This window comes from Nomascus leucogenys, chromosome 13 (genome assembly GCF_006542625.1).
Source record: "Nomascus leucogenys isolate Asia chromosome 13, Asia_NLE_v1, whole genome shotgun sequence".
NCBI classification, from domain to species: domain Eukaryota; kingdom Metazoa; phylum Chordata; class Mammalia; order Primates; family Hylobatidae; genus Nomascus; species Nomascus leucogenys.
In genome coordinates, this window is record NC_044393.1 from 33,627,456 (window position 1) to 33,698,799 (window position 71,344).

The 71,344-nt window shown below is 49.3% G+C and overlaps 1 protein-coding gene across 2 annotated transcripts; it reads right to left on the reverse strand.

Moving 5' to 3' along the window:
* Positions 1-7,289: 7,289 nt before the first annotated feature.
* RSPO4 (R-spondin 4) lies at positions 7,290-48,995 on the reverse strand. 2 transcript variants are annotated; one of them, XM_030826299.1, is made up of 5 exons: positions 48,831-48,909; positions 14,867-15,055; positions 14,093-14,233; positions 11,005-11,190; positions 7,393-7,502 (listed from the first exon to the last, which is right to left on the reverse strand). In XM_030826299.1, exons 1-5 carry the CDS (start codon positions 48,907-48,909, stop codon positions 7,393-7,395), a joined length of 705 nt encoding a protein of 234 aa, XP_030682159.1. The 2 variants fall into 2 exon arrangements, with proteins under 2 accessions (XP_030682160.1, XP_030682159.1); XM_030826300.1 differs by lacking the exon at positions 11,005-11,190 and having other exon boundaries at positions 7,290-7,502; positions 48,831-48,995.
* Positions 48,996-71,344: the final 22,349 nt, after the last annotated feature.

The window sequence follows — 71,344 nt, forward strand, 5'->3', positions numbered from 1 at the left end:
TATTTCATTTTTGTTTTTCTCAACTTGGTAATATACTCCCATGGCTAAAAATTCAAAAGGAACCAAAGAGAAAGGTAAGCCTCCTCTCTTTCCACCCACTCTAACCTCTCCCCACCCCAAAGCCATCACTGTTACTGGTTTCTAGAGTGTTTTGTCACCTGTAGGTTTTGTGCATTCATGAATCGTACACCCATGTGTATTTTCGCTCCTTCCCGTCCCCCCACGTGGGGGCTTACTATGCACGCTGTTCTGCAACTTGCTTTTTTCACTTGGGAATTCATCTCAGGGACTGCCCCGTCATTGTGTCAAATCCTTCCTCATGGTGCTTCTCGGCCATGCGGTGTTGCATTGAGTGCTGTGAGATTGTATCGCAATGCCTGTCCTCTAGATATTTAGGATGTTTCCAGCGTTTTGTGATCATACACAGGACTGCAGGGAACAGCTGTGTACGCAGGTACACTTGTTCTGCGGCATGTGGGCCAAGCTAATTGTTATTTATTTATTTATTTATTTTTTTGAGACAGAGTCTCGCTCTTTCGCCTAGGCGGGAGTGCAGTGGCGCTGTCTCGGCTCACTGCAAGCTCCGCCTCCCGGGTTCAGGCCATTCTCCTGCCTCAGCCTCCTGAGTAGCTGGGACTACAGGCGCCCACCACCGCGCCCAGCTAATTTTTTTGTATTTTTTAATAGAGACGGGGTTTCACCGTGTTAGCCAGGATGGTCTCGATTTCCTGACCTCGTGATCCGCCTGCCTCGGCCTCCCAAAGTGCTGGGATTACAGGCGTGAGCCACCGCGCCTGGCCCTGGGTCAGGCTAATTGGAGGATAAATCCCTAGAAGTGGATTGCTGGGTCGGGGGACATGTGCACTGTGATTTGAGTAGATGTCAACTCACCTTCTGTAGAGGCTGGGTCAAGTCACTCTCTCCTGAGGAAGGTAAGGGAGGGTGGCCGCTTATCCCCACCCAGCTCAGGCCCTGTGGTTTCCTTTTCTTTTTTTTTCCTTTTTTTTTTGGCTCTTAGCCAATCAGATAGATGGAAAATGGTAGCTCTGTGTGGCTTTATTGTCATCTAATTTGAGTAAGGGTGACTGTTTGGAGTTCCTTTTCTGGATGAAGCATTTTTGCCACATGGGGACAGTGCTGAGCCAATGACACAGCAGTGCCACTCTGGACACGCTGATTCTCCCTGATGCTCATCTTCTCAGGCTGAGTGGGACTGTGCCTGTGGATGCCCGCTCATGGAGTGGTCGCCGGGTGGAGGGCAAGGCTTTTGAGTTCCCATTCCACTACTTACTTTCTGAGCCTCAGATTCCCCCTCCGTAAAAAGTGGAAAGAATAATAGAACCCACTTCAGATGGCTCTGAGGAGGATGAATTTAAGTTTTTAATGTGAAATGCCTGGCACAGTTCCTGGCTCGGAGTTAGTGCTTAGGAAATGTTTGTTGAATGAAGAAATGAAAGAGATATAATCATCTTAAAAATTTTATTGAGTACTTATTATGAAGCCTTTCTCATGTATTCACGTATTTTAACCTCACAGTGACACCACGAGGGGTACTTTTATTATCCTCCTTTAAAGACGAGAAAACTGGGCCGGGCGCAGTGGCTCATGCCTGTAATCCCAGCACTTTGGGAGGCCGAGGCGGGCAATCATGAAGTCAGATTGAGACCAGTCTGGCTAACACGGTGAAACCCCGCCTCTACTAAAAAATAGAAAAAATTGGCCGGGCGTGGTGGCGGGCACCTGTAGTCCCAGCTACTTGGAAGGCTGAGGCAGGAGAATGGCGTGAACCCAGTAGGCAGAGCTTGCAGTGAGCCGAGATCACGCCACTGTACTCCAGCCTGGGCTACAGAGCGAGACTCTGTCTCAAAAAAAAAAAAAAAAAAAAAAGAAGATGAGAAAACTGAGGCACAGGGAGAGATACAGGATCTTGCCTAAAGGCTCATAGCTGGTCACTGGCGGTGACGGGATTCGTGATCTTCTGTCTGCTCTTACCCACCTCACTTCCCTGCCTCCCACTCTAGGAGAGAGGTGCCACCATAAACCCCATTCCAGCTGTCCATTGCATGAAACAACCTCCTCAACCTCAGAGGCATAAACAAACAACCATTTTATCATGTTCCTGGGTTCTGAGGATCAGGAGTTCAGGCAGGATAAGGTGGGCAGCTTATCTCTGCTGGGCCTTCGATGGGAGGACTCTATGGCTGGGAGGATTCTGCAGTGGGGGGTAAGGGGGGGCAGAGGGTAAAACAGCAAGGACTAGAAGACCCACTTGCGAGAAGGCTTCTTCAGCTACAAGTCTGGCTGGAGGATCCATTCCACTTGTGGATGGTAGGTTGGCTATGGCTATGGGTGAGGGTGGGAGTCATGGGGGGCTGAGTGGGAGCCATCAGACCCCAGGGCTGAGTCCACATGTTCCAGGATCTGACATCTTAGGAGGCTTAGCAATTCCAGGGCTGGCGCCCCAGTGAGTAGCTTCTCCAGGATTTTGCAAGTGCTGTTTTCTCCCCCTCCCCACCCGTCTCATTAACACCTCACACTCTTTAGTTCTCGGCTTGGCTACCTGGTCCTGGAGGAGGAGCTCCCTAACCCCTGTACGCCTTAGATGGGATATGCCAGATCCTGTCATCATGGAAGGTCTTATCACATTGTTGGAATTGACTGTCTGCAGACTGAACGCTTGGAGGAAAAGGCAGGGTCTTTATCACCAGCACCCAGGACAGTACCAGGCACACAGTAGGCACTTTATGCATATTCACTGAATGAATGAATGGGTGAGACTGATGGATTTTGAATGACTTGAACTTGAGCCTCAGTTTTTCCTCCTAGAAGTTAGCTGGCAACGTAGCTGTGAAGGTGGCAGGAGATAGGTGGGAAATGCGAGGTTAGTAAGAGGAATTGGTAGAAAAATGGTAGTCATGATTTATGCCGAGGAGAGAAAAGCAAAGGAAATTAGATATTGCACCTGAACTGCTTAGCAATGTTCGGCGCATAATAGGTGCTCCATAAATATAAGATGATGTCATCATCCTCATCCTCATCATTACTATTATTTGTATTATAAGAATGCACATTTCCTGAGTTAGAAGGTCCACATACGATGGCTTGAAATTTTCCTCTGGGCTCGGTGCGGTGGCTCACACCTCTCATCCCAGTACTTTGGGAGACTGAGGCAGGAGGATGGCTTGAGCCCAGGAGTTCAAGACCAGTCTGGGCAACATAGCAAGACTCTTTCTCTACAAATAATTTTAAACATAGCTGGGTATTGTGGTGTGCATCTGTAGTCCCAGTTACTTGGGAGGCTGAGGTGGGAGGATCAACTGATCCCTGCAGATCGAGGCTGCAGTGAGCCGGGATCATGTCACCGACCTCCAGTCTGGGCGATAGAGCTATTACCCATCTTAAAAAACAAACAAACAAAAAAAGACAGAAAAAAGAAATTTTCTTCCAAGTGAAAATGGAGAGGTGTAATCCCCACAGGTCACCTGGGCCAGATGTCTGGGCAGGAGGTCATGCTGTGGTGACTCACCCGGGGATGCTGGGCTTGAGTCCTCCTGAGTCAGGTTTCCCTTCTGTGCAAGGAAGGGCCTGGGACAGGGACCTCTGAGTCTGACACTCTCTGCACAGCTGAGAAGGCCATTCAGCCGAAGTCCCCATTGCAACTGTTGTCCTTCAGCCTGAGGCAGTTAGTCCTTTGGTCTGAGGCAGCCTGTCCCTTGCCCTCGGCTACCCTCCATCCTGCTCCAGTCCTGCTGGGAGAGAACCGCAACACGTCCCCGTTTCAGAAATGAACTCCTTTACGAGCCTGGCTGCGACCTGTTCCTGGTTGATTGGCGCCATCCAGTGGTAGGATGTGGGAATGACATGCAGGGCTGTGGCGAGGGGTCAGGCAAGGATGAGGATGGAGTGAGTGGGTGGGGGATCTGCAGAGAGGGCCCTAGTGTGGCCCAGTTGGAAGCGGTGACAGGAAGAACCCACCAGGGATTCCTCAGCTCTGGCCAAGGGGTTGTTCTCTCCCTCTGGCATAGCATCCAGAAGGCCAATAGCAGTGGAAACTCCCCCTGGGCTCTGCCCGACTGCCCCTCTTTGGCTGTGTGGCCTCACCCTGTTTCTGAGCTTCTCTGTGAACTTCTCCAAGCTTGGCTTGTAAGAAGGAAGTGGGCAATGCCCACCTGACAGCAGAGTCTCCTTCCCAGAGAGGCCCCTCCATCCTCCAGAGAATGTGGGAGAGGCTGGGATTTGAAAGGATTGGAGCTGGCGGGCAGGGAACGTCTGAGATGGGAAGGTTATAGGAGGGGCTTAGGCCCTGAAGAAATTTCATCCTGTAATTTGAAAATATTAAAAAACCGCCACAGCCCCAGCTGAGGACAGAGGACCAGGCCCCCCGAGGAGAAAGAACATGGCCAGGGAATTGCAGTACTGGAAACTTCCACTCTTATGTTGGTCTTTTAGAATTGTGAAAATTAGAACGTTCAGCATCCTGCAACTGGAATCTTAACAGAAAACACTATATATATAGTGTGTGTGTGTGTGTGTGTGTGTGTGTGTGTGTGTGTGTGTGTGTGTGTATGGGTACAGTGGCTCATGCCTGTAATCCCACCACTTTGGGAGGCTGAGGTGGGAGAATCATTTGAGGCCAGGAGTTCAAAACTAGCCTGGGCAACATATTGAGACCCCCATCTCTACAAAAAATAAAAAATTAGCTGGGTGTGGTGGTGTACGCCTGTAGTCCCAGCTACTTAGGAGGCTGAGGCAAGAGGATTGCTTGAGGCCAGGAGTTTGAGGCTGCAGTGAGTTGTGATCGTACCACTGCACTCCAACCTGGGTGACAGATCAAGACCCTGCCTCAAAAAAAAAAATTAAAAAATACACAGACATACACACACACATACAGACTAAACTCTATAATCAGATCGTTGAGCCTTGAGGTCAGAATCAGAATTGTAGCTGCAAATCTAGACTCAGCCCTCTGAGCTGGAAGTCATCTGAGAGCCACCTCTCCCCTTAGCTTGTCCTGGAATGAATGTTTGCTCTCACTGCCTGCTCCTAAACTTGTTCGCAATGAATAGATCTGGGGGGAGGGCCCTAAAATCTGAATTTCTAAAAGGCTCCCCAGGGGATTCTGTTGTTGGGTCTTCCAGATTTCGGCAGTAGATTTAATTTAGCCATGCTTCCTCTTCATCGCATGGGAAAACTGAGGCCCAGGAAGGGGAAGTGACTTGACCTAGACCCCGCCAGATAGCTGGTGACAGGCTGGAGCTCCCACCTGTGCCTCTCAATGCCAAGGCCACTCTCACCAGCAGCCCAGGGTGTTTAGATGGCCCCTTGGGACTGTCAACCTCCTAGGTGCCCCTGGTCCCTGAGACATGCGGTTCGTGAAACTGCGAGGTTCTGGGGCTCGAGGTGTTACCCTCTTCTGCCTCTGGCTGAGTCTGCTTCTTGAGAGTGGCCTGGAGGGGCTGAGGGCCCCTCCTCTTTTATCAGCTCCCCGCAAGCTGAAACCCCACCCCATCCCCAATACACTCTGACCCCTCTCAGCCCCAATCATTCCTGTGAAAACCACTCCACATGTGTTAAATTCCGCTACTCCAAACTCATCAGTACCATGGTTTTGCAACACCCTCTTGATGCTCAAGAAGCATTTGCAAGTTTCTTTTCCCTTTATTAAGAAAATTTTAAAAAAAGTTAGGGTCTTGAAACAATAATAACGGAGCATTTCAGAGGCACAAACGTTTACAGAAGAGAAGCTGGTGGCCTGGCCAGGCGAAGGAGCGGGCTCTAGCTGTTCTCAGGGAGGTGAGAGGAGGGAAGTCAGAGAGAGGGTGGGCCTGCGGGGGTCAGGCCAGGGGCTCCCCAGCTGCCAAGTGGAGGGCAGGTCTGAGGGTGGGTGCTCTCTTGGGATCGGGGATGTAATATTTCATCACCTAGAGCCTCTCCCCCAGCCTGCTGACCACCTTCCTTCCCCAGGCCCCCCCTGGGCCCCTTGGAGCTCCAACTCTTGCTTCTGCCCATTCCTGTCCCAGTCACGGAGCCCTATGTGTTCAGGCCAACCAGTCACGGCAAATACAAATCCCCTTTCTAAGGATTCCGGGGAGCAGAGCAGGAAGGGGGTGTTATGATGGCAGAAGGACAGGCAGTGAGGACAGACTTGCTTCCAAGCTGGGTCTGACCTGGAGACTCCTCCCAGCTTCATTCCTGCCTAGGGTGAGGGGTGTCACAGCAAAGCACAGATGCTCAAGTCACTGGTGGTGGGTGTGGGCGAGCGCGGTGGTGGGTGTGGGCGAGTGCACAGATCTTCCCTTGCTCCCCACCCACAATTCCCTACATTTCCCCCCTCAAGTGACCCCCAAATTCTCCTCTCAGCCGTGAATGTGCTGAGCAGAGCCGTCAGGTAGAAGCAGAGCCTGAAGGCTTCCTGTGTGACCCTGGGCAAGCCCCTTCCTTCTCAGGCCTGTTTCCCCACATGGGCAGGAGGCGCTGAGGTGGGGAACAGAGCTGCTGGATAATCTCAGCTTTCCTTTCCGTTTCAATGGCCTCTTCTGGGCTGGGCAGGTGGATCCCCCAGCAGTGACAGCTCATCTGATCCAGCTTGGAAAAAGGGGCATGGGACCCATGAGAGGGAGGCCTGTGGGGGAGTGCTGATGAGGGTGGCAGGCAGCTTGCAGAGGATGACCTGGCTGGCCCAGGGCTGGCTGCCCAGCCAGAGGCCAGGTCTTGGCCCTCCACGGCCAGCTGGGGGAGGTGTCCAGGCCAGGCCTCTGGAAGCCCTGGAGCCTTGTCCAGCCAGCTCCTCGGGGTGGCTGGTGGCTGAGGGCTGTGGAAATGGCCTCTGGGGACTGTCCAGAGAACCAGGTGCTCACAGCTCAGGGTCCTGGAGCCTCCCCCAGAGCAGAAGCAGGGCCTTCAGGACTCACCCGTGCTGTGCCCCAGCTTTGCCCTCTGGAAACCCTTTCTCTGCGAAGATGGGGTCAGGGAAAGGCCTGGGAAAAGATGTTTGCTTTCTTTAAGTTGTAGATAGAGAGAGCTGCAGGGAGGGCACAGGCTCATGGTCCCTCTTAAAGTGTGTGTGAGAGGGAGAGAAGAGGAGGGAGAGAGAGAAAAGGATGCGGTGAAGGACAGGAAGAAAGAAAAAGAAAGATAAAAGACAAGTGAGAAAGAAGAGGAAGGAAGGGAAGGAGGGAGGGAGAAAGTAGAGGAGAATGGAGGTGGAAGAAATGAAATAAAAAAGAAAAAGAAAGGGAAGGTAGACTGACGGAAAAATAATAGAAGGGTGGAAAGAAAGAGAGGACAAATGGAGAAGATGGAGGAGAAAGAGTAAGAGGAGAGGAGGAGAAGGAGCAGGAGGAGGTGTGCAGGAGCCGAGGACTAGGACCAGAGAGCCGGGAGAGCCGGCGGTCAGGGCTGTAGGCTGGGCTGGCGTGGCCTCACGTCCAGCCTGTGGTCCAGCTTCCTGTCCTTGCGTGGGCGCCGGTCCTTCCTGCCCTTCTTCTGGCCGGGGCTCCTCTCTGCAATGAGAGCACAGAGCCCGGTGACCAAGGCTGCAGGGCCAGTTAGGTCCTGGGAGCCTCCTCAGCCCTGAAAGACGAGGGTGCCCCACCCACTCCCCAACAACGGGGCTCAGAAGAACATTTGGGCACTGACCTTGCAGTCCCTCATGTTGAGAGTTTGGACCGTGGGCTAAGTTACTCCAAACTGAACCTTTCTCTCTAGTTCTTCAGGGAGTGGCGAGGGCCACTAACCCTTGCTCAGGGCCTTCTTGTGCTGGACATCTGGCTTGACCAGGCCTGCAGGTTCACCTGGGGCCCCCCAGTCAGCACGTAGGGTGGCCTCATGGGAGTCCCCGTAGCTTTCCCCGGCACACTCCTTCCATAGCTGAGCAGGCTCTGTGCTGGACACTGGGCACCTTTCATCTGTGTCCCTGCACCAACTTCTGCATAACACTGTGGCAACAATACTTGAGCATTTAGCAAGTGCTCGCTGTATGCAGGCTACAGCCCCAAGTGCTTTATGTATATGAAGCTCACAACAGCCAAGAGAGGCAGGTAGGGTCTGAGCCACACCCAGTCCCGTCTTCTCCAATTGTCCTCTCTTTCTCCCCACCCTTCTATCATTTTTCTGTGCCAGTCTACCTTTCCTTTCTTTTTCTTCTTTATTTTATTCCTTCCACCTCCATTCTGGCTGTGCCCGCTGCCCGGGGAGTTCTTCTGAGCAGTTGCTCGTCATTGTTATTGACAGGTGAGAAGACCACAGCATGGTTGGGAGCAAGGTCAGCCCTAAGTTTCTGCTTTACAAAGTGTCTCCACACCCAGGACATTCTCCTACATTGTTTGGGCCCCATTCAGTTCCCTGCAAGGAGCTGTGTGTCCATTTGAACACCATGAACCTGAGGCTCCATGAGTCACTTTCTGAAGGTGCGCAGCAAGGCTGTTAAAGACTCTCCAAGCCTAGTGGCAAGGGGAGGGCAGTTTTATTCCTTGGGTGTCAACTGTGTGCCTGTCTCCCCAAGAGTCAGGGCTGTGGCTCCAGTCCTGGCTCCTTCCTCTGCAGAGCAGAGTCAAGGAGCTAAGACCAGGCTGCCCACTTTTGGGGCTCCCCATGCCCACTCTAAGCCCTTGGGGAGCACTGAAGCCAACTCCCACTCTGAGCTGTGGAGCTGACTGTGCAAGCCTCAGGTAGGACAGCATCTGGAGATGGGGTGTGGGTGCTGCCTGAGTGGCCCTGCCAGCTCTGAAGTGGGGATGTGGGGGCCAGTGGCTTTGTGTCCCTACCCCTTCCCTAGGCCTGCTTGACAGGTGCTCATGTACCCATCCAGTCACCCACCCATCCCTCCACCTATTTACCCACCTACCCACTCACCCACCTATTCACCCATCTACTCACCCACCTCCATACCCAATGACCCATCCATCCACCTAGGCACCCACCCATCACCCATCCATCCACCTGTTCACCTACCTACCTACCTACCCACCCATCTAATCATCTACCTACCTACTCACCCACCCATCTACCCTCCCATCTACCCTCCTATCGACCCATCTACCTACCCACTCACCCACCTGTGCATTCAGCCATCCATCCACTCATCCAACAAATTGATCCAATATTTGTTGGATCCACTCATCCAACAAATATTAACTGGATACCGACTATGTGCCAGACTGTTAGAGGCACTAGAGAGACAGCTGTGAACACGGCAGATAAAGCCCTTGCCCTCACTGGAGATCACACTCCAGTAAGGAAAACAGACACTGAACAAGCAAATACGAGAATGAGCAGGCTCATTTCAGAAGGGTGCAAGTGCTACCATGTGATATGATGGAAAATGACTCCTGGGAAGCCTCTCTGAGGAGGAGCAGCTGCAGCCAAGACCTGGATGATGCAGGGAGCTACAGTGGGGTTGTTGCGAGGATTAGAGTCATGTTTCACAGCACTGAGCACAGCCAGCACATGGTGGGTTCTTTATGAATATTTGTTGTTGTTGTGATTATTATTATCCAGGGGAAAAGCTTTCCCCTCATGATCCCCCCAACAGCCATTCACCCCCAGCTCTTGGAGCCATGAGAAATGCCATGTGGTAATGAGTGCAGGAGAACTGTCTGCCTCCTGTGTGAGTGCTGCCCTGGCTCTGGGGTCTCTTACGTTCTCTGGTTCCATCTCAACCTCACTCTGTCCTCACCTGCCCAGCATGACTCCCAAAGGCTCACATCTCTGCTAGCTGTACTCCCAACCCAAATAGCACAAGTCCTTCTGAAAGAGGAGTGTCCCTGAGTTCAAATCCTGGCTCCACTATGTCCCACCTGGGTGCCCCGGGTGGCCTGGCTCCAGGTCCCTCATCCTTCATCATGATTTTAGATTCCTGTTTGCATGATGAGTTATGTTTGAATTCTAGGTCCACAGCTCCCTGGCTTTGTGACCCTTAGGTGAGTGACTCAAACTTTCTGGGCCTCAGTCCCCTCATCTGTAAAATGGGGATAATGCTAATAACACCTACCGCATAGCATCACCATGAAGATTACACGAGTTAACTATTATAGACAATTCGGCACAGTGCCCAGTCAACACTGCCAATTCTGCGTAATTACTACTCACCATTCACATTTTACCAAGCACACCCTGTGGCCTCTCTTCTATGTAAATCAGTGGTCCTTAGTAGCCCCCCAGAGACATTTTGGAAATATGCGTAGTGGTCTTGAATGCCACAGTGAAGGGGGTTCCTGTGGCATTCAGTGGACGGCAATCGGGATCCAGCATGGGACAGTCCCCCGCAAAGACAAGTTGTCCCCCATTTCATCCAGTTCTCTCACATCGTGCCCCACCCTCATGTAGCTGAAAAGTCTGCTTGTTGGGAGCTGAATTCTGTTTGACTCATGAATGCCAAGTGGTTTCGAACATTTCCGTTCATTGAAGATTCTAGGGCACTGCGATTGTGGTGTCAATCAGAGATCAATTGGGTTGGACCTTACTAATCGCTGGTCACTGTTGGGAAATCGCGTCTCTGATGGCGATGTGGCCACACACTTGGGGTGCTGACCATGGCCGCAGTCCTCACTGGGATTGTGCTTCCCTAAGTGTCTGCTGGTATGTTGGGCCAAGCGCTTCCATCATGAAATTTCTTTTCTTTCTCCTCTATATTACAGTTAGGGCACTATACTGATAAAAAAAAAATTACCTTTGCAATTAGGCTACATTCTCCATGAACTTCATTAAGAATGGTAAAGACGGTATTCCCAAATCCTTCTTATTAAAAGGGGGGTGTTCAGTTTGAGAGGGTTGGGAACTCCTGGCCAGCTCAATTTTCCTAATGTATGTGGGACTGAACCCAGGAAGGAAGGTCCTCCTTTGAAAGGACACCAGGGAAGGTGATGTGTACTCCACATGATGGTATGGCTAACGGTGGCCTTTCAGGCAGTCTCATAGGTACTATTTGTGGGGCAGTGATCTGAGTCCACGCTGTCCCTGTGGGCCTTTCCCACCACAGCCTCGCGTGCCTGTCCTGGGGCTCACCTCCTGGGCAGGGCCTCTGGATGGGACATTTCCTTGACTCAGAAAGCACCTGGCAGGTGGCTGTCGCCTCATGCCCAGCCCGGCCAGCCTCTCGTACCCGGGTCTCCAGGCCCCAAGCCGAGCCGCAGGTCTTTCCGTTGTGTGTGCAGGGGCTCCAGCCGCCCCAGGGACCCAGTTCACACTCCCCTGTGGGGTGAAAGGAGAGACAGACAGACAGACAGGGTCAGCTGGCAGTGAGCGTCCTTCAGATCCGAGGGCAGGGTTTGAGGGGTTCAGTCCTCTGAAGACTGAAGACACCACTTCCACCTGCTAGGAGCAGAGTTGCCTGGAATGAGAGCTAAACGAATGCATGCACAGACTAATATGGGCCTGAAGCCAGAGTGGCCGACTGTCTAGCTTTAAAGGGAAGGCTTCCTGGAGGAGGTAATGTATGAGTTAAAGGGAGAGAGGGGAGCTCGTCAGGTGAGAAGAAGGAAGCCCATTCCAGGCAGGTGTGCAAAGCCTTGGGAGCCCGGCCCACCATGTTTGGGAGATGGGGCAGCCTGAGTTGGGAGCGAAGTCTCAGGAAGGCGGGGACAGGGAGGAGGCTGGAAGGTCGCCTGGGAAGCCCTCAGGACCAGGACACAGGTTTTAAACTTGATCATGTGTCTTTGATCAACTTTGGAAGGAGGAAAAAGGAGACCATGGACATAAAAGTTCTTCATAGGGGGTAATAAAATACATATATATATATGTATATATATACATACACACACACATATATATATGTACCTTGATTATTTTAAAGTCCGTGAGAAGTAGGCACAGAATATGGGTAGCTATGAATACTCCTATTTTGTAGATTTGGACACTGAGACATAGAGCAGGGGTTTGCTAAGGGAACGCAGCAAGAGGCTCACACAGCAGACACAGCAGGCTCAAGATGCAGTGTTGCTAGATGCACACATTTGACAAGTAAAGACTGAGCACCCAGTGCGTGCCAGGCGCTATTCTGGGTGCTGAGGGAGCAGCAGCAGACAAGACAGACCAGGGTCTGCAGGCCTCCTGGAATTCACCATCTGGACGCCGCCGTGATGAGAGAAGTGCAGGCACTGTGGGAGCCCAGAGGCAGCATGGGTTGGGTCGTAGGGGAGGAAACCCCTGGACTGGGTCTTGAAGTGGGGATGGTATGGCAGGGAAGGGGAGCCTAGCCAGGCTCAGGGAGGGACGGGAGGTGCTCCAAGTGAAGGCATAACCCCAGCAGAGTCCCCAGGATGATTTGGCCTGGAACTGGGCAAGCCAGAGAATGAGCTCAAACTGAGGAGGAAAAAAATGATGGGGGTGGAAAGGCTGGCAGATGGGACAGATTGCCCAGGGCCTGGGTGGGCTCCACCCAAGGGCAGTGGGAGCCACTGAAGGGTCCTGGGAGGAAAAGAAATTGAGCAGACTGTCATTTTGAAATACTCCCTCTGCTGTTGAGTGGAGACTGGGCTGGAGGGACTGAGAGCCGAGGCGGGAGACGGGCAGGAGCTGTGGCCAGAATCCTGGCGATAGGCAGGAGGTGGCGAGAAGGCGGGAAGAGGGGGGCGCAGAGGAGAGAAACCAATGGGTGGGGCTGGGGTGGGGAGAAAGGGATGAGCTGGATGGTGTGGGTTTGGGAGCTTCGTGCTGCTTCATTTTCACCCCAAAGTTCTTCCTACCACCCGAAATATTATGCATTTGTTCTCAGGTGTCGCTTCTGTCTCTCCACTGAAATGTCATGTCCATGAGTGCAGAGGCTTTGTCTGTTTTGTTCTGTAACATGTCTCCAGCATCTAGGAAAGTGCCTGGCCATAGCAGATGCTCTAGAAGATATTTTCGGAGTGAATAAATGAACAGATTGGATTGAATATAGGGTGAGGGAGAGAGAAGAGTCAACAGTGATGTCTGCATCTCGTGCATGGCCACCCAGGGATCAGGGAGCTGGTTATTGAAATCCAGAGGAAACCCAGAGGAAGCATTAGGCGGGGGATGGTGGCAGTGGGAGTGGAAGGAAGGCACCCAGAGGGCAGTGGAGGTGAGGGTCTGCTGCTCAGGGAGGCTAGAGACACGGAGTCAGGGGCCATCAGCAGCTGGAATGACCATGAATGTGAGCCCAGAGGGAATGCATGGGCAGAGATGCACAGTTTAGATGAGAATGCCAAGGAGCAGCCTAGTGCAGGAACGGAAGAGGGCTCACAGGCAGGAGTATGACAAGGAGCTGTCAGGAAATAATCAGAGCAGTAATAACACTGATATTGACATGTACTGAGCATCTACTGTGTGCTGGCTGCTGTACTGAGCACTTTAAATTGTACTAATTCACTTAATCCTCATAACAATTCCTCCCCATGAGGTAGGCTCTATGTTCTATTGTCTTTTTTTTTTTTTTTTAAACGTTTGGAGAAACTGAAGGACACAGAGCTGAGGTGGTTTGCTTAAGATCACTAAAGGGTAAGGTTTAGAGCTAGGATTGGACCCCTATAGGAATAGGCCTGTCCTATTCCAAAATCAGTGCTCAGCCAGGTGTAGTGGCTCATACCTGTACTCCCAGTGCTTTGGGAGGCTGAGGTGGGAAGACTGCTTGAGCCCAGGGGCAGCCTGGGCAACACAGCAAGAGCCTGTCTTTACAAAAACATAAACGCATAGACAGCTGTTGTGGTACATGCCTGTGGTCCCAGTTACTCGGGAGGCTGAGGCGGGAGGATTCTCTGAGCCTAGGAGTTTGAGGCTGCAGTGAGCTATGATCATGCCACTGCACTCCAGCTGGGCAACAGAGTGAGACCCTATCTCAAACAAAACAAGCAAACAAACAAAAATCAGTGCTCTTCTGCACTCTGCTGATTCCCTTGGCATTCATAACGATGCTAGTGTTGGTTGTAGTAGGAATCATAGTAACAGTGGTTATGTTGGCTCTAGTGTATCACAGTTACTATGTGTAGGTACCCAGTGTACCTGACGCGGTGGTGCTGGGCCTCCACTCACCATATGGCATTCTACTGTGATTTCTTCCAGGCCCCCTGACACCTCTCACCAAGCCCTCGCTCCAGGGAAGTGGGGGCAGGGGCAGGGCGGGGAGGTCCCCACTCACCCTGGCACTCCCGTGTGTTCTGGTGGGCCAAAGTGCCCGGCGGGCAGGTAGGCAGACACTTCCCCTTGTACAAGTAAAACCGCCTCTTGCACCGGATGCAGAAGTCCTGGCTGAAGCAGCTCTCACAAGTGGCCCCACATTCTGTAATAGAGCCAGGGACACTCCGGGTGAGGGGGACTGCCAAGGATGGGGCCCACTGGGTCTGCCTGAGGTGGGAGGGCCTCTGGGTAGCTCCAGGCTTGGTAGCATTTGGGTCAGGACTCAGTGTCTCCTTTGAAGCTCAGACTTGGCCAAGGTCAAACTGGGCTGCATGTGAAGAGAACTCCCTTTCTCATTTGAGGGGAGGCTCAGAGAGAGCGAGTGACTTGCTTGAAGTCACCCGCAAACCAGGGCTGGAGTCAGGACTCCCTGCTTCTTTTTCACCTCAGATATAGTGATAATTTACCCAAAGTTACAGCAAAAATTAGAGCTTGGAATTAGGACTCCTTTTCCTATTTGAGCTAAGACCAGAGAAGGTGCGTTACATGCCTAAGGCCACACCGCAAACTAGGGTAGAAGTGAAAGTTCCCTGTTCTATTAGTGCTAATTAAGGCTGAGAGCGGACTGACTTGCCTCAGGCTGCAGAGCCAGCCTGGAAGCAGGCAGGTATCTCAGAGTCTGGGCTTAGACATGCATCTACTTCCCCTCTGTCTGTGCTGGGGTGAGAGGGTGGGATCTAGGCCCGTGGTGTCTAGGAGCCCAGCACTAGCATAGAACAAGGGAGAAGCCACGTACTTTTGCACCTGTTGACCTCCTGGCCGCGGATGCCGAAGTACCCAGTGGGACAGTCGTGCAGGCACTTGCCGTACTGGCGGATGCCTTCCCGGCGGATGAACAGGAAGAGCCTCTGCTGGCAGGTGGAACAGCCGTTCTCCTCTGAGCAGATGATACAGCCTGTGCAGTTGCCCCCCAGGCCAGTGCCCACTGCCCACCAGACCAGGGCAGAAGGAGGGGGAAAGGGAGAGAGAGATGGTCAAACCATATATGTGAGCAGCTGAGATGGTCTCATTGGGACAGTAACTGGGCACATGGCCACCCAAACAAAAGACTACATTTCCCAGCTTCCCTTACAACTAGATATGGTCATGTGGCCAAAATCTGGCCAATCAGATGTAAGGTAAAGCAGCATGTGACACTTCAAGAACGCTGCCTTAAAGGGCAGGGGTGTGCCCCTTGTCATGCCCTTATCCTTTCTATTGGGTGGAATTTGAATGATGGCTGGAGCACAAGCAGCCATTTTAGATCATGAGGTGGAAACTGTGTCCTGTGAGGCAGTGGAAAAATCAGATAAAAAGCACCTGGGTCCCTGAGGAAGGCAGAACTGCTGTACCAGCCCTAGCCTGCCTGTGTAGACTGTTACATGAGAGAGAAATCAACATCTATCTTGCTTAAATCACTGTTATTTGGAGTTTTCCATTACTCACAAGCAAACTTAATCTTTACCAAAGTAATGTGAATTTTTGAGTATGTGTGTGTGCACACGCGTGAGTGGGGTGGTGTGAGACCCTCACCCTCCTGCTGGGTTCCTGAACAATACTCAACAATACTCCATTTCTCACTGTCATCATCAGCAAGGGCTCCCACCATCATCAGGAATAGCAATGGGAGAAATTTTTTTTAAGGAGAAAATTTTTTGTTACCCCAGAATTGGCACCCAGGAGCCAAATCTGGGGAAAAAGAGGTGGAAAATGCTCTAGAATCTTAAGTGAGCCTTTCCTGGGCTCATAAGGAGTCTCTGTTACCCTGACCATCACCCCAGGACGCTGATTAAGCTGAACACTTGCAGGGAGGGACTCATGGGAGTTAGGAATTGTCAGCCTGGCCAGGCACAGTGGCTCATGCCTGTAATCCCAGCATTTTGGGAGGCCAAGATGGGAGAATTGCTTGAGTCCAGGAGTTTGAGACCAGCCTGGACAATATGGCGAGACCCTGTCTCTACAAAAAATACAAAAATTAGCCGGGTATGGTGGCACACACCTGTAGTCCCAGCTACTTGGGAGGCTAAGGTGGGAGGATCGCTTGAGCTGGAAAGGCTGCAGTGAGCTGTGTTTGTGCCACTGTACTCTAGTCTGAGAGACAGAGTGAAGCCATGTTTCCAAAAAAGGAGAAAATAAAAAGAAGTGGGCAGCCTAGGGAAGTGAGCTGTGGTGCTGTGACTTTTCCTCTGTTCCCAACCCTCCCAATGAAGTGAGGAGATGCCAGAGAAACTCACAAAGACAGGGGGTGCCTGCAAGAAGGTGCCAGCATCTCATGCCCTGCTTGGACATAAACTAATGTCCATAGCCCTGTGAATCTGCCTCCTTCCCATTCCTCTTTGAACAGAGAGAGGAGATCAGGAGACAGAAGGGCAGAGCTGAGGGGGAGAGTGTGGTAGAAGAGCCTGCACATCCTTCCCGGCATGTGTGAGGGGGTTCTCAGTGGTAAGGGGCACCTTGGGAGCAGCCAGGCTTAGGTCGTATTCCTGCTGCCTGGCACAAGAAGGCTGGTTGCTGGGAGGTGCCCCAGCAGTAAGAGGCAGCAGGGGAGACCACTGGGAGTAGGAGGTGGGGGAGAGTCAGAAAATGACCAGGTGTCACTAAGTGACAGGAAAGGATAGGGCAGCTTTTGAGAGGCAGCAGATGGGGAAAAGTAAATGGTTTCATGTTTATATGTCATTAGGGTCAGACCGGTTAATAATCTGGTTATACTCCTTGATTCACCTGAGCCCCAAGACCACCCGGCAGGAAACATTCTTGGCTCTCCAGCTCCCAGATGCTCCCCTCTTCCTATTGGTGCCCCATCTCCCTTTTAGAGGAATTCTCCATTGTGCGAAGTCCTGATGAGGAACACATCCTGGCACCTTGCCCCTGGAACAGAAACCAAAAGAGTTCTGGCCCTTCTTTAAGTTGGCAGCAGGTGACAGCTAACGAAAGCCCGGCCAGATACACATTCTGGTGACTCCAGTCCTGGGAGTGGGACACAAGAGTGAGGGTCACACAGAAATGGTGTTCATGGTGGAGGCAGGGAAGGCTCTCTGCCCAGCCCTGGCTGAGGCTTTTCTCTCTCCCTTCCATCCCTCAGTCCCTCTGTTCCTTCCTCCCTGCTCCAGTTCTTGGATGAGTACTGCTACTTCCCCAATCCTCACCTTCTGTTCCTTAGATTCAGTGAGGCCCCACATCCTGCCGATAACCCTATTTCTGTTGCTTAAAACTCAGGAACCTGACTGATCCAGGGTCATACGGAAGTACACAGTAACTAGTCATACGGAAGTACACAGTAACTAGTCATACGGAAGTACACAGTAACTAATGTCTACCCTGGGATCCTGTTCCCATGCAAAGTTGGCATTGCCCTCAATTTTCTTGCCCCGGGATAAGAAACTGCAACAGGAGAGCAGAATAAAGATTTTTGTGCTTCTGGAGCTGTATACCTGGCAGGGACCTGAGGGCAGAGAGCAAGTGTGATGTTGTAAGGGGGATTCCCAGAGCCAGAGAAATAAGAACATCCACTGAGAATTTAGCAGAGTCCAGACTTCTCACTCAGCAAAAGATTCAGATTCTGATACTACCAAGAGCTGGCAAGAATGAGAGGAAACCTTCACCTTTTCACCTTGGATAGGGGCGTAAACTTCGGGGAAAAATCTAGCAGTACCTAATAAATTTGGAGATGTCTCTTTTCTTTTTGTGTTAAAAAGTTTTTTGTTTGTTTGTTTGTTTTTTGTTGCTGTTTTTTTAAGACAGGATCTCGCTCTGTCACCCAGGCTCCAATGCAGTGGCATGATCCTAGCTCACTGTAGCCTCAAACTCCTGGGCTCAAGCAATCCTCCGGCCTCAGCCTCCTAAGTAGCTGGGACTACAGACATGTGCTACCACACCCAGATAATTTAAAAACTTTTTTTGGACAGATGCTCTCTCTCTGTTTCCCAGGCTGGTCTTGAACTCTGGCCTCAAATGATCTTCCTGCCTCAGGGTCTCAAAGTGTTGGGATTATAGGCGTGAGCCACCACAACTGGCCTGATGTCTCTTTTCTAAATGTAACAATTTAGCTTCTGGTGTATACCCTAGAGCAGCAGTTCTCAAACTCTGGCACACAACAGCAGCTCCTAAAGAGCTTGTTGGAGTACAGGTCCCTGGGTTCCACCCCTGGTACGTCTGATTCAGTGGGTCTGAGAATTTGTATTTCTAACAGGTTCCCAGGTGATGCTGATGCTGCTGGTCCAGGAACCACGCTCTCAGAACCACTGACCTGGAGAAACCCTTGTATATGTGCAGAAAGAGACAAAGATATTTATTGCAGCATTATTTAATAGCAAACAACTGCAAAAAGCTAACCCTCTGCCAAAGGAATAGATAAATACATTGTGGTATATTCATACACCACAGCCAGATACCACATACACAACCCAGCCATGATAAATGACTGAGGTAGCTACAGTTATCATTGTGGACACAGCTCAAAGACGGGGCTGAGAGGAAGAAAGCAAGGTGCACGATGAATCATATAGTAAGAGCCATTTATATAAAGTTCAAGGACCTGCAAAGCAATATTTTGTAGCATTTGTGACTTGTAAATATGTATTCAGAGCAGAAGACATGAGACTAACCAACACTGAATTCAGGATCGTGGCACACAAATGTTTATTATATTATTTTAAATTCTTGACTTTAGGTTTGAAATAGTTCACCCTAAAAATGCATAAAGAACAAAATAACTTAGCTTCTACTGTGTCCTGGGGCAGGAGGAGGCCTACATTCTTTCTTCTCCTTCTCCACTAGCTCCCCTCCCAAGCCCTGTCCCATCCTCAAGCTGAGGTCTTGAGCAGGGGAATGTGACAAATTCTGAAGATGCGGGACTCGGGTTCCAAGAGCAGTGGAGACTCGTGCCTCTGCACACTTTGTTAGTCGTCCCCCTCGTCCACTCTCCCCTCATCCTCAGTAGTGGAATCCTGATTTTTATTTTATTTTTTGAGGCAAGGTCTTGCTCTGTCCCCCAGGCTGAAGTGCAGTGGCGCGACCTTGGCTCGCTGCAGCCTAGATTTCCGGGGCTCAAGCAATCCTCCTTCCTCAGCCTCCCTAGTAGCTGGGACTACAGGCATGCACCACCATGCCCAGCTAATTTGTGTATTTTTTTGTAGAGAAACCGTTTCGCCATGTTTCCCAGGCTGGTCTAAAACTCCTGGGCTCAAGCAATCCTCCTGTCTCAGACTCCCAAAGTGCTAGGATTACAGGCCTGAGCCACAGCGCCCGGCCGGAACCCTGATATTAAGCAGAGTTTATGTCCTCTAAGACTACATTTCCCAGGCCCTTTGCAGCTATATGTGGTCATGTGCTTATGCCCTGACCAATGGGATGTGAGCGGGCATGCCCTGTGCAGCCCCTTAGGAAACGCTGGCGCTGTTCTCCTCCCATTTTCCCTTCCACCTGCAGGACTGCAGGCTTGAGAGTGGAGCCATGGCAGATCCGGGAGGCAGAGGGATCTTACAGAAAGACAGCTTGGCGCGGCTGTATTAACCCAGGACTGCCCAATGCCGAGATTCTTTCCTGGGGGAGGGAGGAAAGCATTGCCCATCTTGTTTAGGTCACTGGGCCTTTCTGACGCACACATTGACTGATAATTTCAGGTCTTCCACCACGCAAGGCAGCACAGAGTCATATCAGTGGAGACCAAGGTGCTCTGCGCTGTGCCTCAGCACTGTGTAAGCCCACTGGACCTGAGATGCGACCCCACTACCAAAGAGCAAGGGGACCCTCAGTTGACTTGCGGTGATCTCTACCACCTAGCAGAATAGGACTTCCAATTACAAATTAATTTAAATTACAGAAAAACAAAGTAGCATTTCCTGCAAAACGAATCTGTGGACAGAGACTCACACCCTGACATGGTGTTGATGCCCATTTTGCAGCTGAGAAAAACCGAGAATCAAGGAGGCGAAACGACATGTCCAGGGTCACACAGAATCAGCAGGGGTGGACCCACATCACTCTGCCCCACGCTGCCCTCTTAGAGCATCTGTCCAGGGCCTCCTGTGTCAGGCAGAGGCTGGGGCCATGGGGGTGAGCCACGCATGGCCCCCTACCCCTATAGGACAAACAGCCTGGTGGGAGGAATTGAAGCCCACAGAAGTGACAGCAAAGCAGGATGAGATAAGGGGTCAAGACGGAGACAAAGCAAAGCTCTTACCACTCTTAGAATAGCTTAGAGGTCACTCAGCACAACTCCTACAGTTTCACTGGGGACACTGAGGCCAGAAGGGGTGGAGCTTTCCCCAAAGTCAGGCAGCCAACTGCAAAGAAGCCTCAGTCCTCAGTTACAGTTATAATACTATTTGTTTTTTGTTTGTTTTATTTGTTTGTTTGTTTGTTTTTGAGATGGAGCCTCACTCTGTTGCCCAGACTAGAGTGTAGTGGTGCGATCTCAGCTCACTGCAAACTCCATCTCCCAGGTTCAAACGATTCTCATGTCTCAGTCTCCCGAGCAGCTGGGATTACAGGCACCCCCACCAAGCCCAGCTAAATTTTTTTGTATTTTTAGTAGAGACGGGGTTTCGCCATGTTGGCCAGGCTGGTCTCGACCTCCTGACCTCAAAAAGCTACAGTATATGCTGAAGGCCAAAGAACCCAACAAAGACCCTCCCAGGCCTCGGAGAGTGTTGGCCCACAGGATGGTGCTTAGCATCCTTCAACACCCCGGTCTTTGAAGGGTAGTGGCTGTTTCTGGCCTCATCCTCGACCCTGGCAGTTGGCTAGGATGCCTTCTTGTGCCTCTATGTTGTAATGGCACCTCTTGCTTTTTGACTTCTGATAGCCTGTCTGTTGTTTCATTATGTCTCTGTAACTCGTTAGAAAAAGCAGTGCTATTGCCTCTCTCTACCCCCGACCCTAAAGTCATGGGTGTAGGCACTTGAATATTCTTTGTGAATCATCAGTGATGACAAGAGTCTGTACAGTGCTGCTCTAGAAAGATCCAAACTTGATGGTTCTTAAACTTGACTGTGCATAACAATCTCCAGAGAGGCTTGTAAAGTGTCTGCTTTGGGCCAGGAATGTGCACTTTAACAAGTCCAAAATAAACGTAACAGAATTTTGGAAGTGTCTTCCCTGTTCACAGTTTCCTTTCCCTGAGAACTGGCCCCAGTAATCCTGTTTGTAGGGCATGACTCTGACCCTAGCCAATGGCTGTCTCTTCTAGGATGGGCCAATTAGACCATTTCTCTTTGAGCTGATGGACAATGGTCTGGGCTGGCCTTGACCTAAGGCTATCTGCAGGTGGCAGGGTAGCCTGTTCCGATGCACATGTGTGAGAAGACTTGGTGGGCACTAGCTAACAGAGGCCCCGCTCCTCTGCACTCTCTGGCATTGAGGTTCGTGTGCTGCCATATCCACCCGGATGCACTTAGCCTGGGCTTGGCCAATCAGAGCATCAGGTCCCCTTGACTACAGTGGTTGTAGGTTCAGACATAGGCTCGTATCCCCACAAGAGCTAGTCTTGGGGGTTTTGCTGAGGTCAATGGATGTGTGTGGAGATGTGTGTGTTTTCCTTTCCTCTCTTTGGAGCTAGGAGGATATAGATCAGAGCTGGTGGGTGCCACATGAGGGAAGAGCCTCTGGAGAATGGAGGCCACACAGCAGAAACAGAGCCAAGAGACACAGACAAAGACCAAAAGAGTCATCTGTGCATGTGGATCCACCCTGGGGATCAGTAAATTCTCTTCTTTTCTCAAGTCACATTGAGTTAGGTTTTCTGTCACTTGCAACCAGATGATTCTCGACTAATACAGAAGTAGAGAGAGAAAAATAAATCAGATGCAGAGAGAGAAGCGGCAACCAGAACCTCATGGGCTCCTTAAGACAGAAAAAATTTCTGACTGCCTCCCAGTCCTTCCCAAAGCTTGGCTTGTCCCATAGCTCCAAATAAAGTGACTTTTTCACTTAAGCTAGTTTTCTTCTGTCAAATTACAATAAAAATGGATGTAGCTCACTAGACAGCGAACAGATCATGGTGGAGCAGCGCTGCTTTGACGTGGTTGAGGAACCTGGAGCACCACCTACCCAACCTGATCACCCTGGCGCTCCAGGGGACACTGAGGTTCCAGGGAACATGCTTTGAAACCCCTGGGTCCTTCTACACATCTTGGCCTCTGTCGCTGTCCTCTCCCAGCTGAGATGCACATTTTAAAAGCATTTAAGCTCTAATTGTAACCTCCCCAAGTTTTCTTGGGACATCACAGTGGATGGCAGGCACCTCATGTAATTTCCATTAACAACTGTCTCCCATAATCAAGACCATCTTCCCTCAGTCAAAACACCAGTAGGCCACAAAAGCATGGCCCTGTGTTGCTCCAGCAGCTGGAGAGGCTTAGAATGAAATCTGAGTCACTTCATGTTTCCCCAAGCACCCGAGGGATGAGTCCAGACTTGGATGTCCATTTTATGGAGAATGAGAGTGGAATCAAACACACCAGATTTGACAGTTTGCAAAGTAATAAAGGCTTATGACAACTCTGAATGCATGCATTAACCCAGGGTTGAGTGATCCATTCATTCATTCATTGACCCATTCATTCAAAGATTAATGAGCCCCTATTCTGGGTAAGGTCCAGTGCTAGGACTCAATGGTTATGAGCTTTGGGGGAGTTGTGTGACCTTGGGCAAGGTACTTTACCTCTACAAGCCTCAGTTTTTCCAGCTGTAAATGGGGACAATAATGCTTATCTTGCAGGGCTGATGTGATTAAAGAAGATGGTACGTGAAAAACTGTTAGCTCAGACCACCTGCAGCAGGCATCTGATAAACTGAAGCTACCATTATTATATTGAGAATGATGTGTTTTCTGCCCTCAAGGGACTTAAAAATCTAAAGATGTGTAACGATGCAGGTTCCCAGGTTGATATCCTGGCCCCATCACTCATTGAACGAGTTCCCTCCTCTCTATGGGCCTTAGTTTCCCCATCTGAAAAATTGTGGCAGCAATTCCTACCTCCACGTGATTTGTTATGAGGGATGTGCAAACCAGCAAGCGCTGGCACATAGCAGGTGCTCCTCCGTAAACCTAGGTTCCCTCCCTGTTCCCTCGCCATCATGACACACAGTGGGACTGTCAACCAACATCTGGACCCTTCTCTTCTTTCCCAGGTGAGCAAACAGAAGCCAGAGATGCTGGTGAGGTTGGAAGGAGGCCATCAGGGTCCAGGGACATGGTCTTTTGCCCTCTGGATGGTGAAGTGCTCAGGGCAGAGATATTAGCCAGCAGCTTTGGTCCTAGGTGAAGGGCAGGTTTATTCTTCCTTTTGGGAACAGGGAATAACCTGTGCCCTTCAAATAAGGGTCCCTAAGCTCAGGGTCACCCACATCCTGAGAACTGCCCCAAGCACCTTGTTTCAACAGGAGTCAATGGCTCAACATGTGCAAGTGATCGCTGTATTTTTATTTCCATTTCAGGGTTTTGAGTGAATTTAGGGTCATCTCTGCCATATCATGCCTTCCATCAGCCTTCACTCTGCAGAACTTCCCTGAGGGGGTCAAAAAGTGCAGGGTGACATCTGGGACCCTGAAAATGTCATGTTCTCCTAGGCAAGCTCGTCTCCTCAGCAGCCCAGTGAATCTGTCATTGAAATTTCCTTAATACCCAAGCCAGAAACCCTAGCCCCATACATTTAAAAAAAAAAAAAAAGACTAATTTGGGTAGATTTCTAGCATTTAAAAAATCAAGAGATTTCACATTAAAAAGCTGGAATTTGAACCTCTCCGGAAAAAGTCAGAACATCTGCCAACACTGGGTCTGCTGTTGCAGGGCAGTGAGTGGTTAGAGTTACATAAATAAGGCACATGCTCCCCAGGTTACTGCAGACCCTACCCCTCCCTATTGTATTCCAGATACTGAGGGCAAAGGTCAGCTGCCCTATATTATCATCCTTGAGCTACATCTTAACACCCACTTCACTCACTCACAATAGAAAACAATGTAGAGCAGGGGTTCTCAAACTTGGGCATGCATCAGATTCACCTAGAGGGCCTGTTAAAAACACAGGCTGCTGGGCCTTACCTAGAGTTGCTGATTCATTAGGTCTGGGAAGGGCCTGAGAATCCGCATTGCTAACAGGTTACCAGGTGATGCTGACCTTTGCTGGTCCTGGGCCCACACTTTGAGAACTACTAGTGTGGAACAGGGTTAAGAGCCAGACTGGTTGGATTGAAATTTCAGCTCTGCCCCTTACCCTTGCCATGTGACCTTGAACCAGTGCCTTAACCTCACTGTGCTTCAGTTTTCTCGTCCGTAAAACAAGAATCCTCCTGGCTGACCTCACAGGTGTGCTGTGGGGGCCTGGGCAGGGCTGACAGTCAAGCAGGTCTCCATGACATCACTGTTACTACCATTATTATCACCACCTGCCCTGCCTGTGTTGGCATTTGTGATCCTGGAACTGCTTTGACAATCAGTACAGAGCTTTTGGTTTTGATGCCAACATTTTTGGGGGTAGAGTTTCTTCATAATTGGGGTGTGCCCTGGGAAGTGTGTCTTGCATGAGAACATTGTGTCATGGTGAAATAAGAATTTAATACAGCTGTCTTGGAGGACTCCCCAGGGCCAAGAAGGATGGGGAAGGAGAGAAAGACACCACTGCCCCTGCTGAGGTCCCTGCTCTGTCCTTGGGAAGGACCCAGAACCATGCAGGAGGGCCCCACACAGACAGTGCTGGGCAGCGCATCCTCCGATGCCCGCCTGGCAGTGCAAGATGCATGTCACCGATGACCAAGGGAAATAAACAACATCTGGGCACCTGCCTGCCCACTCAGGCCTCCACATATGGGAGGCAGTCGCCACCGCTGGAGGCTTGCTCAGAAGATCCCCCAGCACATTTCTGCCTGGGGGTAGATTGCACCATCCCTAGCAAGGGGGTGGGCCCTGGAGATGACTCCCAGCTTAGAGACTCCCTGGGATCAGGGCTAGAGGTCGCTAGCCCACTGGACCCTTCTCAGCAGTCAGGAGGTGGGGGACCAGCAGGGCAGAACATTCAGCAGAATGTTGAGGTTGCCTTGGCTTTGGGGCCTGACAAACCACCACTTCCTAGCTGGGTGATATTGGGCAAGTGGCTTTACCATTCTGAGCCTTGGTCTTCTCTTCTCTAAAATGGGGACGATAGTAGCAACCACCTTCCAGGCAGTTGTGGGGATGCCATGAACTCATCTGCGCAAAGTGCTTAGGACAGCTCACGGCAGATGAATGAGCACTCCGTTACTACTTGATTCATGAGAGATGCTCCTTGAGAGCTGGGCCCAGCTTGGCTTGCTCACTTTTAAATCCCCACAGCCCTGCACATTGTAGGTGCCCACTGACTACCCATTTGTGATTATACCCATTATGCCCATTCATTATTTCTTAAATGAATGCATGAACGGTAGCTCAATAAAGGTTCTCAAAAACTGCTCTCAGGGGGCTCACAGCCTATTTGGGAGGACCAGGCCCATACAAACGTGGAGAAAGCCGATGACCTCCGCCCAGCAGGGCTCAGAGCCAAGTGAAGGACCCAGGCGGGGTGGGAGGGACAGTCCGGAGACTGGAGACATCAGGGGTGGTTTTCTAGGGAGGTAGATGTGGGGACAGAAGCTGAGGCCAGGGGCAGGACTAGTTTGTGTAGATGGAGGAAAGGTTTCTAAGAGAGGTGAGTACAAGGTGATATTGTATTCATTTGGTAGAAAGGGCAGGGCTTGAGCAAGGAGCAAATCCCTGCTAAGGTGTCAATACAGGATACCTAAGGGGCTAATGGATAAGAGCCTCAAAATACAGTAAGAATAAGCACACATCCAAAATGGAAACTTTTCATCCTTTGCCCTCCAAACCTGCTTCTCCTGTCCATTTTAGTCAATGGCTACTCCACTCAGGGCCAAAGACTTCAGTGGCATCCTTGTCTCTTCTCTCTCTCTCATATCCTACTATTGGCCCATCAGGAATCCGGTCAGTTCTACTTCTGAAATATGTCCGGGAATACTTCTCTCCACCTTCCCTACCCCCCCCCCCTTCCCTGCTCCTGCCCTCTTTCCCCACCACTCACCTTCTCTGGCCATGCTGGCCTCATCCTCCATGTTCCCCATCTGCCAAGACCACTCCTACCACAGGACCTTTGCACTTGCTCTTCCATTTGTCTGGAATGCCCTTCCCACATTCACCCACAAGGCTCCCTCCCTCAAATGTCTCCTTGTGGAGACAAGAATGATTCCTTCTTAGATGCTAATCTGCCACGTTGACTCCTGACTAACCCTGAGTCCAGTAATGCCTCCAAGATGTCTAGCTGAAGCATTACTCTCTATGTAGAAACACTTATTTGCTGCAGGTTTCACTGTTCCTCCAAAACAAACCTTGATGCTGCTGCAGGAATCATAGGCTACGACACCCATAGCACAGTGTCGGTCACCTGTGCACTCCTCTCAGAGCAAACAGACCTTTCTCCCAAAGATATATAAGCCCTGGGTCTGGGGAGTTACAGCTTGGAGATCTACCTATCTTGAGGCTGCCCAAGATTTTGCTCTGTTCATAAGCTCCCCAACTAATAACACTTTACCAACAAATTGGAATTGTCTGCCTCATTCTTTGGTTTCTCAGCTCCTTCTGCATTTGGAGTCACTTTACGCATACGGCCCTTTCACAGAACACCCCTTCCCTGTGATCCCCCCCAGACCTCCTGCCTGCAGCAGCACCACACCCACACTCCATTTCTCTCCCACGTCGCTATGTTCTTCATGCCATTTATTCCCACCTGATAGGTTCTAAATTTGGCAAGTGCTGTTGTCTCTTTCCCACCAGTGAAAGATGAGTTCTAGGAAGGCAGGGATGAGCCATGGCACACTGGACCAACTATGCAGCACCTGCCTTCTCACTTAACCAATTCTTTCTTTTATAGCTGCTTACCATTCCGCATAGAGGGGCTGCAAACCTCATTTAGGTGCTATTATCACACCCATTTCAGAGAGGAGGAAACTGAGGTTCAGGGCAATGGTGCTGCTTGCCCGAGGTCACTTAATAAGTGGAGCAGATATTCAAACCCAGGCAGTGTGACTCTGAACCTGAGGGTTATCCTCAGGTTGCCACACTGCAGCCTGGCTACTCAACATATCCCTGTGCGCCTCCTCAGTCCTCCATGCAGAGTCCCTTACCTACTGAGGCCTTGCTAAGTTCCCAGTGCTGTGCTGAGGCCTTCTTCAGTGTCCACTTGACCTCATCTGAGACAGGAAATTGGCCAAATGGTGGCAGTGCAGGCTGCCCCAGGACTGACCCTGCCTCCTCTGCATTCCTCATCCATCCTCCCCTTACCCCCAGTAGAGAGTGAGCAGATCAATAGGTGTGTGTTCAATCAAGGGATGAAATGCCCACTCCATCTCTCAAATTCTCCAGGAGCGAGTCTCGCCTCTCGACTGGGGCTTGGGGAGGATGCAGAAAAATTACCTGCTAAGTTGCAGCCTCTGCTGGACATTCCGGCCAGAATCCTTTTTAGACATTGACCTATATGGGCTGGTTGCAGGGGTGGAGAGGGTGGTGGTAAAACCGGGGTTCAAACTCACATTTGTTGATTCCATGGCCAGTAGTGATCTCAGATCTCAACCCCCATCAGAATCACCTGAGGCTGCTTATTAAAAACAAGAGGTGCTGTCGCCTCTCGACACATGCGGTTGTTTTAACGCTTGTGGTGTGCTCAGGGTTGTACGTGCATGAACTCAGAGATCTTCAAAAACTGTCCTGTGAGATCAGCCAGGGCTTCTCAAACTGTAACATGCACACAAAGGGATTTAACTCAGGGATCTTGGGTTAAAATGTAGATTTTGATGCTAAAGTTCTGGAATGGGGCCAGAGGTGCTGGCCCAAGAACTCACTTTAAGAAGTGAGGAGGGAGATGCTGTTATCATCCCTCATTTTATGGTTCAGGAAGTGAAGGCTCAAAGACCAACAATTATAAGTGGTGGCGTTAGATTTAAACCCACAGCTGATGAAACCCCAGACTCATTCTACTGTGTCACACTGCCTTACCCTGTTGGTCTGATGATGAACGTGGAGGGGGACAATGGGAGTGATACTCAAAAGGGGCAACCTGGCCAGGCACAGTGGCTCATGCCTGTAATCCCAGCACTTTGGGAGGCTGAGGCAGGTAGATCATAGGAGGCCCGGAGTTCAAGACCAGCCTGGCCAACACGGCAAAACCCCGTCTCTACTAAAAATACAAAAATTAGCTGGGCATGGTGGTGCACACCTGTAATCCCAGCTACTCAGGAGGCTGAGGCATGAGAATCGCTTGAATACAGGAGGCGGAGTTTGCATGAGCCAAGATTGCACCACTGCACTCCAGCCTGGGTGACAGAGTGAGATACTGTCTCAAAAAAGGTAAGATAAAATAAATAAAATAAAATATCAAACGGGCAACCTGACTCCTTTCACCACTCATAAGAGGGGCATTTCCCCAAGAAGCCTGAGTTGGGGACTGTCCCTGCCAGGCCCAGCATGGCAGAAAAAGGAGGGGCTGGGTTCATGTGTGCCTGACATGTGTGTGTTTGGGGGACAGGGGCAGGTGTGTGCTGACACATGAGACCCCTGCCTAAGGGATTTACCTGCCCTCAGGTTAAAGCATAGAGAAGGCCCGAGCCCCTGCCCCATGCTGGTCCTGCAGGGCTCGGCTGGGGCCCAAATCAGGGGTTGACACAGTGAGAACAGGCTGCTGGTGCCTGGCATCCCCCGCTTCCCACCCCACATCAACCAAATCTCTGCTTCCCCATCCTCATGGACCCGCCCTGGGCCACGTCTATTCTGCCCTCCATTAGGTACTCATTAAGAGAAGTTACATTTGTGTTTCTGGTGGGAGCCCTGGGGGTGCTGAGCAGCCCAGAGCAACCACTAGCGACCTTCAGAAAAATCATATTGAAGAAAGAAGGGTTGTTTTTGGATTCCTCATCGTTCAGCAAGCTGTGCTGGGGGTAGAGCAGCCAGCTGACTTCGGGACTGGGGCAGAGAGTCTACCCTCCAGCTGGCTTCCCCAGACCCATGGGCCCAGAGCTAGTGCCCTGTTAGCCATGAACACAGAACTGTCACAAAGCTGTCCTGAGCATGAAACTGTTACCAACCAATCTGTCTGTGGAGTTGTTACAAAACTGTCTTGTGTGTGAAGGTGTCACAATGTTGTCAAGTATGTGACCTTGTATAAGAAATTGTCCTGCAATTGCCCTATAGGTAAAGCTGCCATGAAGTTGTCAAGTATATGCAGTTGCCACTCATTTGAAAAACTATCGGGAAAGAGTTTCTTTTCTTTTCATGTATGAGGGACAGGTTTGCTGTATGTGTGACCTTGAACAAGTTGCTGACAGGCACTGTGCTTGGCTGCTGCTTCTGTAATAACAGCGCCTGACACACAGTAGGTGCTCAATGAATACTTGCCGAATGTCTCCTCAGGGCTGCAAAGTAAACTCAGATAGGTTCTGGTTCTTTCAGGTGCTGGCTTTGTCCCTTAGTGGGCTGGTCTGTTGTGACCTCCGGTAGGTCTGTTGCCTCTCGCATCCTCTCTGAGCCTACTTTGGTTGTTGTAAAGTGCCCTGAGGCCTGTGTATGACATGCCCAGCAATACTGGGGACAATAAATGCTGGTTGCTAATTCCCTCTCCCTCTTGTGGGGGGTTTATGATTCCTCAGGGCTCTTCATGGTAGCAGAGTGGCCTCTCGTGGCTCTTTGGGAGGCTGTGGAAGCTTCAGCTTTGGCTGACTAGGACGTTTGCTGTGGTTAGGACTCTGGCAGGACACCTCCAGCCAATCAGGATGCTCAGTGTCACAGGGATTGGGGGCAATGCCCACCGTTACAAACCCAGGAGGCCTCCTCTGGGGAGGATGTGAGCTCCAGGATTCCAGGAAGGGTGGGAGGAAACCTTCTAAGGGGAGCTGAAAGCTCATGATTCCTAAGATGAGCCCGAGTGAGAAAGTACCAGGTTTTGAAGTTCGTTCTACAAATGACCTTCTTCACTTTTTTGTGTTGAAGTCCTGCAATCAACAGAGCTCAGGGCTAGGAATTAGGACCTTTGCTCCTGTCCCACCTTGGACTCAGACTCATTGTATGACCTTTGGCAGAGCACCTCGTCGCCCCCTGCCTCAGTTTTCCTATTGGAGAAACAGAGGATTGGTCTTGATAAAGAACTTTTGAACTTTTTCTTAGCCAAGGGAGCCTTCTTTTTTCCAAAATGAAATGTGAAATGAGAGATCGATTCCTAAAATGAATGAGTTGAGCTGCTTTGGCTGAGGCCAGGATGGGGTTGAGGGTGAGCATCTCGAGCTGTCTTTTTGGTTTCCTTTGCCTACGTCTAGAGGCAGCCTCTGAGAGCTTGGATACTCCCTAAGGACCCTTTGAGCCCCAGAGTTCCACAGTGCTAATGGCTGTAAGGAAGGTGATGTAATTTTGTGGGACTCTGGAGCCTGGGTTCATTCCCACACTAGCTTCTCTGAGCATTAGTTTTCCCATCTGTAAATTGGGATAATGACTATGCTCACATGTTGTTGTGACAGTGTAGTAAGCCCGTTTTGTGTGTGGCATGCCAAAACAGGGTTTGGCTGACATGGGGTGCACAGCAATGTGGGAGCTACTAGCAGTTGTGGATCTCTTCTTTCATGGGCCAGACTGCCTCAACAACCCTGTGAGATGGGTAGTATTATCTGGTCTTGCAGACAAGGAAGCTAAGGCACAGAGAAGGTAAGTAAGTTGCCCAGATCACATAGCTGATGAGTGGCAAACTCAAAGCCAGGCAGTCTTAGTAACAGATAGTTATTATTATTTTAAGTACTGGGGAGAGTTTAGGCCCCAGAATAGGTCCAAAATAAATACCCTCCTCGCCTTATATAATTAAGCCCTAAGAAAGCTTAGAAATAGTCTGGGCACAGTGGTTCACACCTGTAATCCCAGCACTTTGGGAGGCCGAGGCGGGTGGATCATGAGGTCAGGAGTTCAAGACCAGCCTGACCAAGACGGTGAAACCCCATCTCTACTAAAAACACAAAACACCTGCATCGGGTGTGGTGGTGTGCACCTGTAATCCCAGCTACTCAGGAGGCTGAGGCAGGAGAATCGCTTGAACCTGGGCAGCAGAGGTTGCAGTGAGCCGAGATCGTGCCACTGCACTCCACCCTGGGCGACAGAGTGAGACTCTGTCTCAGAAAAAAGAAAGCTTAGAAATATAACCAGCTTCCAGTGCTGAGAAGACTTGGGGCCCCACTGCCAGTGAGCATCAGGAAAGGTGGCCAGGTCTAAAAGTCAGGGCTGACTGAGACAGGTCCTTGGTCAGTGTGCCCCTGCCAGTGTTCCTGGGAAAGCCCCAGTTCTTCTCAGCCAGCACCCTGGGTACCTGGAGCTTCCAAGGGGTGGCAGAGAGTTGGGAATGCAGTTTGGGCCTCCAGCCCAATGCTCCATGCTCCTTGTCCAATAATCACACCTAGCACAAAGTGAGCATCTTCAGGGACCTTATTCTGGGTCTGGTCTCTCCCCGTGGCCTTCTTCAACACTCAAATCCTAGTACAAGGGAGAGAGCCCCAGATGTGGACCCTTGTCCAGTTCTGTGGGTCCTCAGGCAAGTGTCTCCCTGTCTCTGGGCCTCAGTTTCTCCATCTGTCAAATGGATGGTTAACCTCAGTGTTTCTAAAGGCCCATTGTTCACCCATCCATCCATCCATCCATCCACCCACCCACCCGCCCACTTATCCATCCACCTACCCATCTGCCCACCCACCTATCTATCCATCCATCCATCCATCCATCCATCCACCCACCCACCCATCTATCCATCCACTCACTCACCCATCTATCCATCCATCCACCCACCCACTCACTCATCTATCCATCCATCCATCCACCCACCCACCCATCTATCCATCCACTCACTCACCCATCTATCCATCCATCCACCCACCCACTCACTCATCTATCCATCCATCCATCCATCTATCCACCCACCTACCCATCATCCACCCAACCATCTATCCGTCCATCCATCCATTCAGCAGATATTTCTTGAACACCATCTATGTAACAGAATCCTTTATTTATTAAAGTTAAAAGACAAATCACAGACCTGTAGAAACATTTTAGAAAGACACACAAAATCATACTGGATCGGAAATGTAAATTTCCCCAGGACTTTTGTTCACCAGTGACTCTCCAGTGCCATGCACAGGGCCACATGTCTACTAGGTGCTCTGTAAAATGTTTGTTGGATGTAAGAATGAATAGGACATATTTTGCTGTTCTAAAAAGAGCTGCCTCCTGAGTCTGAGATCGGAGTCAGACATCCTCTCTGGGACCTATTGAGAGGGGGCCAACTATCTTTGTCACCCATATCCCTGACCTGCCCCACTGCCTCCCCAGCCCACATAAGCCAGTTTCTAAGGAGGATCTAAGGAGGATTGGCCAGCAGTGACTGGGGCAGGGTAGGGCACGGCATGTCCCCAACTCCCAAGCCCAGGTGGGCTCATGGTTTGGAGGGGAGAAGCTATGAACCATAGGGAAACAGGCATTCCATCCCTTGATTGAACACATACTTGTTGATCTGCCCTGCATCTATTGGGAGTGAGTGGAGAATGAATGAGAAATGCAAAAGGGGTGGGGTCTGGCAGGGGCAGCCTGCATTGCCACCATTTGACCAATTTCCTGTCAATTTCCTATATTCAGTCAAGTGGACACTGAAGGAGGCGCTTAAGCTTAATCTAAGCCATGGTTTTCCAGTCCAAAGGGGCATGAGGCTGTTGAAGGGGGGATGGAGTAGTGAGGAAGCTAGGGTGATCTGAAGAGGTCAAGCTCGTGCTCCTTGCCCAGTAATTACACCTGTGTCCCAATTAGACACCTGCCACACGTGGGAGAAAGGGGAGGGCATGGATGGAGGCAGAGGAACATTTAGTCCCAGTCCCTCCCTGCTGCTCACTGGTGATGGCCCCAGAGTTTTCTAACACCAGGAATTGTGGAGGCCACAGCAGCATCAGGGTAGTGACAGCTGTCTCTATCCCCATTTCTTCTTCTGCTCCCCAACATACAGGGGAGAAATCAACCCAGAAGGAGGAGAGAAGAGAATGAGACAGCATGACATATTTCTATACAGGGCAAATCAGTGGAGTCAGAAGCTGAGTCAGGCGGTGATGGGGAAGGCAGTGATGGGAAAAGAGAGCTTCAAATCAGACCTATGTTTAAAAAATTTAGCACTGGATTAGGCATTTTAATAGCTGAAAGTTACCGGAAAGCTTTGAGATCTGCCCAGGGTTATTAAGGATTGGAGTTTAAAAGTACGACTGTGCATTGGGGGTGGGGGGTGGGGTGTGTGTGGAAAGCATGTCATGTTTGTAACCCTCTGTTACAACTTCAGTATCATCATTAAGCCAGTTACACACAAAGTAAGCCAAGAATATCCTTAATACACAAAGAGCTCCTATAAATCAATAAGAAAAACGGGAATGATCCAAGTGTGTGGAGGGAGAATGGGCAAAGACATTACAAGTAATTTAAAAAAGAAAGACAAATAGGACAATAACCATAGGCAAAGCTGTTCTACTTCCCTAAGAATTTTCAAATTGAACATGAGAACAAGAATGAAATACTACCATGACCTACAAGATACAGAAATTATAAAAGACTCCGGCACCTTCTTTTGAGAAGGCAATTTAGGCAGAGTCTATTATCTGTAGCATGAGGTAGTAACAGCATTTTACAGGCAGTGTCCTGAGTTCAGAGAGGGGTAGGCACTTGTTAGGAGCCACACAGTGAGTCATAGGAGGGAAGGAGCTAGAACTCAGACCTCTGGATGGTCACCTTTGACTCTTTATCTCCAGCCAGCTGGTCCTCTCTATCTGGGCTAGTGAACAGCCTGGCCCCTGGCCCCTGTCTGGGTAGCCCAGGTCTGCTATATCCATTGTTGCACTCTGCTCTGGGCCTGAGGATGGCTGGGGCACTGCTATTCCAAATGACATGTCTCTTATGATTACCCTGTCCTTCCCAGAGATGAAGCTTTCAATTAGTCCTGCTGGGCAGCAGCCTTAGAGGGTAGAGGTAGGACTCCAAGGTTTGGGATGAGATAAACCTGTTCTCAAATCCCAGCCCCACCTTTACTCCCTGGCACAGTTACTTAACCTCAGTTTGCTCATTTGTAAAATGGACACTGTCCAGGTGCAGTGGCTCACACCTGTAATCCCAGCACTTTGGGAGGCTGAGGTGGGAGGCTCACTTAAGGCCAGGAATTTGAGACCAGCCTGGGCAACATAGTGTGACCCTTATCTCTATGAAGATAAAAATTAAAAAAAAAATTAGCCAGGCATGGTGATGCGTGCCTATAGTCCCAGCTACTCAGGAGGCTGAGGTGGGAGGACTGCTTGAACCCAAGAGGACAAGGCTGCAATGAGCTATGATCGTGCTATTGCCCTCCAGTCTGGGTGACAGAGAGAGACCCTGTCTCAAAAACAAACAAGATTAAAATGGACACAATCACCCACCCACTGAAGAGCTTGTTCCTTCCACAAATATTTATTGAGGGCCTACTATGTGCCAGGCACTTTTCAAGGCACTGCAGATACATCACTGAATGAGACAGACCTTCCCCTCATGAAGTTTACATCCCAAGTGGGAGAGGGAGATCATTTCAGAGAACAACAGGGAATTGAATTTGGGTACACAGAGTGGCAGGAGGGAGGGCCTGGGCCGCCTGGAAGGGCATCTCTGAGATATACAAGAAAGCACTCTTGGCAGAGGGACCAGTGGGTACAAAAGCCCAGAAGCGGGAAAGAACGTGGTGTGGAAGAGAGCAGCGAGGCCAGAGTGCAGTGACTGAGGGGAGAGTGGTGGGTGGTGAGGTCTGGAGGCAGAGGGGCCAGACCCCCAGGACACATGGATGAGTTTGGATGGTGCTGGATTTTCCTGGAAGTGAGTTGGGAAGCCACTGTGGGTTGCAAGCCAAGGAGTGTTTGCCGCCTTGAAACCTTCTCTGGTGCTGAGGGGAATGGACTGTGGGGCAGGAGTAGAAGCTGGGAGCTCAGGGTGTAGGGGGTCTGGTCATTCTAGTGGCCTGGATGAGGCTGGCAGCTCTGAGAAGTGGGTGGATCCAGGGAGGGTGGACAGACAAGCTCTGCTCATGGGTTATTATGAAAATTAAAGGGTAAGTGACTTAGTCCACAGTGCAGCACATAGCACATGCTAGACAGATCTTAGCTGTTTTATTTATGTATTTATTTATTTTTAAGACACAGTCTTGCTCTGTCACTCAGGCTGGAGTGCAGTGGTGTGATCTCGACTCAGTGCAACCTCCACCTCCCAGGTTCAAGCAATTCTCCTGCCTCAGTGTCCCTAGTAGCTGGGATTACAGGCACCCACCACCATGCCTCTCTAATTTTTGTGATTTTAGTAGAGATGGGGTTTCACCATGCTAGTCAGGCTGGTCTCGAACTCCTGACCTCAAGTGATCCACCCGACTCAGCCTCCCAAAGTGCTGGGATTACAGGCGAGAGCCACTGCACCCAGCCAGATCTCAGCTTTTAAGAGACCTAGACCTAGAATCCCATGACTGTGTCTACCCCACAGCCTCCTCCATAAATGCCCCAAATCACTTCTGCCTCTCCCGGTCATTGGTTCAAACTGTGATTCCTTGACCTTTTGTTGCCTCTTGACTTTTGCAGGCTGCTGGGATGAGGTACTTGTTCTGAGTTCCCCTAGTTGTTATTTTAAGCAGACTGCATACCCTCCGGCCCCCATCTCCCAAGCTGGTGTGAAACCCAAGGCAGTATCTAGGTGGCTCCCTAAGTCATTTTCCAAGTTGAGAATAGGTAGCAGAGTCACCTATTCTCACAACCGTGACATCCACCCAGTCCAGGCTCCCAGACTAACTGCTCAGCCCCCAGAAGTAGAGAGATGGGAGGCAGCGCCAGGCAGGAGGGAACCCAGGTTTGAGTCCCAGCTCTGCCACCTTGACCCTAGGAAGGCCCTTTGACCTCTCTGAGTCTCTGCACCTCATCTGCAAAATAGGAATGATGCTATTAAAGAATTGCTTGCAGGGTAAAGTGAGGTAATAACCTGCAGAGCACCTGGCTGTGTGCCCAGCTCATACGGCAAACACTCACCAGGTAGGAGGATCCTAAGGTTGTGGGCGATGCATACAAAGCCTCTGCTGCATTGTAGGTGCTCAATAAATGGTAGGATGCCAGTAGGGAGGAGCTGAATGAGAAAAGGAGAAAGAGACCCAGTGCATGGTGGGGGTGGCAGGAACACAGGGAGTTGGGGGCTCCACCTTGGAACCCTCTCCTGGCCCTGGGGGCACTATCTTCACCAAACCCAAATCCAGGCAGCTAGAGGGACCTGGGCCTGCACAGGCATGGAAATTCTGCACTCACTGTTAGTGGGCCTCAGTTTCCTCATCTGCAAAGTGGGAACCATAACCCTTCTTACCCAGTTATAACCTGGATTCTGGGCTGGAACCAAGATGAGCAGCTACAGGCTGTCCTACCCCACTCCCAGCTGGAGATGCGGGCCTCTGGGAACTCTGGTCGATTTTGAAAGGGACCAGAACTGCAAAAAACAGAACTAAGCTAATGCTGGCTGAGTGTTCACAGTGTGCCAGGACCTGTGCTACCCAGGTCCTTGTACTAAATCATTCAAACTTGCCATAACCCCACAAGGTGGGGGCTACACTTACTCCATTTGCAGGGATGAGAAAACTGAGGCTCAGAGAGGTGAAGGGGTTGGCCCAAGCATTCACAGGAGGAGCCAGGAGGAATGCAAAACTGAACCCAGCTCCTAACTACAGGGGAGGGGCCTGCCTTGTGGCCTGTCACCCTCCCTGCCAACTCCTGCCAGCTGGGCTTCCAAAGGCCAACAAATGCTATTTAAAGTCATACCTCTCTCAGGGCCCAAGGCACACCAGGCATGGACCCCAAACTGTTTGTGGGGGCAGACAGGAGTTACATCAGCCAAGTGAAGGCAGGAGGGAGAAGGCTACTCCAAGTGCCTTTAGTCTGGAACTGTTTGCATTGCAAGGATGGAGCCCTTAGCAGCAACCCCCAGACCGTCAAAAAAGCTGGCTTTGCACACAAACGTCCTGAGTGTAGGTTTCCTTCATTCTTTCTCTTTCTCTTTTCTTTCTCCTTCCTTCCTTCCTTCCTTCCTTCCTTCCTTCCTTCCTTCCTTCCTTCCTTCCTTCCTTCCTTCTTTCCTTCCTTCCTTCCCTTCTCCCTCCCTCCCTCCTTCCTTCCTTTCTCTTTCTTTCTTCTTTCTTTCTTTCTTTCTCAATCTCCTCTCTCTTTCTTTCTCTCTCTCTCTTTCTTCCTGGGGTGGGGAGTTGTTGATGCAAGAGAATAAGATGATCCACAAACTGAACTGGTTCAGCCAAAGCAGCCCTCAGCCAGAGGCAAGCGGGAAGTGTAAGCTGTTGGCTGGAGATACTCCTTGTGGGGGATTTTGAGCCCCTGTGGGGTATTGTTCAAGCCAATGTCACTCGCCTCCAGGGGCAGGGAGCCTCCAGCTGATGTCTCTCTTAGAGGAAAATTCACTGCTGTTGAGCTTTCTACCTCCATCAGAGTAGGGGGGAGGGGGACCCCAAAGACAGGGTCTGGCTTGCAGCACATGCTCCGCAGATGCGTGCCAACTGCAGGCAGTGATCCCAGGGCACAGTCAGGAAGCAGGGTGGACAGAGGAGCATCGCCGCAATTGAGCATCCCAGTAGCGTCCTCAGGAAGGCCCGAGGGCTGCTGCAGCAGCACTAACACTTGTTGGAAGAATCCCTGGCAGGAAGGGTGGTCCAATGGTGAGGAGTAGCAGATCCAAGCTCACACTCTGGAGTGTGACTTTGCTTGTTTATTTTAAAAGAAGGGGTCTCACCACGTTGCCCAGGCTGGCCTCGAACTCCTGGGCTCAAGCCATCCTCCCACCTCAGCCCCGTGAGCAGCTGGGATTTCAGGTGAGAGTCAATGCACCTGGCTCTGGGGTGACTTCTTGTAAGACCTTCTTATACACACTTTTTAATAAGATCAGAAAACCCAGATCATAAGGTAGAACAATCCCCCTCTCCCCCCTCAAAAACCAATGGATTTGACCACATTGACAGCATGGTAAGCAATGATTTCTACTCTCCAAAGGTGAGGACTCTACAAAGTCAGATTAAAAAAGATATTTTTTTGTGTCAAAATGAACATGGGATTGATATCTAGGTAATACAAGGAAGCCCTACAAATTGACAAGAAACATCCAGGAATTCCAATTTTAAAAGTGGGAAAAATAAAAATAAAATGTTTAAAAAGTGAAAAAATAAAATTTAAAACTAAAAATCAGGTGAATAAGAATTACATGATTAAAACAAATTTAAAAAGTTAAAATAACATTCAAAAACAAAATTAAATAACAAAATAAAAATTTAAAAATAAGGTATAAAAATAAAGTGTAAAAATCCATTCAAATAAAAAATACATTTGTAAAATAATTTAAATACATTAAAATTAATAAAAACAAAAATATTAAAAATGAAAGTAAAACGTTTAAGTGAAATAAAATTTAAAAATGTAAGAATACATGAAAGAATTTTTACGAGTAAAATAAAAAATCAGCTATTTTTAACAATCTAAAGAATAAAGAAACTGATGGAAACATCGAAGGAGAGCGAGGTCTTGCTAGATGGATGCTGATGATGTGGTGTGAATTAAGGAGTCCGATTGGCTCAAATGCCTGCAGGGAGGTGGGGGAAGTGAATGAGGGGGGTGGCATAGGGGGTGAGAGGGGAGGAGGAAGTCAAACCATGCCTGCAGGCAGCATCTGACTCGGTTTTTCCAGCCCGCTGTGGGCAGAGGGCAGGATGTCAGGCCCCATCATGGCTTCACCCCAAAATAGCCATCACATCATTTATGCATTTGTAATGTGCTGGCAATATACACACACACACGCCTGCGTGTTACATCATCCCATCCTCACTGCCGTCCTCTGAGGTCCACTTTCACAGAGGAGTGAACAGAGACTCAGAGAGGGTGGATCACTGTGCCACAGTCACACAGCACTTAGGACCACCCTATCCTCTGAATCTGGCATGCTCAAAATGACCTTCTTTGGATGAGTTAGGTCTGCTGAGGACTTTCAAACAGAGGCAGGGCCATCTCTGACATCAGGCTCGAACGTTCTGTACACTAAGGAAGAGCTCAACCCCACCCCCATGATGCATGACAGTTATCACCATTAAAGAAACACTGACTGTTTTCCGGGGGGTCACATGCATAGTCATCTTGAAAACCATATGAGGTAGATGCTCTTATTGTCCCCATTGTATTGACAGACAACATCGAGATTCAGGAGTCAAATACTGTCACCCAAGCATGGCAGTAACAGAACTGGGAGCTGAGCCCAGGACTGTCCACAGCCCCAATCTCACACTCCCTGCATAGCACCAGGCCCTTTTAACTGTCATTGATGAGCCCTCCCTATGTGCTAGCAATGCATTTGTCTATGTTTCATGCCTCATTTTACAAATTAGCCAACAGGGGCACAGAAGGGAGAGATGACCTGCCCAAGGTCACTCAACCAGTAAGTGGCAGAGCCCACAGCCTTCGTGACAGCCTGCCAAGCCTCCAGTGCTCATCCGGGACTTGCTAGAGACAGCTGTGCCCACTGGCCAACCCCAGAGCAGGCTCAGAAGGGCAGCTGTGACATTCCTTCTCTTCATGTCTCCACCCCGGCGGATGTGGGCTCTGCCATCGGGCTCCAGGGAAAGTGGAGGCTTCCAGCGAAAGGGAGTGGTTTCCCCATGTGGCCTGGGTCCTCTGGGCTTGGGAATGTCTCTGTTTTGAGCTGGTGAAACAGAACTTCCCACCCCATCCGCAATGGCACATCAGAGCCCCCACTATGGGCCACAGAGCAAGGGCCCTGTGAATCATGCTGCATTACTGCAAGAAATCATTCCAGGGCAGGCAGTGGCGGCCCAGCATGGGACAGCAGTGTCCGGGTGGAGTTGGCGTCACCCATCCGGAGATGGGAAGCAGACCATTCCCGACGGGATCTGGAAGAATCTCTGAGGGCGGGGCTGAGGGCACATGTGTCCTGGATGCTGCTGTTACACAGGGCTAGGAAAAAAGGCTCCAGCCCACAGAGACCTGGGAGCACATCACCACCTTTCCCCAGCCTGTCTGTGTGTCCTTGGCAAGTTGATTCCCCTCCCTGAATGCAGAAGGCCTCATCTGTAGAAGAGGGAGAATAATAGGGTCAAGCCACTTCATGGGGCTCTAATGTGGGTAGCCAGGGAGGAGGGCTGGTGTGGTGGACTCAGGTTTTGGAATCAATTGTCTGGACGGAATCCTGGTTTTTGCCAAACTTACTCTGCCAAGCTATGGGGTAGAAACATGAAATTGCTAATATTTGGCTGTTTATGGCCTACAAAAATGGCAACTGCATCTACTTCAATGAATGCGCCTCTCTTTTAATTGCTTCCTCCTCTGTAAAATGTGGGTAATAACAGGCCCCTCAGAGGGGTGCTGTGAGGATGAAATAAGGCTGGGAGGCAATTAAGTTCAGTAGTTAGAGCTGGGCTCTGGGGCAAGGAAGGATTTGAACCTTGACTGAGTGGCCTTGGGCAAAGTTACTTAACCTCCCTGTGCCTCAGTTTTCTCGTCTGTAAAATAGGAATACCACTACCCACTGCACAGGTTTATTAAGATAATTTAATCAATTGATACATACAAAGTACTTAGAGCAGTGTCTGAAATTGTTAAATAAAATAAAAGAATGCAGGTAACATATGGCACTTCCTGCACCCTCACGTCTACTCACATAAATGCTCAACCACAAAACCAAATCCAAAGTGACTTTTGAAAACCTTTGATGCCAATGAAAGTTAAGTATTTTTAAAGAAAAAATACGTTTTGGGGAACATATATGTGTGTAGAGATGTAGGTGAGGAGTGTGCTCCCCAGTGTCCATCCCCAGGGCTGTTCTATGTCCTGATGGTGCCTATAGCCCGACTCTGAGGACAGGACTAGCCTTGAGATCATGATGGCTCTGTGGCTTGGTCTCTTTCATGAACTCACACAGACAAACCTCAGACCCTATGGAGAGGCTCCACTTTGCCCAGGTAACTCTAGAGGCCCTTAAGAGGCACCCAGCCCTGGGCTGGCCTCTGGTTATTAAGAAATTCCTGCAGACAGCCTTGGATGTGTGAAAGCCCTCCAGCTTCCATCCTGTCTTAATTTTTTTGAGACAAAGTCTAGTTCTGTCACCCAGGCTGGAGTGCAGCAGTGCAATCTCAGCTCACTGCAACCTTTGCTTCCCAGGTTCAAGTGATTCTCATGCCTCAGCCTCCCGAGTAGTTGGGATTACAGGTTTGCACCAACACACCCAGCTAATTTTTGTATTTTTAGTAGAGATGGGGTTTCACCATGTTGGCCAGGCTGGTCTCGAACTCCTGGCCTCAGGTGATCTGCCTGCCTCAGCCTTCCAAAGTACTGGGATTACAGGCGTGAGCCACTGTGCCTGGCTCCATCCTGTCTTCTGACATTTGTCCCAGCCCTGGGAAAAAAGGCAAAGCACACTGAGCATTTCCAAGTCACGTGGGGGAAAACTGAGGCTCTGAGGGGCTCTCAACCTGTCAGGCTCTGGAGCAGGCTGCCTTCCTCTACCAATTCAAGTTTTGCCTTCACTGCTAGTCTCCTGCACCCTCACTTCTACTCACAGCTGGGTGACCTTGAGTAAGGCACTTCCCTGCTTGAGTCTCCAATTTTACAAGGATTGGTCTCAAAGGTCTCACTTGATCTTTTTGGCCTTAATGCTTCGTTATTCTAGAACCTTCTCCAGAATTTCAGAGAGAAAAATGAAAGCTGAATTGCTCTGCAAACTATAAAGTGCTATAAAAACAAGAAAGTGGTTAATGGCAGCATTAGATGGGTTTTCAGGAGAAGTCTACCGTAGGCAGGATTTGCTGTGGGTTTTGGAATTGAGAAGACCCAGCTCACACATGTATTTGCAATGTGACTTTGGATAAGCCAGTCCCCCTCTCTGAACCAACTTCTTTCTTCTGTAAGCTGGCAGTGGGGGCATATCCACCAGGCAGGGCTGGGGTGAGGACCGAAGGAAAGGAGTGTGCAATGTCTGCCACACCCTGGCCGCACAGAGGTGTTTGATGCAGGAGGAGATTTAGGGCTCCAACACATCATTCCACCTTCCAGGAGCTAAAATCCACACACCTGGGGAATGACGTAGCTGTCAGATTCAGGGCGATTAGAAACAAGCATCTGAACTAAGGCAATTGTTTGGAGCTCCAGAGACAGACTCTCTGGGCTTACAACCTGGCACCCCTGTCTGTTGCTGTACCACCCACTGGGCCTCGGTCGCCTCATCTATAATCTAAAGATCCTCCTGGAATCTGCCCCTTACAGCTGTCAGGAGGGCCTCCATTAGGCCATGACTGAAAGGGGCTGAGCACAGAAGATGGGCTCAGCTGGTCCAGCAGCCTCCACACTATTTTGACAATGGTAAGAGATACATTCTTATATCAGTAGACACAGTATTACACACATGCACATGCATGCACACACTCACATACATCCACATATATGTGCATGCACACTCACCCACTCATACACACATTCACATATATGTGTAAACTGAAACGCATTTCTCAAAATAATAGTTTTCACACTTGCAATGCACTCTGATATATTCTAAAAAGGAGGTTGGCAAAAACCCTAGCCTCTGGACCAAATCTGGATGTTTTTGTATTGCCTGTGAGCTAAGAAGAGTGGAGTACATGACAGATCGTATGTGGCTTGCAAGGTCTAAAGTATTTACTATCTGACCCTTCACAAAAAATGTTTGCTGACCCCACTCTATTTTATTCAGTTCTACTCCATTCCATTCTGTTCTGTTCCATTCCATTCCATTTGAAAATGCTGGCTATCACTAAATTTATTGTCCTCACCTGCTGATGCATTGTAAACCACAGCTTGGAAAACTTTAAACTAATAGGAGCTTCAGTTTTTTCACCAGACGGGAGGATGGATAAACAAACCCTATCCATGTGACACCTTAGCCAAGCAACCTCCCCTCTTTGTCTTGGATTCCTCAGCTGAGGCTGAGACCACCACCACCAGCCTGCTCTCAAGGGTGTGTTGAGGTGCAGCCTCAGAGGTCTTGTCCATGATGTTCTCATTGATGGATCTTAACAGCCCAATAGTAAATATTTTAGGCTTTTTGCACCACATATGATCTGTTGCATATTCCAGTATTCTTAGCTTGATGGCCATACAAAAATAGTCCTCTGGCAGCAGAAATGGAGGAACACCCATCTCTGCTGTCCTTTTCAACACTCAGCCCAGGGCCTGGCCCACAGGAAGGACCCAGTAAATATTTCTTCATGATGATGGTGACTGGAGTATGGTACCGAAGGCCCTCCATGACTGGACTCTGGCCCAATCTGCAATCAGAACTTCACTTCCTTTGGCCATGCCGTCCCTTGTGCCCTTCCCACCTGGCCACACTCTCCCCTCATCCTGCAGAGGTCCTCACCCTACTGCCACCTCCGCCTGACAAAATCCTAAATCCTACTCCCCCCGATGGGGTTCCTCTCAGACACTTCCACCTTGCAGCCCTGGCAAATCACTGACATGATTCATTTCTATATCTATTGCATGGGCTTCAGAGCCTCCAAAACTCTGGGTCCAGGTCCTGGCTCAGCAGCTGTGAGCTCCTTGGCAGGCCACTGATGCTTTCTGAGCCTCAGTTCCCGTGTCTGGGAAACAGGCATAAAACAAGGCAGTGGCAGAGTGAGGATGCGCAGCCCCACCTGCATAGCTCCCGGCACATGGCCCGCCTCCCTCCTTCCTCAGTGGCCTCAATTTCAGTGACCTGAATCTCCTTCGGTGGCCGGGCAGGGGGATTGGATGGTTTCCGTCCACAGGAGAGGGAGGTGGGGCTCCCCATGGTGGGGCAATGGGATGGAAAAGCAGTATCTCTTTTACACCCAGGCTTGGATTCAGAACGCTGAGTGGAAGAAGGATGGCAAATGGAGCTCAATTGATTGACCACCTACTATGTGCCAAGCATTCAGCTTTCCATTTCTCAACCAGCCCCTATGTTATGAAGAAACCCAAGCCGAGACACCCAAGGTTACATTCTATTAAGACTCAGCACCATTCCCTCAGCCCTCAATGTCCAGTCATTACCCACCCCCGCCCTGTAGGAATCCCTTTCAGAACTACCCCTGCATCTAAACCTGGCTTCACCTGGATGCCAGCACTCAGGGGACATACCTTGTTCTGTGCCCAGCGATGGCGCCTGCTTGCCCAGGGCTTGGTGCATCTGTCTGTGTACAGGAGACAGTGCTGTCTGCCTGGCCCTCCACATGGGGCTTTGCAATTTAAACGGAAGTGTCATATTCACTCCACATGACAGGCCTCTGGAGTGGGCACTGCCACGGTCAATTTACAACAAAGAAAAACAAGCTCAGAGAGAGGAGAAGGTTTGCTCCGGATGCACAACAAGCAAGAGGCAGAGGTGAGCTTAACCCATGTGAGGCCCCACTCCCTTCTGGTCCAGGGCATGTCTGCTCTGCTGTAAAATGGGAAGGGAAAGTGCTCAAATCCTTATGAAGCCCCTACTGTGTGCCTTTGGCCCCCTTCCCTCTCGGACTGCAGTAAATCTTCCCAATTGCTCAAAGAGGTAGGTGTAAGTTTTCCCATTTCACAGATGGGGAAGCATGGATGGGAGAAGGCATGTGGCCTGCTTAATGTCACATATCTAGGGCAGGAGAGGGCTCAAGGTTTGAACCCAGGGCTCTTCACTTTGCCCCTTGCTTGCTCAGGTCTAGAAAGATCCAGAAGCTCCATGTGAATGTGGGGGTCCCTCCCAGAAGGCCTTGGATGTCAGGGAAATTCAGTCACAGGCTGGCATCTCCTCCTTGCCTAAATGGATCTCCAGATCTAGGGATGTGAACCAGGGCCCCCTCACTCTGCCCTACTGTCCCATTGCCAGGACACCCCAGCATGTTTCAAAAAATGTCCCCATCTGGTTCTGATTCATTTGTACTTAATTAATCAAAATGCTGTTTTGTAAGACACACTTGAGATCCAAGAACCTTTCTCAAGTCTTTTATTTCATTCTTTCTTAGAAACAGAAAAATTGGGCTTCATTAAGACGCAGTGACATCGGAGCCTGAGGAAGGATGGGCCTGTGGGAACCAGGCCTCAAGGGGGCTCAGACAGGGCAGATGCCAGCCCAGCACCTCATTCCTCGGGACTGTGCAGACCTGGCCAAACGCTAAGGCCAAAGACTCAGGCATGGGGGAGACTGGAGAAAGGTGGGAAAGTGTCATCCTTCTATGTTGGCAGCTCCCCAAGGACAGGCCCAGGGCTGCTCACCTGGGTATCTCCAAGGTCCCCAACACAGAGCCTGGCACAGAGGCTGCCCTGTGAAACTTGTTAAATGAACAAGTGAATGAATGAAACACTGCCAATACCCAGGTGTTTTCAGGACACATTCTCCTGCCAAAGTTAGATAAGGTCAAAGCTGGTAGGACCCTGAGGGATTGTGTACAGAATTTTCCAAGCAGATGCCTTATGAGAAATGGTCTCTGATGTGTAATATGTTTGGGGAAGGTCACTCTCTCTTTTTTTTTTTTTTTGAGGCAGGGTCTGCTCTGTCGCCCACACTGGGGCGCAGTGGCACAATCACGGCTCACTGCAGCCTTGATGTCCTTCCTGGGCTGAAGCAATCCTCCCACCTTGGCTTCCTAAGTAGCTGGGACTACAAGTGTGCACCACCGCCACCATGCCTGGCTATTTTTTGTATTTTTTATAGAGACAAAAAATGTATTTTTTGTAGAGTTTTGCCATGTTGCTCAGGCTGGTCTCGAACTCCTGGGCTCAAGCTATCCGCCCATATTGGCCTCCCAAAGTGTCAGGATTATAGGCTTGAGCCATCACACCTGGGTTACACTGTCTATCTCCACCTCTTCAGCATGCTCTGATAAGTCTCACAGCCAAGAAATCTGCTAAACCCAGCATTTCCCAATCTATTTGACAGAACTCCTGTGGCTGCCTTGCAAAATATGCTACAGGACGGGTTTATCTAGCTCTGGTCCCCACTGCAGTGCCAGTGGGAAACTGAGGCTATGGGCAGGGGACAGAGAAAATCCACTCACCCAAGGTCACATGACACAACTGGATCGGGGTGTGACTGAAATCCAAGGCTATCTTCATTGTACCCCAACAAATAAATGGAGCCCTAAGCCTCTTCTGAAGATGCTAGGCAGGTGTGTGTCCCAGAGGTAAGAGACCAGGTACTGGAGGAGGGATGCCGAGAGCCCCTCACCAAATTGCAGTCATATCCCTACCTCCTCACTGAGCTCCTGGGGAGGTGGTGGTGAGCTATAGATGGGGTGGGGGGCAAAAGGGGCAGGATAGGAATTTTTCATTTTTCTTTTTTGTCTTTTTTGAGCTGAGAAGCATCTTAAAGTCTTCTAAACCAGCTCCTTTTTGTTGTTGTTGTTGTTGTTGTTGTTGTTGAGACAGAGTCTCACTCTGACACCCAGGCTGGAGTGCAGTGGCATGATCTCGGCTCACTGCAACCTCTGCCTCCTGGGTTCAAGCGATTCTCCTGCCTCAGCCTCCCGAGTAGCTGGAATTACAGGCGCCCGCCACCACACCCAGCTAATCATTGTATTTTTAGTAAAGACAGGGTTTCATCATGTTGGCCAGGCTGGTCTCAAACTCCTGACCTCAAGTGATCTGCCTGCCTTGGCCTCCCAAAGTGCTGGTATTACAGGCGTGAGCCACCACACCTGGCTTAAGCCAGCTCCTCTTTAGATGAGGAAACTGAGGCTCTGAGAAGGGAAGACCAGCACACCTCAGAAGATATCTTCTCAGCATTATGTCAGGCAGATTGGGATTCGAGCCTGCTTTGCTACTCATCTGCTGTGCAACCTTGGACAAGTCAGTTTCCTTCTCTGAACCTCAGTTCCCTCATCCAGAAAACAAGCATCTCTCCCCTCCCTCCACTAGGTCACTGTGAGTAGCCAAAGACACAGTGGACAGGAAATGAGAATGATTAATACTTACGAGCACCCATTAGGAGGCTGTGTCCTTAGCTACTCATTTCTCATACATACTAAGTCAGTCTTGTCCACAGTCTTCCTTATGAGCAGGATACTTAAGTAAAAGATGGGTTGATGAAGGAAAAGGGGGTTTGTTTGATTTTTTGGTATTGTTTAGAATGGAGAAAGATCTCAGAGATCTTCTAAAGGACCCTCAGATGGGTAAAGTGAGGATTGGAGAGGCAAAGTGACTTATCCAAGGCCACTCAGTTGGTAACTGGGGAAGCTGGGATTTGAACTCAGTTGACCTGGCTCCAGAGCCCATGCCCCTAACTACTGAACAAAAGCCATTCACAAAGGAGTGTCCCCATAGAGTCCCAAACTCACCCCAGCTCAGCTGAAAACCACACGCCTCTCCAGTCCCTTGTCTCACTGTCAAAGCAAGAACTGGAGCCTCTTGGGCCACAGTCTCCCCAACCCCATCCAATCCCACCTCCCAATTCTCCCACAGCCTCTGTCTGCTTCCTGCTCCGTTCCAGGAGTGACTGTATTGCTGTAGGGCTTTCACACAAATGGAAGGCCCCAGAGGGCAAGCCATTCTCTCTCATTTTCTCTCCCCTTTATCCTTGCTCAGACCCGATGCCAGGGCTGGAAAGAGAGAAGACACCAGCTGGACAATTCAGCAGTTATTTAAACCAGTCTGAGCCTTGGAATCCCAGGCTTTATTAAAACTGGACGACCCCTATGTCATGAGGATATAGTTGGGATTTGATGAGCTAGGACATGAAAAACCCGTGGCACAGTGGCTGGCATTTGGCTGCTGATCTTAAGAGTGGCACCTGGAGGCCAAAGGGCTGCCCAGCTCAGGCAGGCGATTTGCTCACTTGCTCACCCACTTACCCTTCTCTGAGGCAAAGGCTCTACCAACTCCTGCTCTGCAGGGACAGCCTCCAACCCACCTTCTGAGGATGTTCTGACTCTCACAGCGAGACTGTGGCATAGGACTCCCAGGTGAGAGTGCATGCGGCCCCTGGTACATTTATAATCTGAACCTTGGCTCGTCTTCCTAGTGGCCTGAGAGGTCAAGATGGAAAAACTAAGGCTCTCTGAGGGGCTGGACTTCTTCTAGATCATCCCCTATTAGATAAGTGAACCTGAACTCAGGTCTCAGGTCTGGCTGAACTCAACAGAGGGGGGCCATGGAGGACCACTGCCCTCTGGGAGGTGACACCAAGAGTCAGGGTGAGTGATGAGGCTGGGACTGGGGCCTCTGGACGCCCAGCCCAAGGCTCTCTATGTCACTTCCTGGCCGAGCATGGATGCTTGGAATGGCTTCTACGCCACTGAGTCTGTCTCCTAGTCCCTGTGCCCCCCAGGCTGGCTCTTGAGTCTTCTGTCTCTGCACGAAGCCATCCTCCTTTCTGCTGACCATGCGGCTACTACAGAGAGCCCTGCTACCCTCTCCCTTCTGGGTGAGTCTCCTTGGCCCATCCTGCTCAATGGCTCGCTCACTGGGTGCCCTGGAGCCTCAATCTCCCCATCTCAAGTGAGGTTGAGACTCGTCTGGAGGAGGGAATGATCCAGGGCGCCAGGCACCAGGCAGATGCCCCCAAAGCCGCCGCCCCCGGTCCTCCGGACCCCGGTCTGCCCCGCAGTGCCTGCCCGGCTGCCTTGCCCAGCCACCCCTTGTACCTTGCTTCTTCCTTCGGTTCAGGGCCAGCATGTCCACGGCGTAGGCGACGAGCAGGAGCAGGCAGAGTGGCGCCCGCATCTGGGCAGCCTGATCCGGGCTGGCGCTCCCCAGGCGGCCCGACGGCCCAACGGCCCGGCGGCGGAGCGGCGGGCGCGGGGGCTGCTGTGGGCACGCCGGGCGCATCCGCCAGGCGCGGGTCGGTCCAGCCGCCAGGGACCTGCGGTCCGCCCAGAGGCCGGCCGCCAGGTCAAGTGAGGGCGTTGGCGGAGCCGGGGCACTGCCCTGGCGGGGAGGAGCCGGCGCGGCGGGGGCGGCGCGTTAAACAGCTCGGGGCCCGGGAGCGCGGGGGGAGGGGGCGGGGGTCACTCGGGTCAGGGTCCTCGAGTTCGATCTGTCCCGCAGCCCGCGGTCTCGCGTCTTTCCCCCCCAGCACTGCCCCCGAGCACGTGCACATGCTCACCGCCAGCCACAGGTACGCACACGCGCGCAGGTACAGATGCGCGGACGCCCGGAGACCCTTACAGTCTCCCGCGCCCTCTCAGCGTCTGTGATTTTCTTTCCCTCCCCCCGCCAGGCCCCTTTCTCTGTTTGTTCCTCCTTCTGGCCCTTAAGGACAACTCCTTGGCTCCTGCTTTCTCGGTCTTTCCGCGGCCCGCGCTCCCCCTCTCTGCCCCCGACCCTGCCTGGCTGTTTCTGCATCCTTTACTTTTGCCGGCCGTCTCTCTCTCAGGCTCACTGTCTGTGTCCTCCTGGCTGGGCCTCTGGTTCTCCCTTTTCTCTGTCTCTCCCTTCAACCCCATCTCTCCCCTTCTCCCCTCCTGCAGAGTGGGGTGTTTGCGGGGCTCCTGCTGCCTGGCTTTCTCTTTTTCTCTCTACTCTGTCTCATTCTTTTAACAGAGTCCTGATCCCCTTCTGGCCACTAACCCTGAATGTTCCCTGCGCAGCCTGCGGGGATCATCTACTCTGACTCAAAGTGACCAGCACCTCATAAATCCGCTTGTGACAGGGCTGGGGACCTGGACTGTGTTTCCTCTAACCTTATCACCAGGACTGGGAGCAGCTGGTTCGAGTTTAACCCTTTCAGAGCAAAATTCCTCCTTCAACCCAACAGCATGCTCACCTCTCCTGTCACTATACCCACCAAAAGCAACAACAATAATGCTAGCTATCATTTGTGAGGCATATATGGTGGGCATTGCTAAGAACTTTACATATAATAGAGTCTTCAAAACAACCCAGTGGTTTGGGTTTCTATTCTGAGTAATCCCACTTGTTCTGGGGAGCAAAGGGAAGCTCAGAGAGGCCAAGTGACTTGCCCAAGGCCACACAGCAGGTCAGTGGCCATTCTGGTCCAGTGCCTGCCCCTCTTAGCCACTTCTCAGGCACAGACTCATCAGAATGGAAGGGGCCTTGGAGGGAGGCCCAGAGAAACTTACACTTGACACTCTTGCTGAACAATTGTCCTTCCTTTTTTCTTTTTTCTTTCTTTCTTTCTTTTCTTTTTTTTTTTTTTTTTTTTTGAGATGGATTTTCACTCTGTCACCCAGGCTGGAGTGCAATGGCGCCATCTCGGCTCACTGCAACCTCTGCCTCCTGGGTTCAAGTGATTCTCCTGCCTCAGCCTCCCAAGTAGCTGGGATTACAGGCGCCTGCCACCACACCCAGTTGATTTTTGTGTTTTTAATAGAGACAAGGTTTCACCATGTTGGCCAGGCTGGTCTCGAACTCCTGACCTCAAGTGTTCCACCTGCCTCAGCCTCCCAAAGTGCTGGGACTACAGGCGTGAACCACCCGGCCCAACCTGTCCTCTTTTTTCCTACATGTGGAGCTTGCTCCAAAAGAAATGGAAGGTAAATGCTGGTATCTCCTCCAGCTCCTTCTCCCAGTGCAATGAGGGACACTTGAAGGCATGGCAGGGGCAGGGGAAACACACAGAGAGTATGGCAGCTGAAGGTACAGCCCTGGCCTGGCCATTCTTTCTGTGGGGCCCCAAGAACACTGGCAGACAACGTGGAGATCTTGGTGGAATGTCAGAGCCAGCCCACCCAAACTGCTCCATTTCACAGATGAGGCCACTGAGGCTTCAGGACTGGGGGTGCCTAGATTAGGCCACCCAGTGAGTCAAGGACAGAGCTGACATGGGCATCCAGGTGTCCCACTGTGGTCGTCACCATGGCCTGCAAGGCCCTCTTGTTCTGATATCTCTGATCTCAGTCTTTCCCACTGCCCCACCCCTCTCCCTTTAGCCTTAGAGATTTCAGCCCTTGATTATTTTACAAACACCACAGGCCTCTCACACCTCTGAGCTTTTCATGTTGTGGGGCCTCTCCATGGAATACTATCCTATATCCTACCTCCTTCTTCACTGCCTCTGCTCCAGGAAGCCTTCCCTGATTCTCAGGCCAGGTCCAGTGCCTCCTCTGGGCATCCACAAATCTCTTTATCACAGCTCTGATCACATCAGGTGGTAACAACGGATGTGTCTGTTCTCCCTCCAAACTGCCATCTCTTTCAAGCCAGAGCCAGACACACAGAGGTGCTCAGAATGTTTGCATAATGAATGTATAAATAAATGAATGGTGAATGAATGAATTCTCCAGATGCACAAGTCTCCCAGCCTGCACATGGAATGCAGGTACTTGGAGAAATGAGGTGACCCCAGAAGATCAAGCCGTAGGAAAGCGGAGGTCATTCCCTTCCCCACTACCCCCAGTACTGGAGTCTCCAAAGTCCAAAGAGGACAGCTTCCATATGAGTAGGGCTAGAGAGGTCCAATGTGCATTGTGAATTGACAACCAGCCACGCGGCTCTGCAGGACGAAGCTGCTCACCCCTTCTTGAATTTCTTCCCCTATTCATTCCCCACTGCCTCTGCTCTAGCTAGCCTCGTGTTTCTCAGACTCTTGTCACTCATCCTGCGGTTTTTGCTGTTCTCTCTGCCTGGAAAATCTTTCCCTAGATATGTTGGGGCTTGTCTCCCCTCGATGTTGCCTCCTCAGAGAGGACCCCTGTGAGCACTCCAGTAAAATGGACCACTATTCACTTTATCCTCTTGTCTTCGTAGTACCTGTTCATGTCTGTCAGTTCCTGTTTGCTTGTTTGTGAGTTCTATGAGGACAGGAATCTTCTATTTTGTCCCCATGTACCTTACACTGCGGTGATTAAGACGTACTTGTGGAATGGATTTTTTTAAAAAAATGAGTGAATGAATAAGCACTCATTCATCCCTAGATTCATTGCGAGACCTCAAGTACTTTCTGCTCTCTTAGGCTGTTTTCCCAGTTGTTCAATGGCACAGATGGGATTTTGTGTTCTGTGAGAGCCCCTTTAGTGCTTCCAGAATCGGATATTTCTAGGGTTCTAAGGCCCAGAACTCAGGGCCCTTCATGCCCCAAGATGCTCAGAGGATGTTTGGTTCTCTTTAACTATGGGGCCTGTCTGGGCATCTCGGCCTGTTATCCAGTTCCCCTACCCCAATACATCTGCCCAGGGAGGCTAGTGATGCTGATGGCATGCTCCAGGGGGTGTGCACCCAAGGGGTGTCAGTTAAGGCACCATTGTCACAAATAGATGAAGACAGATATAATGGCTGAAACACACTAAGCTCACAGCATGTGTTCCTGATCAGCAGATCCTTCTCTGTGGGATAGCAGGAACTCAGATTCCTTTCAGCTTGTGTTCTGCCCTGTTCAGTACCTGGTTTAAAGCTCACCGAGAAGGGCAGGGCTTATGGGAAGTACAGAGTCTGTCTACCTATGTCCCATTGGCCAGAACTCAGACCCATGGCCACACCTACCTGCAAGCGTGGCTGGGAAATGTAGTCCAGCCATGTGCTAGACAACACACAGGAGGAAAAGCAAGGATTTGGTGAACATCTGGCCCATTGACCAACGTTGGGCCACCCTAATTTCTTGCCCCAGTCATGCAATAGCTCCTTCCTGTGTCTGCTCTGACCCCTACAAGCTCTTCTTAAGCAGCCAGAGGACCTGTATTATTCACCGGGTGAAGACCAAATTTATCCTCAGAGATGCAAGGGCTACATGATGGCCCCTACTAGGGGGCCATCTGCTAGGGTGACCAGCTATCTGGTTTGCCAGGGATTGAGGGGCTTCCTAGGACGCAACGTTGACCTGTGTATAGCCTTGTATAACACAACCACAATCAAGATACTTAAACATACTTAAACAAGATACTAAAACATCATCACGAGACTCCTTCATGGTATCCATTTATGGCTCCACCCTCCCTCTCCACTTCCAATCCTAATCCCTAGCAACCACTAATCTGTTCTCCATCTCTGTAATTTTTTATTTTTTGAGACAGGGTCTCGCTGTGTCACCCAGGCTGAAGTGCAGTGGCACGATCATGGCTCACTGCAGCCTTGACCTCCTGGGCTAAAGCGACCCTCCTGCCTCAGCTGAGTAGCCTGGACTACAGGTGCATGCCACCATGCCTGGCTAATTTTTTATTTTTTGTAGAGGTGAGGTTTTGCCATATTTCCCAGGCTGGTCTTGAACTCCTGGGCTCAAGTGATTCTTCCACCTGGGCTTCCCAAAGTGCTGGGATTACAGGTGTGAATCACCACGCCTGGCCTCCTACCTCTATAACTGTTTTTACGTAAATATTGTATAATGGAGTCATGCAGTATGTATCTTTTTGAGATTGGCTTTCTTCACTCAGCACAATTTGTTTGGAGATTCATTTTAGTTTTGCGTGTATTAGTTATTTGCTTTTTACTGCTGAGTAGTATTCCACAATATGAATGTAATATAGTTTGTTTAGCCATTCACCCACTGAAGGACATTTGGGTATTTTCTAGTTTTTCATTATTAAGAATAAAGGTGCCATGCTCACTTGTGTATAGGTTTCTGTGTATCCTTTTTGGTGAAATGTCTGTGCATATCTTTCACACATTTAAAATTGGATTTTTACATTACTATTGTGTTTTAAGAGTTCTATGTATATATTCTAGATAGAAGTTCTTTGTTGGTTACGTGATTTGCAAAGTGTGAGGTTTATGTCAAGGTTCGTTTTGTATTTTAGTTTTTGTTTTTATGTTTATGTTTGTTTATTTTTGTTTATGTTCATTTTTAGTTTTTGTTTATTTCGAGGTTCATTTTTTATTTTTGGTCTGTGGATGTCCAATTGCTCCAGTATGCTTTGATGTAAAAGCTTTATCAAAAATTAATTGGGCATATTGGCATGGATTTATTTTGGGGTTGTCTCATGTATTCCATGGACTATGTGTCTTTCTGTCTACCAATACTACACTGTATTGATTACTGTAACTATATAATAAATCTTGAAATTGGGTAGATGGATCCTTCCAACTTTATTCTTTTTTTTCAAAATTATTTTAGCTATTCTAGTTCCTCTGCCTTTTCATATATATTTTAGAATAATCTTGTTTATGTCTACTAAGAATTTTGCTGTGAGTTTGATTAGAATTGCATTAAACATGTATATGAATTTGGGAAGAATTCACATCTTTACTATATTGAGTCTTCCAATCCAAAGACATAGTATGTCTCTCCATTTGTTTAGATCTTCTTTGATTTTTTTAAATAAATGTTTGGTCATTTTCAGCATACAACTTCTGTGCATGTTTTGTTAGATTTATACCTATTTCCTTTTTTCTCCCTTAGAAATTACAAATGGTATTCTATTTTAAATTTTGCTGTCCGTGTGTTCATTGCTAGTAGATAGAAATACAATTGATGTTTGTGTGTTGATCTTGTATCCTAGCACCTTGCTGACTCATATATTAGTTCTAGGAGTATTTTTGTAGATTTCTTGGGTTTTTCAACATTGACAATCATATCAACTGCAAATAGCGACAGTTTTCTTTCCTTCTGATCTTGTGCCTTTTGTTTCCTTTACCTGCTTTATCAAACTTGCTAGAACTTCCAGCAGTATGCTGAATAAGTGTGATGAGCATAGATATCCTTGTTCTCAATCTTGCCTGGTTCCCAATCTTAGTGGGAAAGCATTCAGTCATTCACTATGACATTAGACTGTAGGACTTTTGTAGATACTCTTTATCACCTTGAGGAAGATCCTCTCTATTGCTACTTTTCTGAGCATTTTTTAAAATTATGAATGGTTGTTGAATTTTGTCAAATGTTTTTCCTGCACATTGGTATAATCACTTAATGTTTATTCTTTAGTCTACTGATATGGTGTATTACATTGATTGATTTTTAAGTGTTAAACCAACCTTTCTTCAATGGAATAAGCCCCACTTGGCCATGGTGTACCATTCTCCATTATATACTGCTGAATTCTACCTACTAATATTTTGCTGAGGATTTTTGTGTCTAAATCCATTAAGAATATTGGTCTATATTTCTCTTTTTTGTTCTGTCTTTGTCTGGCTTTGGTAGCAGGGTAATGCCAGCCCCAGTAGCACCAGAAGAACAAGGCTTACCAGAATAGAATTGCAAGGGTTCCAGGCCAAGTGCAGTGGCCTATGCCTGTAATCCCAGCACTTTAGGAGGCTGAGGTGGGCAGATCACCTGAGGTCAGGAGTTCGAGACCAGCCTGGCCAACATGGTGAAACCCTGTCTCTATTAAAAATACAAAAATTAGCCGGGCGCGGTGGCGCATGCCAGTAATCCCAGCTACTTGGGAGGCTGAGGCAGGAGAATCACTTGAACCCTGGAGGCGGAGGTTGCAGTGAGCCAAGATCGAACCACTGTACTCCAGTCTGGGTGACAAGAGCAAGAGTCCGTCTCAGAAAAAAAAAAAAGGGAATTGAACAATGAGAACACATGGACACAGGAAGGGGAACATCACACACTGGGGTCTGTTGTGGGGTTGGGGGACGGGGGAGGGATAACATGAGGAGATATACCTAATGCTAAATGACGAGTTAATGGGTGCAGCACACCAACATGGCACATGTATACATATGTAACAAACCTGCACGTTGTGCACATGTACCCTAAAACTGAAAGTATAATAATAATAAAATTAAAAAAAAAGAATTGCAAGGGTTCCAACAACTTTACTGTCATTGGACCTAAAGCCCACAAAAGTAAATGAGAACTCACATACTACATTTTAACAGGGAAACTGCTGCCTGCTAAAATAAAGTATGAAATAAGACCTGAAGTTTCAACTGATGCTAATACCAAAATGACTCAGATGTTGAAATTGTCTGACAAGGATTTTAAAGCACATAAAAATGCTTTGGCAAGAAATTATGAAATCTCTTGAAACAAATGAAAACAGAAAATCTCAGCAAAGAAATGGAAGTTGCATAAAAGGACCAAATAGAAATTTTAGAAATGAAAAATACCATAACTGGGGAAAAAAAACTTTGCTAATGGACTCATTAGTACAGTGGAGATGTTCAGTGATGGACAAATACACCAACTCTCTATTGAATGGGCAGGATGGCTGGACGCATAAAACTTGCCACGCTGTCTCCTGCCATGCTGTCTCCTAGAATTCCCCAGCCCTGCCATGCTGACTTCAGAGGGACCGAGCTTCAGTTGCCCACGGTGCTGTCTGGATAACCTGTCCTTCATGGGCTGCCTGCCCTTCCTGTTTCACTCCTTATGCTCCATGCTATGTTTCTTGGGATCAATTACCAAATCAATTTCCTGAACTCAAATCCTTGTCTCAGGGTTGGCTTCTGGCAACCCCAAACCAAGACTAATTCTTACTGATGCTCATGACAACCTATAAGGTATTACAGGTAAAACATGGAACAGCACCTAACCCAGAGTAAGTTCTCACTGGTAACGTTCATTATTGGTGCCTCAGTTTTGTTATGTATAAGACAGAGGCATCGAACCCCCTACCCTCTTCCTCTGGACTTCTTCTTGTTCTCCTCTTAAATAAAAATCTCTGCAAACCCACCTTTGTTCTTTGTTTTACCTGTTCTTTCCCAAGGGAAGGCAAACAGCCTTCTCCCTGTAGGATGCTCAGGCAGACAAAGGAGCTGCTTCAAGCCAGTGCCCCTCCCTCACCAACCCCAGTGGAATCCCAGCCTCCACAGTCAGTTGGGTTGTTGTTTTTTATAATATCAGTGTGAAATAAATTGAAAAATTACCCATAAAATACAGGTTTTCAGCAACTGGCCTGAAATTTCTTTCCATAAACAAACAAGTTTAAAGAGATGCCTGATGCCACCCGCCAATCCCAAACTTTTATGTCCCCATGTGGCAGTGGGGTCTGCCAGGAGATTTGGCCTCCTAGGCAAAGGCAGGCTGCTGGGGGCCACAAGTCACCCCTAGGTCTTTGGGGCTGACCTGTACTTCTCATCTGTGTCTGTCTGCTCCATGAAGAATCCCCCAGACTCATCCCCCATCCCCCAGCTCCTACACTCAGCATAGACTTGGGAGCCAAACTGCCTGGATTTGAATCAGAGATTTCCACTTATTCAGTGTGACTTCAAGCAAGTTACTTAACCTATCTCTGCATCAGTTTCCCCCACTGATAACACTGATAATATTAGTACCTACTTCATAGGATTGTTTGTGGATTAAATTACTTAAATATACATGAAGTTCTTAGGACATGGCTCAAGACCATGCTGTATAACTGTTAGCTATTATTAGTTGTCCAGGAGGAAGAAAAACTAGGATAGAAGCTACAGTAGGAGGCCTAGTGACATTTTGATTTTCCCACAATAAGCTTTCTCTGGAGTTTCCTTCAGGGTGTTTACATAAATGCCTGACCAACACTCTGCAGTTTGCAAAGCGTGCTACATCTGCTATCTCATTTGGATTAACATTTAAGCCATGGAAGGAGTCAGGACAGGGGTTGTGATTATCCCCACTACCCCTAGTTTACAGAAGAGGAAACTGAGGCCCAGTAGGTGAATTGACTTGCCCATGGTCTCAAGAAGGGGTAGAGCCAGGACCCCATTTCTGTAGCTTGAGGATCCAGGATGCATCTTGATTCTTGTCACACATTGAGAGCAGGTCAGAGCCCTCCTGATCCTGCATCGCACACTGAAGCTTGAACCTCACCCCAGACCACAACATAACCCCGGTCTCAGGTGGGGCTCTGACCCCATGCTTGATCACAGACTGAAGCCCAGATTAAGCCTCAGTTTTGGTTTGAGTCAGAACTCTGAATCTCGCTTCACACTAGGCCCTGACTCTAGCCTCTGACTGATTCCTGGTCTTTGTTATAGACTGAGTCCTAATCCAGGTCCCATATTGACTCATGATCCTGATTCCACACTGTGCCCGAACTCTGGCCCCAGACTGAGCTCCCAGTGGGAGCCTCTAACTTGGAACTCCATCTCTAGCTCCATCCTGAATCTTTTGTATAAATCCAGTTGCCCATCTTTCCCAGGCTTTGGTCCATCTACCTGAAAAACAGAGTAGGGAAGAAAGTGCTCAGCACCCTTTGGAAAAGGCCCAGGCACCAGAGCAGAATTCACAATCCACCGCAGGAAGCAAGACCCTCATCTCATCTCCTGTGTTTGCAACTTCCTCCAACTCCACCCCAGCTGGGACAGCCTCAAAGACCCCAGTCCTCCTGACGCCAGAACTCTGAGGAGTTCTATTGTTTAGGTGGTTTTCGGTTTTGATTATTTAATACAGTCATTTCTGGTTTTATATTCACAGCTTTGGTCAGCTGGGATAGGGTTTTTCTTCTTCCTGTGGTTGAAGTTGTAACACTATTTCAAACAAAGGAAAAATTTTAAAAACAACAGTGAAAATATTTTCAAAATATGTTCAAAATCAAGTTAATTCCTTGGTAATTGGCTGCAGAAGAGAAGGGAAGGACAAAGAGAGATTTTTCATAATGAAGGGACAGCAGGTCTCTGGTGGGTTGGGGCACAGCAGGATGGGGGCCAGCCTTGGGTCTCAGTCTACACAAAGGTGGTAATGGGCTGGGAGAGATAGGGATTGGGAGCTGGACCCAGGACAGTGGAGGAGAAAAGCCAAGGTCAGGCCTCTAAATGTCCCACTCTGGAGGGAGTTAGGACCCGGAGCCTATTATTCGCTGTGTGCCCTTAATTCTGGGCCTCACTTTTTTCATCTGTGAAATGGATTCAATAACACCTGCCCAAGGAGGACTCTTGAAATTAAAAGACAAGGTGGCTGCAAAGCACCCAGCACAAGGCCTGACATTGAGGTGTACAAGTAATAGTAGTTGATGCCATCATTATTATTTGTATTCATGGTTTGCCAGCCCAGAGGCTGTAGAACCTGGTGGTACAGGAAAGCCTGGGTCAGACAACCTGGATTCAAGCCCCAGTTCTGCCACTTACCACTTATGTGACCTCCGGCAAGTTGCTGAGCCTCTCTGACCTTTGGTTTTCTCATCCATAAAATGGGGATAGTAACTGAGTTGTTGTGAGGATCAAATGCATGAATGCATGCAAAGCACTTAGAACTATGCCTAGTGCATAATCAGTGCAAAGTGTCAGCTACTATTATCTGCTCAAAAATATTTCATGCGTACCTACTATGTGCAGGTTGTGAATTGATTGATTCTTTTTTCATTACTAAGCACTAACTGTGTGCCAGAGAGCAGTGAGAACCGAAGACACAGTAACTTCTATCAAGGCCCTCGTCTCCTGGTGGGAGACTGAGAAGGAAAGAAGGCAATGATGACAAGGTCAAGTAAGTTCTAAAATCCAGGCACAGTGGAGGAGCTGTGGGAGCCTAGGGGCAAGGCCAGAGAAGGGTTCACAGGAGTTAAACATTCATTCATTCAACAAGTATCTACTGAGCACTGGCCCAAGGCTGAGGATTCAGCCAACACCACCACAGGTCCACATCTGGCCTTCCTGGAGCTTGCAGCCTAGCCGGGGAGACAGGAACAATGAAGACACACACACATAGATAACATGATGTTGGTGATGGTGAGTGCTGCGATGAAAATCAAAGCCAGGGGAGGGGATAGAGGATGAGAGATGTGGTCAGGGAAGGCTTCTCTGCAAGGTAAGCAGAGATTTGAATAAAGTGGGGAAACGAGTCCTGTGGAGGTCTGGGGAGGGCATTCCAGGTGGAGGGGCAGTAAATGCAGAGGCCCAGAGGCCTCTCCATGGGGTAATGAGGGAGGCAGAGGGAGGGAGGGAGTGGAAGGAGCTAGGATATGTGTAGGAGGAAAGCAGGGCAGGAGTGGGAGCACAGTGACTCGCCTGCATGTATTCCCAAGGAGATGGGAAGGAGAGGCGGGCAGAGGGGTGAAGGAGAGGAAGCAGGAGCTGCCACTTTTGAGAAGCACTGAGAAGAGAAGCAGAGGTGGGTAGGGAGGGGGATGCAGGGCCAGGACTGGTGGGCAGGGGCCCCGCAAGCCCTGCTTGCTGGAATGGGAGAAGGCAACCTTCACAAGCCACAGGCAACCACTGAATGACATTAGACAGGGAAGGGATGAGATCAGACCCTGGCATTAGAAAGGCTGGAGTTCTGGGTCCTTCATGCTCTCTCCCTTAATTCTCACAACAACTCATTTCACAGGTGGGGAAAATGGAGGTCCCAGAGAGGTTCAGTGACTTGCTTCAAGTCACTCTGAAAGGACGCAGATCTGGCTGCCTCCAGCTCCCCCTGCTCCTTGAGTTCTCTGCTGTCTTCCCTGGCCTCTGCCTCTGGGCCCAAGAACTCCTGGTCCTCAGCATCCACGGCCTCCCCCTGGCCCACCAAGTCTTCAGCCACCTCCTTCCTGGAGGGCTCAGCCAAAATCAGACTGAGGAAGAAGTGGTGAGCACCCACCTTCTGGCATTCCTCAGCCCCTTATTCCTAGGACCAGTCCCCATCTGGGGGTCCTCACTGCCTCCCTGCAGCCCCTTGAAACTTCTGATCATTCAGTTCCTGGGATGTCCTGGGCAAAGTTATCCAGGCCCAGGTCCTCGGCTCGTGGCTTTCCTCTCATTCCCTCAGTGGATGCCCTGCCCACACCAGGATGGCATTCACCGTCCAAGTGCTTGCTGACTCTGGGGGCAGGCTGAGTGCTGATGAGTTAATGCCCCTCATGAGCACCCCTGAGTGGATGAGGATGGGAATTGGTGGAAAAACATTTCAGTTCCCTCACCCCTTGGGTGGGACAGTTCTGTTGCCAGAGTTCCCAGTGGGAGGGATGCCCAGTTGCCAACTTGATCCTTATCACACCCTGTGCTTGCTTCTTTGGGACTGGCTTCCAGGGAATCCATTTGGACGGGAATTGTTATTTCCAGGTCTGCGAAGATAACCACCAAGCCTAGTCCATTCTACCTGCAAAATAGCTCTCCAACCCTTGCCTCTGTGACTGCCAGGTCTGCCACAGCCTCCTGCATCTCTGTTTGTACTCGTGTAAAGGCCTCCCAAGTTGTCCTCTTGTTTTGCCCTTGCGGCCTACCCAACCTCCCTCCCAAGGAGCCAAAGGGGTTGGGTTTTAAGGAAAACCTGACCATGGCTGTCTGCTGTTCTCAGGCTAAATAGCACCCCTGCAAGGCCCACAGGCAGCCCCTCTGACCATTTCTCTACATCTCTGCCCCAAGCCACACTGGTCACCTTCCCATTTTTCAAACACACCTACTTATCACCTTCTCAGGGCCTTTGCACTTGCTGTCTCCTCTGGATGGAACACTCCCAGTCTCCCATGGTTAGCTCATTCCAGGCTTCAGCTCAAATGTCACCTCCTCAAAGAGGCCTTCCCTGGCCATGCGATGGAAACTCCCATCCTTCATCACTATGCTTGGCCCTCTTAGCTTTGCTTCCTCTCCTTTGAACTGTTTCCCATGATCTGAACTAGCCTTGTTTGTTTGTTGTGATGATGATCGAGCCCCCAAAAGCAGAGACCTTGTCTGCCCACACTGGGCATCTTGCTGGCTGTGGGTGTTGAGCTGTGAGATGGGCTATGTCCTTGCCCTGCTGGAGTTGACAGTCTGGTTGGACAGGGGCTGGAGGGATGAACCAGTTGTGGAAAATGCCGCAAAGGAAGAGGAGTAACCGGCTGCAGGGAGAGTGGGAGGGCATACTTACTTGGGTGGGTGGATTCTGTGTAAGAACAGAGACCTACCAAGGTGGGCAGATCACTTGAGGTCAGGAGTTCAAGACCACCCTGGCCAACATGGTGAAATCCCGTCTCTACTAAAACTACAAAAACATTAGCTAGGCATGGTGGGGCACGCCTGTGATCCCAGCTACACGGGAGACTGAGGCAGAAGAATCGCTTGAACCTGGAAGGCGGAGGTTGCAGTAAGCCGCAATCACACCGCTGCCCTCCAGCCTGGGTGACAAGAGTGAAACTCTATCTTAAATAAATAAATAAATAAATAAATAAAATAAAGTGCAGCTGCATTTGCCTCCCAGGGCAGCCCAGGTGTAAGCTATACAGCTTGGTGGAATGTCTCCATGGCTCCTAGGGGACGGCCCAAGAGAGCTCCAAACACATCATATTCCAGTGAATGGGACTGGTAGCCGACAGCCACATGGCCATGTCCAGCTGCAAGGGAGGCTGGGAAATGTAATATTCTGCAGGCCACCCATGTGCTCAGATAAAAATCAAGAGAATATTATTCAAGAGAAAGGGAGACAGAGTGTGGCGGATGACTGATGATCCTTGCCATACGCATCAGCAGGAAACCACCAGCCCCCACTTCCTTGTTTCTGCATGTCTGTTTCTTGGTCCTTCCTGTGTGTGATGGAGGGAAAGATGGCTGTGTGTGATGGAAAAAAAGATGGTCCTGAATGAGCCTGATTCCACTTCTGGATTCCCACACCCTCTGGTAATTCCCTCCTTTCCCCCATTTCTGCTGTCTGTCTCCTACAGTGTCTCCAGCCCTCCTTCACTCCATTTCTCCCTCTTATCATAGACTGTTTGGGAAGTTCTGCCTACAAATGCGGCGGCTGCTGTCCCGCTCCTCTCTCCATCCGCTCTGGAAGCCTGGCCTCTCCCCAACTTCCTGCTCTGTTGTGTAGCTCACTCAGCGGGGACCAGTCCCTCTCTGTCATGAGATCCACTTTTTTTCTCCAATCTCCCTGTGGGCCTCTGTCCTGTCAACATCCCTCCTGACACTCTCTGTGACATTTGACCACCTTCTGGAATCAAAGAATGTGGGCTCTGCAGTCAGGCAGGACAAAAATGAGGATGCTTCCCCTCTCTTAGCCTCAATGATCTCATCTGTAAAATGGTGTGAAGAATGTCCACTAACTAATTGAAACAAATTTTTATTTGCAGCCATGACATACTATGCATTTAAGTAAGCCCATATAAGCACATCTGAAGGCAGTGATAATACAATGAATAATACTACTGGGAGTGCTTAGCTCTTACTGAGTGCTAAGCTCTTCAGCATGTCAGCTAAGAAATGTGGCCCCTCCCATGGCCCTGCCTGCACTCTTTTCTCCTTTTTTGCTTAACTTCCCTTTTGTTGCTTCTTTCTTGAGTCCATTTTTGGCTCTGTTCTCTTTTCATCTCTGCAGCTTTCCCAAATTCTTTTTTAGATTTTTATGTATGTATGTATGTATTTATTTTGAGACTGAGTTTCTCTCTGGTTGCCCAGACTGGAGCACAATAGCACAATATTGGCTCACTGCAACCTCCACCTCGTGGGTTCAAGCCATTCTTCTGCCTCAGCCTCCCAAGTAGCTGGGATTACAGGCGCACACCACACTGCCCAGCTGATTATTGTATTTTTAGTAGAGACAGGGTTTCATCATGTTGGCCAGGCTGGTCTCTAACTCCTAACCTCAGGTGATCCACTCACCTCAGCCTCCCAAAGTGCTGGGATTACAGGCGTGAGCCACCACGTCCAGCCAGCTCTCCCAAATCCTTTTCCCAGCTCTGACATGTTGCCACACTTCATCTACCTGGCTGGACAGCTCCGCTTGAAGTCCTGTGGACATCTCAAACCCAGCGTGTCTAAAATCGAACTCAGCCTCTTCCCCTGCAGGCTTCCAACTCTGGAAAGGGCCCAACCACCTACTCGTTGGGTCTGTGAGCCAGGCCCTCCTCTCAGGCCCCTCCTTTCTTCCCCTGGCCCCAGCCTCCTTCCCCACTTCCCCATCCTTCCCCACTCCAATGCACACACAGTTGCTCAATTGCTAGTCCTCACATACTGCATTGTGTCACCCCATCTGGTCATTGTCCTGCCCATGTCCTCTCAGCACTCACCTTTCCATGTCCAAGGAGTCTTCTGCAAATACCTGCAACTCTGTCTGAAGCCAAGGTGCTGGAGAACTAAGAGTACCCAAGCAGCCCTCAGCCAATGACTGATGGGAGGTGGTGGATAAATACCAGTCCTCTGCCCTGAGTTGGGAGACCTGAGGTGTGCTCTTCCCTGTCTCAAGAGGACCTCAATGGGGCTGAGCTCCCGTTGCCCATATTAGCAACTCACTTATTATGTGTCAGTGGCTTCAGTGGCTTACTGCAGTGTCTTCATTGTCTCTGGGCCACATAATTATATGGAAGTCACAGCCCTTCTCCCTAAAGTCCATCTATGAAGCCACTTTACCTCTGTTTGAGAAGCACTGGTCTCCAGGATGACATTTAAGCCCCTTACCTGGCATTCAAGGTCAACATGCTGACCCCACCATGTGTCTACCCTTCCATGCTTTGCTTATGCTCTTCCCTCTTGCCTGAAATATTCATCACTTTGCTTAATGCTTGTCTGAGTTGTACCTATCCTTCAAGACTCAGCTCAAGTTCACTTCCTCCGGGAAGCCTTTCAGACCACATTAATCCTTCGAGTGTTCCCACAGCCCCAAGCATCTGCTCCCCACATGTGGCATAAATAGTGCCCTGGGTCTTACCTGGTTTGTTCCTTCAGCAAACCAAGGTTAAGTTAGCATTTTCTCTGTGCAAGGCCCTGATAGCTGGGAGAGCTGGAGACATGGGGGAGAGTCAACACAGACCCTGCTCTGAGGTCAGGGCAATCCAATCGAAAGACGTCCAGGACATGGGGTTGGGCATTCCAGGAAAGACCATCAACTCCACAAGGAAAGGGACGATTTTAATTCACTATGAGAAATGAGTGAATCATTTATTTTCTTAGCTTAAAACAGGGGGTGGACAAGAGACTGACTCTGGCCCACTATCTGTTTTTATAAATAAACTTTTATTGAAACACAGCTGTATTTCTTCATGTATCACCTATGGCCTTTACACTACAATGTGGGAGTAATTGTGAAAGAGACCACATGGACCACAAACACTAAAATATTTACTATTTGGACCCTTATAGAAGTTCCCTGGCCCTGGCTTGAAACACTAATACTTATTTATTATTTCACACAGTTTCTGAAGGCCAGAAATTTGGGAGTGGTTTAGCTGGGTGGTTCTGGCTGAGGGTGTCTCAGGAGGTTGCAGTCCCCAGGGCTGTCTGAGTCTCATCACAACACAGCCCCTGGTTTCCCCAGTGAAGGCTTCCATGCTAGGCACTTCATACACAGCCTCATTTAATCCTCATAAACATCCTTAAAGGACAGCTATGATTATTACCTACATTTCTCAGCTGAGGAAACCAGAGCTCAGAGAGAGGAAGTTATTTCCCTAAGGCAAGGGCAGAGCTAGGACTGGATCTCAGGTTCCTCTGCCTCCAAAGCCCTGCTCCTAACCACTGGGCTGTCCTTCTGAGCACCACGGGGTCCCAGCAAATGATCTGTGGCTGGAGATCCAGGATCATTGTGATTTGACTCAGATGTCCCTTTGCCAGGGGTATGGTCCTACTCTCCCTCCAGTTACCAGCTCCACATGTGGTCCACCTTCTTTCAGACCCTCTATCAAGTGAGTCAATGGTACTGTCCAATTCCTTCCCAATATCTTTGCCATCCACCCCTGCTCTTTACCAGCCCCACTGCTTCAGTCTTACCTCTGGCCGTCTGGGCTCCCATCTAGAGACAAAGTCAGGGCAGGTGATGCTTTCTGCTGATATTCCTTGATTTTTTCCACCTGATTCACTCTCAGCTCTCCCCTGCCCATCCTCTCAGAAGATGGATATGCAAAGAATGACCCCAGAGCCATAAGAAGGCCCCAAATGCATCCCAAAGTACTGCAGGTGATACCTCCTGATCAAGCCCTGCTGCTAATCAATCAATAGAATTAATATAATTATACAATTTCATTTATTCAGCCTTCTACCTTCACAAATGCCTGGACCTTGGTTTCAGGCAAACTGGCTCTAGTTCCTGCTTGGTCTTTGCCAACATGTGTCCATGGGCAGGTCTCAGTCTTTCCTTTGGCCTCAGCCTCCTCATCTCAGGATTGCTAGAGGGGGTTAAGGGACATTGCATTGTAACTTGCTTGTTTTCACACTTGGTACATAATACTTGCTAGACCCATGATGCAAAGAGCAGTCAGTCCACATGCTTATAAGGGAAGCAAAGATGTTCAGTATTATAGAATGCATGGCTAACATGGCCCCAAGATCGTCCAATGGAAAGCTCTTCTTCTAATCAAATAGTGAACAATCCAGGAATAACCAAAGAAAAAGTTCATCTTATTATTTGTCTTCACAGCAGCTCCATAAGGCAGAATTCATTTTGTGTGTTTTGCAGATATGGGAACAGTAGGTGAGAGCATGAGTAACTCAGCTCAGGTCACACAGCAGGTGGGAGAGAACTGGAACAAGAACCCAGTGCTCTTTCTGCTCTACCCACTGACCCATCCTCTCACACATCATGCACCCATACTCCCATCCACCCACCTTCCTATTCATGCATTCACCCATTCACCCACCTTCCATCCATCTACCATCCACCATCTACCTACACTCCCATCTACCATCCACCCTCATTTCCATTCACCCATCCTCCCATCCATCAACCCTCCAATCTACCACCCACAGACCTTCCCATCCATTCATTTACCCATCCACACATTCACCCACCCTCCCATCCATCCATCTACTATCCATCATCTACTCATTTTCCCATCTGCCATTCACCCCCACCCTCCTATCCATCCATCCAACCATCCACCCACCCTCCCATCCAATCATCCACTGTCCCAACCATCCACCACCCACCCACCTATCTACCACCCACCCTTTCTTTCATCCTCCCGTCCTCCCATCCTCCCATCCACCATCCACCCTCCACCCATTTATTTGACAGTTGCTGAGAGCCTACTAACCACCAATCACTATTCCAGGCACTGAGATATGACTTTGAGCTAGACAAAGTCTTGCTTCATGGAGCTCACATTTTGGCTGTGAATGGCAGCAACAGACAAATAAATACACAGTTTACATGAGACATAAGTACTGCAAAGAAAAAATAAAGCAGGGGAGTGATGTCAGGAGTAACTAAGGCAGGATGGTAGTCAGGGAGGTCCTCTCTGAAAGGGGACATTTGAGCAGAAGCCTGAAGGAAGTGAGCTCCCTGACAACTTGGGAGAAGAGAATTTCAGGCAGAGGGAACAGTTGTACAAAGGCCCAATGGTAGAAATAGAAACAGCTTGATGGGATTAAGAATCAGCAAAAAGGTCATTATGGATGAAGCAGAATGAGGGAGGAAACCCAAGCCAGCTCAAGCTTGATCATGGCAGGCTTTGTCAGTCACTGTGAGTAACCAGACTTTATTTCAAGTGAGTTGGCCAACAGTGTCTCCCCAGTAGTAGAGTGATTTCTCATCTGCCAGAAAAGGGGCACAGAGCTCTGGACATCAATACTTCCCGACCTCTCCTTCATCAGCCACCCAACCCTGGCAACAGTTTTCAATTACACTTGTGAAAACTTGTGGGTTAAATAGCTGAGATCCATGCCTCAGCTTCTATAGGTGATGAGCCTGTCCTTCCTTAGGTAAAGAAAGGAAGGGGCCAACCGTCAATGAGCACCATTCACATACCTTTGCCGGTTCAGTTTCACCACCCTCTGAAGGTGCCATCAGCAGCTCCCTTTTGCTGAAGAGTAAGCGGAGGCCCAGAGAGGTCATGTGGCGTGTGCTTGAAGTCACATGGCTGAGAGGTGGCACCAGATTTGCCCAACTCTCAAGTCCCATAGTCTAACGTTTCACTCCACTTAGATTCAACCTCCCAAGAAATTATTTGCTTGAGTACCTACTAGGCACCAGACTCAGAGTGAGAGGCAGTTGCAGATTCACTCAGGGCCAGTTTTGGAGGCCAGCTTCACAATCACCCAGTGCAGCCCATCTTTCTACCTGTGAGGAAACAGAGGCTCAGTGAAGGAATGCCTTTCTGATCACAGAGAGGATGAAGCCAGGATATTCAAACCCAGCTTATTTTACTACAGCTCTACGTGGTAGGAAAGAGAAAAGCGCCCATACAATTTCAGTGGCTTGACGTGGAGCCTGGCAACAGATGCGTTCTTGGACTGTTGGCTATAAGACAAACCAACTTTCCCCACTGACTGTCACCGTGTTTTGGGAGACAGAGCCTAGGACTTTGGTGTGTCCACCGTGGGTCAATAACTGCCCCCAAACAAGCATATCTAGCAAAAGTGGGGACTTATTAATTCATTGACTGGTTTCTTGATTGATCAATTGATTTATATGTCGCTGTTGGACAAAGGGTTTGAGGCAGCCTGGGAAGGAAGTGAAGTGTGGAAACTGGTCATCTTCTGTGCTTCTTACATTCCACTTATTGGGAACATCAAAAAATGAAAAACAAATCGAGCTGCTACATAGCTGGGGAACAAATTCTTGGTATGGAATTAATTCTGCTAAGGCTAGCCTCCTCAGGGTAATTCCAAATGCTTTTCCTATTTTCAAATTTAATTAGGAAACATTTCTGTAGTGTGAGTCATCATTTAATAATGGGGGGTGTTTATTAGGGAATGAGTGGAAAGAGAACAGGACAGTTGGATAATTCAAATCCCAGTTCTTCAAGTCTCTGGCTGTGTGATCTTGGGTGAGCCACTTCACCTCTCTGAACATCAGTTTTCTTGTCTTTAACTTGATATTTACCTGGCAGGGTTTGGGGAAGGTCTCAGCTAGATTATGCACATAACAAGCTTGCCAGTATTAGTACATAATAGGTGTTCAATAAATATTCACTGCCTTCTCTTCCCATTTATTTTCTTATTTGGTCTTCTAAACAACCTTGGGGACCATGATAGGTATGTTGTTTGCTTTCTCTAGCATGAAAATAGCCTCCCAGAAACTACTCAGCCATTCCTCTGCAATGGTATTTCTGGTCAAATCTGATGCACCTTCTGAGACGTACTTTTTGTCTTTTCCAGTAAAGCCAAGCACATAGTCATTGTTAGTTTTAAAAAACGTATTTGGATGGGGTATGAAGTTCAGAAGAGAAAGACATTCCTGGTTGGGGTATTCAAGCAAGGATCCCTGGAGAAGAGATGCTAGCGTTTGGCTAGGTGATAGGAAGGGGACAGGAAAGAGCAAAAGGCAGGATGTGGAGGCAGGATGAGCTGAAAGATGCTGGTTATTGAAGGTGATGGTGGTAGCCCTTAAAGCCACCAAGAGCTCAAGAGCAGGAGGGAAGAAGACGAATGTCTATTGAAGAAAGACCAAAGTCACTCACTGGCTGATTTGTGCTTGGGGGGAGCATATCTTTCCCCTGCTCATTGGGAGTCCTTCGTTTCCCTGGGACAATAGGCACTGGTCACTGAAGAGTGTGTCTGTCCACCACACGTTCCCATGTTCCTGTCTCTGGGGAACTCCTCCCTGACTCCATGAGACAGGATGGAGATGTCAATCAAGATGTCTGTCACTCTGCCTACCAGGGGAGGGCTTTCCAAGTGGGGCCCTGTTTTTCTGCTGGGGCTATAGGGGAGGGTCTCCATCTTCTTGTGTCAGGATGTAGCCTTGGGGCTGCTGGTGTCATATTTATGCCACATGGAATGAAGCTGTCTGAAGCAGGAAAGGATGATATTACCAAGCAAAAAGAGATGCAAAGCTGAGTGTGGACGGAGGCCTGCTTCTGATCCTGTCCATGTACTTGGATCAAGCCATGCCTGAACTCCATTTGGTTTGCACCTTATGGGGCAATAAGGGAATATGTAATTCTCTTTGTTTATTTAACAGGATTTCTGTCACTTGGCAATTCTGATTAATACAGTTGGCAAATGAGAGACAAGTGATCTCTTCAGAAATGGACAGAGCAGGGAAGGAACCCACCAAGTATGGAGAGGTTGAATGAGAGTCTCTTCTTCTCCGTTGACTCACTGCAGCCCTGGATCAAGTTGCTGCCCTTCTCTGGGACTCAGTTTTATCATCTGTGAAATGGGCTGCAGTGAGTGGGAAATAAAATCATTTATTTATGCCTGACCTTGTTGCAAAAATGATTTAAGACAGCTTACAAATGTATTAAAGCCAGAGATTAGGAAAAGAAAGAGACAATGAAATTGTGAGAAGGGGGAAAAAAGGTGAACTCAAGGATGAGGTTAGGTTATTGAATGCCTGCTGTAAAGTTCTGGACAGTTGCTAAAGGTGAACAGACAAGTTTGTTCTGAGATTCTTTGTAGTCAAAGCAAGAAAAAGAAAACGCAGTTACATGGATTTGCAGGGGGAAACAAAAAGGAAAAAAAAAACCCAGTTCCTGAGAAGAAGCCCAACTTTTCTTAGAATAAAAGTCTGAAATAATTTTCCTTGTGGTTCCCCATCAAAAGGACTTTGCTGAGAGGATGTGGAGAAATAGGAACACTTTTACACTGTTGGTGGGACTGTAAACGAGTTCAACCATTGTGGAAGTCAGTGTGGCGATTCCTCAGGGATCTAGAACTAGAAATACCATTTGACCCAGCCATCCCATTACTGGGTATATACCCAAAGGACTATAAATCATGCTGCTATAAAGACACATGTACACGTATGTTTATTGCGGCACTATTCACAATAGCAAAGAGTTGGAACCAACCCAAATGTCCAACAACGATAGACTGGATTAAGAAAATGTGGCACATATACACCATGGAATACTATGCAGCCACAAAAAATGATGAGTTCATGTCCTTTGTAGGGACATGGATGAAACTGGAAATCATCATTCTCAGTAAACTATCGCAAGGACAAAAAACCAAACACCGCATGTTCTCACTCATAGGTGGGAATTGAACAATGAGAACTCATGGACACAGGAAGGGTAACATCACACTCCGGGGACTGTTGTGGGGTGGGGGGAGGGGGGAGGGACAGCATTAGGAGTTATACTTAATGCTAAATGACGATTTAATGGGTGCAGCAAAACAACGTGGCACATGGATACATATGTAACAAACCTGCACATTGTGCACATGTACCCTAAAACCTAAAGTATAATAATAATAAAAAAAAGGACTTTGTGAAACACCATGAACAAATACAAAAACTAGACAGGTTGAGTATCCCTTATCTGGAATGCTTGGAACCAGAAGTGTTTCAGATAACAGATTCCTTTGGATTATGGAATATTTGCATATACAGTCCTATCTTGGGCATGGGACCCAAGTCTAAACACAAAATTCATTCATGTTTTGTATATGCCTTATACAAGTTACCCGAAGGTAATTTTATTTTTCTGTGTGTTTTGCACCTGCATTTTGACTGCGACCTGTCACGTGAGGTCAGGTATGGAGTTCTCTACTTGTGGCATCATGTTGGTACTCAAAAGTTTTGGATTTTGGAGCATTTTTGATTTCAGATTTTCAAATTACAGGTGCTCAGCAT

Bases quoted from the DNA above. Each gene is read 5' to 3' on its own strand.
- RSPO4 (XM_030826299.1), bottom strand. From the start codon at position 48,909: ATGCGGGCGCCACTCTGCCTGCTCCTGCTCGTCGCCTACGCCGTGGAC. The intron at 11,191-14,092 runs GTGAGTGGGGAC...TTCACCCCACAG, and splicing joins GAACACACGGGAGTGCCAGG to GGGAGTGTGAACTGGGTCCC. The intron at 7,503-11,004 runs GTGAGCCCCAGG...CTCTCATTGCAG, and splicing joins CCAGAGGCCCTGCCCAGGAG to AGAGGAGCCCCGGCCAGAAG.